Raw genomic sequence first — 72,089 nt, 5'->3', positions numbered from 1 at the left:
CGATCCTCAACTACTTAAGATAAAATAATCAAAAACTTCATAATAACTTTCAACATCTTCCCTCCCAAATTGTATTGCTATTTAATTTCTTCATTCTCAGGGTTTATACCTTATATTCTGCTTTGCAATCATGAACTCCCTTCCAATGCAGTGGTACAGGTTTAGAGGTGGAGCTTCTCCAGATCCAGAATGGATCCAAATGGTCAATGAGAGCCAGTGACAAGAGAAATCACAAAGGCAAGCCAGATTTGAAAGAAGCACTCTAGACCTTCAATGATAGAAAACAAAAGAGACACCTAAATAAACACCTGAACAGCTGCTGGTTCTTCCTGGCTGCTGAGAACACAGTCTCAATAAATTCACATGTAAAGTCTTAGGACACTCACCACAGCCACTTCTGGCCTGAGCAGAGATCCAGCCTTTTCTGGGGAAGAAGTACCGTGCATGATGCAGCTACTCCCTCTAGGTCACTGTAAGAGGAAATTCCATTTGTTTCTGTGATTTGAGAGTCTACCACATCAACTCTGAGTTCGTCATATTCATGCCATGTCAACCTTAAAGGGAAGCTCTGCTCCAACTTTGAACAATCTTTTTCAAGCCAGATAAGTCACAGCAGTAAGCAGGAGGGAACTAATGATCATGGAAACAACATCTGCCAGAATAGGGGCGAGGCCCTCCCCATGTACCTCACAGGAGCTTCACCTTTCCAGTGTACCTCAGCTCATTTGCTGGTACGTACAGGTCACACAGAGAACATTACTCATGATTTTACTTATTGTTACTGTTAGTTCTCTTTTCCTGAACTAGGTATCTGAAATTCACTGAAGTCAAGAGATTTTACTCATTAGCTTTACATCTTTATAATAATTGTAAAAATTTTTATTAAAGTTGTCTGGACTTGTCTTTTGAAAGGGATAGAATATGAAATTTTTAACATTTTGAACTTAAGCTCGAATGAGTATTTTTTTTAAAGTAAACTGGAAACAAATTTCCAGTCCTTGACAACAATAGTTCTCTTAAGAAACACATTCGACCCTTCCCTGAACGGCACAGATCTTAGAATTTAGCTTTCACTCGTGTCCACTAAGTTAACACACCCAAGTTGGAGAGTTTTTCAGAATTCATTTTCCTCTTGTTTTAGTGCAAAACTATTGATTGGCTTCCCGGTTCTCTCCCTTAGGGCCTCAGGTCTCAGAGCACAATCCTTATCCTCCTATAAGATCTGGGCAGAGGTGTCCTCACCCACCTCCTGCACTCCAACCTGGGACCTTCAGGAACATATAATTACAACCACAGGGCAGAGAATAGAAACCAAACAGCATTGAGAAAAAAGAGAACGCTCAGGTGAGGTTGGACTGCTCCCTGGATGGTTATCAGTAAGAGAAGGGGAACACCTGGTGAGTAAGAGGAGGGGATGCTCCATAGAGACCAGGGGGAGAATTAGGCAGACCCATTTCGGAGACATCCCGAGAGGAGGTGTGACTAGAGTGAGGAGATGTGGGGGTAGGGAACATGAAGCGTTTCTTGCAGAGGTGATAATTACTGATTAACTCAAACCTGTGTCCATCAAAGCTGAAGTGATCTCAGTGCACAGAGTCTTCCCCTCTGTCCTGCAAATGGTTCATCAAATGTTTCAGAAAGAGGTGAGTTTAAAGGAAACATGGGAACTTGTGAATGAAGAATAAACACAAGGCAGTGAACTAGTCACAGCTTGCATATTACTCTGCCCCACCATAAGGATTTGTGAGGTTAGAGCTGATGTAAAAGTGAAGAAATGGTTTCCTTAATACTTCCCAGCTATTGAGAGCAGAGCTTACTGCACAAGGGCAGCTGATAGAAAGAAGCATGGTTGGGAGAAACCTAAAGATGAAGTACAATGCAGGAGTCCTCACCACCTGCCTGGAAATTCCCTAAGAAATTCACCTATCTGGAGAATTACTTTAGAGAATAGAAACAACTGCCCTGCAGAAGAGTGAAAATGTTACCAGGTTTTCTCTGGTATTAAGCCTTATCCTTTCGTTCCTCACCTTCTCTCCTTTCTTCCTTCCCTCCCTCCCTCCCATCTTTTCATCTTTATATCCTTTGTTCTTCCTAATATAAATCTGCTGATTTAAAATGTGTCCTAGGTTAAAAAATACACATATATACTTATATATATATACACATATATATATACACATATATGTATATATATATTTTTCATCAGCACTACACATCTTTCATTATTAAAATGAAAGACAGCAATTATGCAATTATTAAGTTAAGTGACTTAAAATAAGAAAAGTTGTAGGACATTGCAGGGCACAGAATAAACTCTGTAAAAACATTATTGTTGCTGCCATCACCGTTCAGCTCTCTGCACTCTGCCATCCAGTGATAAGCATGTCACATGTATCACCACACCTAACTATGGCCTCTTGTCTTTTGATTTACAATTTAAGTATCAGAGGACATTCCAATTCCTGTTGTTTATTATTTGATTGGTGATTCTCACTATTCTCTATAATTTCACTACATTCTTTTTTTTTTTTTTTTTTTTTTTTTTGCTCTCTCATTACATTTCACTTCTGTTTGCCTATATTTCTTTTTCCTCAATCAGCTATATTAGGAACTTTCAAAAAATATTGACTACACAAAATAATTTCTGGAGGTTTCAATACTATTTTATTTTTCTAATTTGAAAATCCGTTTTCTCTTTATTTTCTTCTTCCCATTTCCCCCAGTTTCTTGTTAAATTCTTAGGAGATTTTCCCCAGGATTATTACTTTGACACTTAGGGACACAGAGCAGGAGGAACATGGTTAGACTATGTAGATTCTAGGAATACACTAAGTACTATTTATTTCCTGATAATATGTTCTGAGCTTTAATTCCCAGAAAACTTCCAAGATTAATAACCATTCAGTCATTATATTACATAAATAAAGGTCTGTATTCTCCTGTAGGGGGCAGTATAGTCCCCTTTGAAAACAGTCCAAAAACCACAAAATCTCTCCATTTCTTTTTCTCATTAATTTACCCCTCAGACCACGAATTTGGCTTCTCTTCCAATTATTCTATTGAACTATCCCTCCAAAAGGTTACTGGTTATGTTCTTGTCTCTAAACTAACTATACTCTTCTTGATACTGATTTTATTGAACATCTGAGTTCTAAATTGTGGTGGCTAGTCCCTTTAATTAATTGACTTTTGATTTTTATTTTCTGTTTTCTTCCTTTCTCTTTAAACAGTACTCTACAATTGCCTTTGATTTTTCTTGTATGTATATTTAACTGGTAAATTGTACATTTTCTCATAAATCTGCCTTAGGCCTCCTTCATTTCTCGTGCTGAATTCTTGTTTAAATTATCACGTTAACTTTAGATTCTCAATTACCTGAAATTGCCTTGACTCCTAGCAGTCTTCTTCTCTCTGTCCTATTAGGCCTTCTCTGCATCTGCTTGTAGTTTCTCTTGCATAGCTACTATGAAGCCCAGACTCAACATGCACAAACCCTGTGCTCTTTCCCTGGAGTCTCATCTTACTCTAGTGCTCCACATAAAAACAATTGTTGCTATAATCTACATGTTTCTTACTTGGGCATCGCTTTGATATTTGCCTTTTAAAACTATTTCCATTCAAGTAAATAACATAAAGTAATCAGTATAATTTTATTTTTCTATGATGTCAAGTAGAATGAGGGTTAAGTTTATAGGCTTGATTGAAAGTTATTTAAACTATTCATAAAACAAGTTTCCATCATTCAGTACATCTGCGTAGGTACATATGTACACATATACATATACAAGAGTCATTGGGATGTAAATTACAGAGGACTGCAGGAAGTATGGAGCTAAACTCCAGAGCATAGCAGGAGGTATGAAAGATGAAAACATGAACTTAATTGCAATAGAAACTTATGAAGAAGGACATACATTTGCTGTGTGTCTGGCTAGTGTATTGCTCGGTGGAATTAGAAAAAGGAATCTTAAATGCATGCTTGTATCCTGGATTGAAGAGATAACAATCCTACGGTGGCGGCCTACTGATGAGATTCTTAATGTGGAACACACAGATTCTGGGTTCTGCATTCATCAAGTATGGCGCCGGTGACTAACATCACCCAAGCTCCCTTCTACTTCCTCCTCACCGGCATTCCTGGATTTGAAGCCTTCCACGTGTGGATCTCCATCCCCTTCTTCTGTCTCTACACCCTCTCCATAGTGGGAAACACCACCATCCTGGCTGTCATCCGCACAGAGCCGTCTCTCCACCAGCCCATGTACCTGTTCCTCTGCATGCTGGCCCTGACTGACCTGGGCCTCACCCTCACCACCCTGCCCACAGTCATGCAGCTCCTCTGGTTCAACCTTCATAAAATCAGATTTGAGGCCTGCTTTGCACAGTTCTTCTTCCTCCATGGATTCTCCTTTATGGAATCTTCCGTCCTGCTGGCCATGTCCTTTGACCGCTATGTGGCCATCTGCCGCCCCCTCCATTATGCCTACATCCTCACCAGTGAGGTCATTGGTAGAATTGGGCTAGCCATCGTTTGCCGCTGTGTCCTGGCGGTTCTTCCCCCACTCTTCCTACTCAGGCGCCTGCCTTTCTGCCGCTCCCACCTTCTCTCTCACTCCTACTGCCTCCACCAGGATTTGATTCGCCTGGTCTGTGCTGACACCCGAGTCAATGCCTGGTATGGATTTGCTCTGGTCCTGCTCATTATCGTAATGGACCCTCTGCTCATTGTACTCTCCTATGTACTCATCTTGAAAAATGTCTTGAGCACAGCCACCTGGACTGAGCGACTACGTGCCCTCAATAACTGTCTTTCTCACTTTCTGGCTGTTCTGGTCCTCTATGTCCCCATGGTTGGTGTATCTATGACTCACCGCTTTGCCAAGCATGCCTCTCCACTGGTCCACATTATTATGGCCAATATCTACCTGCTGGCTCCTCCTGTGATGAACCCTATCATTTACAGTGCAAAGACCAGGCAGATCCGTCAGGGAATTAGTCGCCTCTTATTTCAAAGGAAAGTGCACTAACTATTGAACTTTAGATTTAAGGGAGTTATTTTATTTAGGTAACATGGAGTCAGGCACAAAGACCACTACCATCACATTTTAAGTAGCACAGGTGGTAAAAGGAGCAGGAGTTATATAAGAAGTTTCCATTGTAAATAAAGAGACATCACTATTGCTTGACCAGAAAATTATAAAAAATAGGTTTTTTTTGTTTTTTTTTTTTTTCTTTGCAGGGCTGGGGATTGAACCCAGGACTCATACCTGCCAGGCAAGCACTCTAGCACTTTTAAATATCAATATTTAAAAAAAAAAAAAGCTCAATTTTGTACTTCACTAAACATTTGATTTTGAAAAAAGAAAAAAAAATAAATAATATGATTCAAAATATGAAGCCTTTTCTTTCTTCTTCACAGTGTTAAGTATATGATAAAATATAAAATTATGCTTTATGAACTTTAAATTATGATAAATGTATGAATATTCTCATTGATGCTATAAAATGTTCCTATCCTTATAAGTAATTCCTAAAGCAAATGTCAGCATTTAATTAAACACTGGCCCCTGGGCACAGTGGCACAGACTTGTAACCCCAGCGACTCAGGAGGCTAAGACAGGAGAATCAAGAGTTCAAAGCCAACCTCAGCAAAAAGTGAGGTGCTAAGCAACTCAGTGAGGCCCTGTCTCAGTAGGGCTGGGCATGTGGCTCAGTGGTGGAGTGCCCCTGAGTTAATTTCCTGGTATCAAAAAATAAAACACACACACCCCGGTTATAATATAATCTCATAGCAATAATAAAAGATAAACTTCATAAATTAGGAAACCAAACTGAAAAAGACAAAACATTATGGATGTTGGTGCTCTGTGGATAGAAAAACAAATACTAAAACACTAAACATCAAAAGCCAAAGTGAAAGTATCTTGGGAGTTTGAGAAAGTGTTAAACTAATTTCCAATGCAAAGTTCACTTAAGCTCAAGGATTCAGAAATGGAAACCCCTGCTTGAAGAGGACTGACTTTTAAGAATTTAAAAGAGCTCCCACACAGCCCAGAATCTGCTTGTCTTTACTTATTTAAATGTTGTTGTTGTTGTCGTTGATGTCGTTACCATTATTATTAAAGTAGGAAAGCATCAGCCAGTAACAGGAACATTCCAAGTCATAGAATTTAATTGTGACAAAAGTCTCAGCAGAAACACAGTTTTGAAAATCTGATGTTTGGGCTCAGAAAGGTCAAGAACGTTCTTGTTGTGTCAGAGGAAACAATTACTCGAAATCTGCCTGGACTTTTGTTTTCTCCCTCAATCTTAAGATAAGGGAATCAGATTGTTAAATTATGCAGAAGTAAGGGGAACACATAGTCAGAATTGGAAAAGAGCATATGTAAAATAAAACCCTATCATACTATTGAGGCAGTATGACACAGTCCCGACTTGTGGCAGGGTAGTTTGGGGTGGTGTGAGCTAGCAGCAATGATTCTATACAAAAGAGATGTGCATCTGTGTTTATGAGAATTCTAGCACATTAATACTAATGCCAGTGGGATGAACACCGTTAATTGAGTAAAGGTCTATCTAAGTATGCTCCTCCTTTCTGAATATTCTCTCCCCTGTGCTTGATTAAATAGTTTTGAAGGAAATCTTTTGTTGCTGTCCCAACCAGATATTCTCTTTGGGGGCTCTTCTCCAGAATGCACGTGAATTCTATTTCCTTTTTCCTGGATCACCACTGAGTACTGAGTATGTTGTCTGAGTTTTCCTTGTAAAATAATGATAAACTTAATGGAGAATTAAGTTTGGTGCAGATTGATTGGTGCAGATCAGGCTTATCAGCCATTCAGATTTACCTAATCAACACCCAGTGTAATTTCAGCAGAACAAGCAAACCCAGGGAAGAGGTCTAAGATCAGGGTGCCAGGGCAAGATCCCTCAGAGCTGGAATCAGGCTTCTGCCTTGATGAAGGTCCTTGGAACTGAAAGTTCAAACTCCAGCTAATATAATATTTGTGCAAAAAAGGCTCATTTTTTTTCTGAGCAGAACAATAATTTCTTAAACAAAATAAAATAAAACAGATAGAAATACCTCAATGGTCTTAATATGGCACTACTTCTTAGGAGCAGAGTCCCCTGGCATCATGAATTTTGTAATAGCACATTTTCTATTATAAGGGATGTAACTTTAATGTTCATTAAAAAAAAAAAAAAAAAAAAACATTTTGAGGAAAATGGGCAGGTTCTCTCAGAAGTATCAGTTTTTATAGATACTAAAAATTGTGGTCACAGATTCTTATTGCTGGATTCATGGTGCAGATGGTCAGTAAGAGACTGTCCCAGACCCCCGGGGAGTGGTGGCCCTGTGAGAGTGGCTTATCATCTTGGGATGTGCTAGCTCCCTAAACAAATGGCTCCCCTAATTCCACCCCATCCTGCTCCTCACAGAAGAAATCCCTCCTTGTCAGGCCCCTTTACCTATGTAACTATAAATAAAGGAGAAATGGGCTACTCCATCTTGTTAGAGGCCAGATCTGGTATGGCCCAATCCGTCATGCCCCCTCCCATTTGAAAAGAGTTTTGACTCTTATGTGTTTATTGATTAGATAAGTTTATTGGTAATTAATTGATTTATTGCTGGTATCGCCATCCTCTGGCAGTTAGTCCTTCCCTCATCCACACTGGATCTGGCTGAAACCCCCACAGTTGATCATATCTTTCATTATTTAAACAATGATATTTTGGGGAGTGAAAGAGAGCATTATTACTAATAAATAATGTTGAGAAAAACAAGTGTGAACTATGAATGTCTGGGCAAATCAGAAAGTATGCTCACTTTATTTAAAAATGTGTTCCCAGAATGATCTTTCTTTATGATCATTGTGCGGAGTTGTTCTTAAATCCTAGCTATCCCACAAAAATGAAAATTTGCTTTATTTCAATTCAAATATCATAAGGTTTCAGGTCTTTCATGTTAGTTAGTTATTTTTAGCTTCTGCTAGAAGTTTTAAGAGAATGGGGTGGGGAGGTAATTTCATTATTTCTGCCTTCAAGTTGTTATATCTAGTTAGAAATGAAGGGTATATACATGTGCATGCACAGAGACACACATATCAATAAAGTGTGAGAGGTAAAGAACTGAGAAATAACTCCTGTGATTCAGATTCAAGCCTGTGACAGTGCTCTAAATTTCTCCTTCCTATTTCTCCTGGAAGTTTCTATTGTAGAGTTTTGCCCATAGCAGAATCATAATCAAAATTTTGGAATTGAAGGAGTGACTCAGATCAATTTCCTCTTGCAGGAGAATAAGGTGGCAATTCCCTGTCGGATTGGCTGAGTCTTAATACTGTAGATGATGGGGTTGAGCACTGGTGGCACAAAGAGATAGATGCTAGACATGAGTGTGTGAACCACAGGTGAGGCATGCTTGGCAGCCCGATGCATGACAGACACACCAATCATGGGCACATAGTACACGAGCACTGCACAGATGTGTGATACACATGTGTTGAGAGCCTTCCACCTTCCCTCCCGAGAAGCAATACCCAGCACTGTGTAAAGAATCAACCCATATGAGACCACAATGAGCAGTGAGTCCAGCCCAAAAGTGGCCAGGACAATGGCCAAGCCCAGGATGCTGTTGAGCTTAGTATCAGCACAAGGCAGCTGGATCAGGTCTGAATGGAGGCAGTAGGAATGGGAGAGGATGTTAACATGACAATAGGGCAGTTGCCTCAACAGAACTGGAAGTGGGGCCATGAGTGCCACACTCTTCAGCATAATGCCCAGACCCATGGAGATGATACGGGGCAGGGGCAGGATGGCTGTATAGCGCAGCGGGTTGTAAATGGCTACAAAACGATCAAAGCTCATGGCCAACAGGACCCCTGACTCCATGCAGGAGAAGGTGTGAATGAAAAACATCTGGGCCAGGCAGCCATCAAAATCTATCCTGCGAGCATCAAACCAAAGAATGCCCATAACTGTAGGCAGTGTAGACGCCGAGACGCCCACCTCACTGATGGCCAACATGGAGAGGAACAGGTACATGGGCTCATGAAGGGCAGAGTCTGCCTGCACTGCTGCCATGATTAGGCAGTTCCCCACAATGGCCACCATGTACATGGTAAAGAAGGGGATGGAGAACCAGCCATGTTGGGCCTCTAGTCCTGGGATGCCAGTCAGGAAGACAGACAGGTGGTTGAGACTTCCATTGCTTTCAGCTCCCATGTCATCAGCAGCAGGTACCAGTCTCCACCTGCCATTTGAAAAATAAAACAAAACAAACAGATTTTTTTTAAAGCCCAGGAAAATAAAATCAATTCTCACCAGTTGAAGTCTTCTGTCTCAGTAGCCCACACTAAAGGCTAAAAACTGAGATGGGAAACGTGGCAGAGGGTGGAGTGACACACAATCTCATCTCTTTCCCTGTCCTCCTGAGTTCTAGGATCCTAACACTTTACAGTAAAAGAGATATTTCAGACTGCCCAATTTTATTGCAGATAACACAGTTTAAAAACTAAGAGAACAAACACAAATAAATCAGATCTGGGTCAAATCCATACTTAGCCAATCACTAGATGGTGATATGGGCAACTACTTTTAATTTACAAGGAAGGAAATAATATTATTCTCTTTATTTGAACATAAGGGAAAATTGAGAAAAATAATAAACATTCAGAGTTTATACTTTAATTTTCACGACAGAGATGAGAGTAAATTCTGATCTAGGCTAGAGTCATCAGAAAAAGTTGAGTTTTAGTTCTGCTAACATGGATCTGAGATGATAAAAAACACCTGGGAACGTGATCATTTTCATGAGTCCCTACTGAATCTTCGGGAGGGAAAAATGTTTCCAGTAAAATTACAACTGCCCTTTCAAATTGTTTCAAAAGAGAAATATGGACTATGAAGGAAATTAACAATTTAGGTTAAAATTATGTTAATATACAGTGTCCTTCAAGTATAAAAACAGAAAGATTATCAAAGATGCAGTGCCTTCAAAATGAGCAGATGTGACCTAGAGTCCACAGAGATGAAAGATTCAGAGATAAATGATTCTATCCAACACCAAGAGTCTGGAGAAATAGCTAAACACAAATCAGGAGTTGAAAGTCACGTAAAATTTAAAGTAATGCAATATGGAATAACATAGTATGGTGTAACACAATGAATATAACATAATATAATAAATTAAATATGTAAAATATTAAACAGTAGATAGATACAGTCACAATCAGCATGAAAATTGAATTAACATCAATCATCAGTTTACTGTTTCACTCAACAGATTAGATATAGAAATTGCTGATTCTGTATTAGTTCTTTATCCTGTGGTCACATACTGTTAATGTGAAATGGCTCAAACATCTAAATAATTGAATGATAATGCTCTGCTAGAATGGATAAATGACAGAGGACTGGAGAGTCCATGGAATACAAAGGGTTATGACCACGGACACAAGCACAGTGTAACAAGAAGGATGGTCAAAGAAGCTGCATTCTCATGAGAGTCACTCTTCACACATAGCTCTGCTAAAGCCCCATGTACACTCTCTCTGGGATTCCCTCAAAACTAGCAACTTCTCTGACAAGTGAAAGACCTTGTGTCTCTTATCCACGAATTTTCAGACTTATACATCAGTGGTTCTCAATCTTGGGTACACATTAGAATTACCTAAGGGGAATGAAAAAACCCAATGCCCAGGTAACATCCCTCAAATTAAATTGAAACCTCTGGGAAAGAACCAAATTATTAATGTTGTTGAAAATTTTCTAAAATTAATTCAGTGTTGAGAATCACTCCAGACTCGATGATGCTGTAGTCACCATGGTGACATCCTTTGAGCGCACAATGAATCTTGCAAGCTTTTCCTCCACGTATCTTTTATCTCAGAAAGTTTCCTGCCTCACTTCTGACTACCACTTGATATTTTCTTGTGTTTCATCATCCGCTAGATTCTTCAGCTCCTTTAAAGAAACTTAGATTCACTTGTGATACTCCAAGATGGCACCCACAGCCTGGATTTAGAGTTATTGCTGCACTTGCTTAGAGGCGAATCAGTCCAGAGTCCAATGTTCTGCATGCTGTGAGAAATCTTTATCACATTCTTATGCTCAGTTTGAACACTCTCAATGTCTGTACTCTTCTTGCTTCCTGAAACCACAATCCTGGTCTGGTCTCACTGACTTATAGAAAGCTTTCTTACATTTGGGTTATGTCTACTTTCTCTGCATTACAGATACTGTTTCAAACATGGAAGCAAAATAATCTTACTTAGGTATCACAGTATCTGTAATTTTCTTGCAAAACACTTATCTTAATTTGTAAAAGTTTATTTACATGTGTATTTATTGGTTTAATGTTAGTATCCCCTACTAGATTTCAAACTCCATCAAAGAAAGAATGATACTGATATTTTTTCCCACTAGATACCTAATAATAACACATGTCCAAGTGTATAGCAGATGCTTAATAATACTTTAACTGATGAGTAAATAACTGAATTGATAAATAGTATATTAAAGTTTCAGTCATGGCATCCTGTAATTTTCCCTTCTCCACATGACCTATCCTAAATTCCTTTAGCTTCTTTTCAAAGCTTTGACTTTCCATTTCCACACACTACTGAAGTCTTCTTGTCAAGGTGATTAATGGATAGTAAGTGTAATATGCATCTTACAGTAAACCAACAACTTTTCCTGATACTACTTACGCAGCAATAATAATTTTCTCATCTGAAGTTTTACGGACTTTTTCTATTATATTAAAATGACATTTATGCCTCTGTCCTTCCTATTAGACTCTGAACTATTGTAATATCAGACTTGTGCATTATTTACCTTGCCTCCATGGCTATTCCTATGATTTTGACATAAAAACGTGCTTAAGAAATCATCAGCAAATAAAAAGCTCAGAACATAACTGAAGGACATTCAGTTCTGAATTCTGTGCTCTAGATAAGAGTGAAACCAACTCTGGCACATGAAGAAGTAAGAGAAACTAAGACATATGGAAAGAATCGAAGAAACAAGGGATAATTCATTTTGACAAGAGGAGACCACAGCAGAAATGGGTGGGAATAGGTGTGAGAGGTGATAAGAGATAGGTGGACATGGCAGGGAGACAGTACAGGAGTCATGTAAGGAACATGTTTCTCAAAGTCAAAGCTATATGATAAAATAATAAGCTTCAGGATAATGGAGATAGTCAAAGAAAAACAGGATAACCTTAATGGGCATGCGGGGTAAGGATGCTGGCATCAGCTGAATTGGGATTAAAGGCCCTTTCAACTCTTCTCCTGCCTTCAGCCCTGGGGTTTCAGACTGTCAAGTTTTCTCTCCTATTCAGTGACAGAAATCTTATGTTTGTGTAGGAAAGACAGAGGCAAATTCTCAATGCCTGTCATGTAATCACCCACATGTCTTTCACTACTGAGGCAGACTCTGGTAAACACTCTCATTTAAATGCCTAGAGCTTTTTCTATAAAAATTTACATTAAAAAATTGGGGGGATTTTTTTACCTTTTACCTCTGTCATAGGCTAAAAATATTGTGGCAATTATTCAAACACACACAGGCATTGACAGAAGCTCACTCAAACTTCTAGAGACATGATCAGAGAGACTGAGAAACTCATACAGGAGCACAAACAGAATTGTCAGTAGAAAAACACTTCTTGTACACATATTAGAAAACAAAGACAGATTCAAACTCACTGGAGAGGGCTTTGTGGAGTGACTGTTGGGTTGCAAGAGACCAGAGCTCACAAGGGTCCACAGCAAGCTTCAGGCAGTGACTAGACAGGGAAGGAGGCAGACTTTATGTCTTTGAGTAAAAGTTTCCAGAGACCAGGGCCTCCAGGGCGCTTAGGCATGAGGTTGTATTGGTGATGGAAAAAGGAGGGGGCTAGATCTCACCTTGGGAAGAGAAAGATAAGAATATATATAAAAACACTTCCCCTGGAGAATGTCCTCTCACCACAAAAAATAAATAAATAAATAAAATTTCGATTCCTGCCTTATGATGAAGAAGAAGATGGAGAAAAATACCTCCAAGCTTCATAGCAACACACACCTACACACAACTATCCAGTTTAAAATTTAAAACCATATGCCCAGAATCAAAAGTGTAGGTCCCTAAATTCTGAGCATAAAACCCAGATCCCAAGCAGAACCTAAAGCACAAAACCCAGAGGACAGATTTCAGATCTTACATATCAGAGAACAGAGCTTGGAGTCCAGAGATAACCCCAGAATTTAGAGTGCATGCTCTTGGCTACCCTGATCCATTTATCCCTACTGTTCTCTACTTAATTCCCACTCCTATCTCATCTCCCCCATGTTCTGCAAATTCAGGGTCTCTTCTATGATAGACATTCCAAAACCAACAAAGGAACATGGAGTTCAAAGTCACAGACCTAGGTTTAAGTCCTGGCTTTGCTTTAGGGCTTTAGGAGATTCACATTCCACCAATTTGAACTAGGAACCTGATTTGTAAAGTATATATGTCTATGTACAGGAGATAGAAATTCAAATAAGAAAGTAATAGGCTTATTTGTCTGTAATTAAATGTAGCACACCTCATAATTATTCTTATCATAACTTCTACTGTAGGTCTCAATTTCAGATCCCCCAAATATGTTCTTTTCCTCAATATCTGTTATTCCCATTAAATATTAAATTTAACTTTTTTTAATTTCAATTTTGCATAGAGTGAGGGTATGTTGAGAAAAAAAATAGGAAATTTCTCACTCTATTATATCAAGTGGTAGAATGTGTGTGGAGAGGCAAACAGAAGGTGAGCATAAAGAGCTTTCCTTTCTCCATGTGGTGCTCTGAAGTATCAGAACAACTTGAGAAAAACTCTTTCTACCTTTCATTATTGTTAAAGGGTTGGTCAAGTTGTAAATAATGAGTTGAAATGCAGGAGAAGGTAAGTTTAGGAAAATTCAGACAACAGCTTTGTAAGTAAGGTGCAGACTCATGGAGAAAGAAGAAGAGTTCACTGGTGTCTCAGATTGGGCATAAATATCCAGCAAGGAAAGGCAGTTTCGGAAGCCATGGAGGGAAATGACTCCACATGTCATAAGGAAGAGCAAGCACTAGTCTGGATCCAACTCTTTTATTCAGTTAGTCATTTGGTTATTCCCTTAATTCATTTTCTCTCTTTAGTTTCTATTTGCCTAGGTGGCAGCCCTAAAATCAGAGTTTGTCTGAAGTTTGATTCCTCATAGGTTGGGATGTCAGGGGTGAGAACTGAGAGGAAAGGGAGTCACATCATGGGGCAGTGACTGTTTATCAAAAGTTTATCTGAAATTGTTTATGTGTTCCTCTTGCGTTGCCTCATGGTGATAGTAGGACAGTAAGTCTGCATTTCTATTCACCACCGATATTATGCATTTTGTTTTAAAGCACTAGGATTCCCCCGATTTTAAGTCATTCACAAGTTAACTTTGACAATCTCTCAAGTCCTCTCTCCCCAGGTTTCTCAGTGAAAGACCTCTCCATTGTCTAGTCAAAACCAGTTGCAGCTTTCCCAAATATTCTAGACCAGTATTCTAGGTTAAAAGTACCAGAATAAGTTAGAGAACTTATTAAAACTCAAACTGCTATGTCCACTGTCCAGAATTTCTGATTCAGGAGATCTGAGAACAAGTCTCAGAATTTGCATGTCTGACAAGCTCCCAAGAAATGCCAATGATGCCGCTCTAGAAGTTGTACACTGAGAATCACCTTTTCAAATTTTTGTTACTCATGTGTCTTTTTACTCTTACTGCACAGCTGATGTACAACAATCTAATAGCTGAGAGGCGTTAGAAAGGAAAACACTATGCTTCAAAAATTTTAGTAACCCAAGGCTCTTATTAAATGCATTTAGTCAGTAGGTGGAGTATGGGGCTTAAGATTCTGTTTCTCTAACAAGTACCAGATATACCAATGCTATTTCTCATTGGACAATCCTTTGAGAATTAAGGTTCTTTCTCCTGTGTTAATACTTCCTCTCAGGTGATTATATCTGTCCCTTTACCTACTATCTTGAACCATACTTTCTAAACACTCTCATCCTTCACAAGCAACTTCATAATACTCAAAATAGCCCGCTGATATTTCCACAAGTGAATGGCAACTCTCCATGTCCCACAACCTCTGTCTTTAATTTTTATTATCTCCCTCATTCTCAGTGGTAGTAGAATTATTTGTATTCAAGTCTATTTGCCCTGAAGGACTTCCATTACTCCCATATATGCAAAAAATAAAAATACATCTCAGGGCATTTTTTACTCTTTTTTAATTTTTTAATTTATTTGTTCTAATTAGTTGTACATGACAGTAGAGTGTTACTCCTTTTTATGCTTTTCTTTTGACATGTGTATCTGTTTGTTTAATAATATGCTATACTCACTATTGTAACATCCTTAGCATCAGTTCAAGGATTTTCAAAGTGAATTTTCAATAAATACATTCATCAATTTATTGTGTTAGACATTCATTTATTCATTCTAAATGCACAAACTTCCCAGAGCCTGGGTCATCTTCCTCCTTCTTTCAACATTCAGGTTGGCAGACATGTCATAGTCCTTTCTCCCAAGGAGTTCTCTTAGGATCCTCAGCTTTCCTCAGGCCTGGGACTTATGAAAGGCCTTGAGGATCCCTCTACGAATCTCCTTGGTCTTCACACTATAGATGATGGGGTTGAGCATGGGAGGAACAAACAGGTAGACATTGGACATCATAACATGAACAACAGGTGGGGCACTTTTCCAGAAACGGTGGATCATGGAGACTGCAATTATGGGTACATAAAAGGCCAGCACTGCACAGATGTGTGACATGCAGGTGTTGAGTGCTTTCAGCCGCTGTTCTTGAGATGCAATAGCCAATACAGCTCTCAAGATCAATGCATAGGAGAGAAGGATGAAAACTGAGTCCACACCATAGGTGAAAATGACCACAAAGAGTCCATAGATGTTGTTAACATGGATGTCCCCACATGCCACCTTCATAAGATCTGGATGGAGGCAGTATGAGTGATGCAAAATATTGCCCTTGCAGAAGGGTAGTCGTTTCACCAGAAAGGGGAAAGGGAACAGAGTCGTGAAACTCTTAGTTAGGATGCCCAGGCCCATTGCCAAGATGCGGCTTGTGGTCAACACAGTGGCATAACGTAGTGGATCACAAATAGCCACAAAGCGATCAAAGCTCATGGCCAACAATATGCCCGATTCCATGAAAGAGAAAGTGTGAATGAAGAACATCTGGACAAGGCAGGCATCAAAGCCAACATGGCGGTAGTTGAAGCAGAAGGTAGCAAGCACAGTGGGAAGAGTGGAAAGGGACACTCCCAGATCATTGAGAGAGAGCATGGAGAGGAAGTAGTACATGGGCTGGTGTAGAACAGGCTCCCGAACCACCAGAGCAAGGATACTCAGGTTGCCGACGATGGAGATCAAGTAGAGGACACAGAAAATCAGGGCAACCCAGGCTTGACCTGTCTGCATCCCAGGAATGCCTGTCAGTTGAAGTGTAGCTGGCTGGAAGGGAGTGCCATTGAGGCCCAGCATGGCAGGCAGGTAGGAGAATGCAGTGGGGAAACGGGCCAAGAGGGTGTCAGGGAGTTCTTCACTTTCCTTCTTTCAGATGTCCTGTCTCCGACACAAAAGTCAAGAGGTTGAAAATGTGTATCTATGTTCCTGCCTCCTCCACATCAGATTCTGAGTTCTGTAAGAAAGAAACTGAATTGTATATGTTTCTGTACCACCAGGGCACAGTATGCCATCTAGGCCTTAGTGGAAACTCCATGAGGATTTGATGATCAAATGAGTGCTCGTAACATGGCAAAACAACCAGGTAGGAGGCGGCATGAAAAAAGTCCTCTAACCTTAAACTGTAATATCTCTTCCCTTTCCCCTCTACCCAGAAGTCACATTCTAGAATTTGGGGAAAATAGAAATTAAGATAGACCGTGAAGAAGAAACATTGCTCATGCTTTGGAAACTCTTCAGTAGATGGCACAGACAATCTACAGTCATAAAATTACAGCATCAACCGCCTTTACCCTCACTTCACCTCAGCCTTCCAATTCCTTGGCCACACCTAAACTGGTCATTATCAAAATCTGTTCTCTGAAACCATAAATTTTGATTTTTCTCATTGTGATCATAGACTTCTATCTTACAGTTCTCTTACCTTCTCATGCTTGTGCACTAGCTCTAGAGTCTCTGTGAGTCTTTCAATTTTTTTTTTTTTTTTCTGATTTATTTGGCTATTAACTCTTATTTCTTCACTTCTTTCCTGGCCTACGCCCCCACTGAGATTTTTTATTGCCCCCATTGAGATTCTTTATCTTTTTTACTCCTTTTTATATTCACATAGTAAACCTAACCTTTGATAAGTTCTACAATCAAACCAGGTGTACAAAATCAAGAAAGAAAGTTCTTTATGGAAATAAAAAGGAGGTAACTATTTCTCACCATTGATTAAATTTTAAACTTACTCACACCTTGATCTATGCTTTTTCCCAGGCTTCTGAGAGATATCCCTCCTTCTCCAAAGACAGTACCTCCATCTTCAAGATTCCATTTCTTGCCAACTCCTTCAGAGGTCTCTTCCATTAGTCCATTGTGTGGTGACTTCCATCTCCTTCCCTTTCTGCCTCTTTCCTAATAGGCAACAAGCATATGCAGGACCATCCCATCATGAAAGCTCTAAACTTCCTTCTCTAGCTGCCACCCTATAATGTTCTCCCAAATTTTAGTCATATTTTTAAAACACTGTCCCTCCTGATGCTGAGGAAAAGGATCTTACCATTTATCTGTTTAATGTGTCTGCTTCGGCAACAGACTTCTGAAAGCCTCTGTGTCAAGATTCAATGTCACTGACCTTTCCTTCTATCACTACTCATCTCATTATATGTAGTTTCCACACTCCCTCCTAAAAGTAAACTTTTCTATGCCAGTAATTTCCTTGTTTCTAAATGTAATAAAAATATCCCCCAATCTATTTGACCCCCCTGCTTGCATTATTAGTAATTCACCTTCAAAAAACTGCCTTCCTTGTTGAGGAGCATCATTTCTCCTTACTTTTCCTTGTGCATTGGCTTCCCATTTCTACCTTATTTACTGGGTCCTCTTTCTCTGTGTTTGCCTTTAAGCCGTAGTAGCCTAACTCCATGTGAAATAACCAATAGAGTGGTGAAAATTGAAAAAAAAAAAAAAAAAGTCATCATTAAAGACTCCTTCTTCTGTATTTATTCAAAGTATCTCTGTAACTGTATTTTCATGCTACCAAGTAGCTCAAAATGAAAGCTCCATTCTGGAATTTATGCACAATGGCTTTTTTGTCCTTTGCCTTTTCTAGAGTCTCCATCTTTTGCCTAATATACCTGGTAAACACGGTGAAAGTTGATCATGACAAGGGGCTGAATAGTGACAAGGTGTCAGTCACATTCCTGAACGTATATACACTATGATAAGGAATTTATGTATTTTTTTTAATTTCTCTCTCCTCTACTTGAGAAACCAAAGCACTCCTTTAAACAATAGAATTAAAATCTCTTATCCTCTATAAACTTTTTTCCCCTCCCAACCCATGTTTAAAGTCAATATCTCCAAGAAGTCTTTTTGGACCCAGCCTGTCCAGATCTGCCTCTTTTAAATCACCTTTACTCCAAGACTATGTCTGAAGAAATGGGAAGACTCTCGATAACACCAAGAGATACTAATACCTATTCCAAAAGAGGCTTGCCTCACTGTTCTGAATGCTTGGTGTGCAAGCTGAGGTAGTCTAGAGGGTCATATTTCTTCTGTGATGCAGATTTTCCTGTCTGGAAAACAACTTTGAAAATATCTCCAAGGAGAAAAATGTCTATTGCCACCCAACAACCGTTGTTTTCTCTGCTTTGTTCACAGATGTCAATTAAAGCTTCTGAACTGTGACTTTTCAATGAAAAAAAGGTCAGGAAGATGGAAACATAGCATACACATGAGGCTGCACATGAACAGAGTCCTTCGAAGTCACCAAAAATGCAAATTTTAATGTTTCCACACACACCTGAACATTCACACATTCATAGAAACTGTTTCACATCCCTCCTGACCACATATAATACCATCACATCACAAAACTCAGCAAGACTTGTGACAACTCATTGGTTACTATAATATTTCAAATACCCCCATGTGTTTACACTCTCATGAACACACATGCACACAGACAGACACACACACACACACACACAAGCAATGTCACAATTGCATCATGATTAACAGACTCACAGAAATATATCCACTAAGGATAATCCCTTACACACTTAATAGTGGATGTTAACCTGATTGAAGACCACATTGTTGAATAACATCAGTTCATTTTCTCCAGATGTTCACCCAGAACTAGGTATAGGATATCATAATTCACATTGTAGGTTTCTAAAATAAGAAGTGTGAAATAACCTCAAGACAAAATCTAGATCTGATGCATCAGCCCTGTGGTCTAATGGTAGGTAATTTGGTGTAAGGACTTCTATTCAGATGGGAATAAGCATGATTTTTCTGTGATCCTGGACTTTGGAAAGAGATAGATTTGCCTCATATTTGTAGAAAAAATAAAAGGGGTAGAGTTTGCCTGCACTTTCAGTAAAAATGCTAAAATTTGGGAAAAGGTCTAGATAAAGAGTCCAGGTGGGCAGTCTGTGGGAAAGAGCACTCACTGAATGGGAGTCACCTCTTTTCTTCACAGCAGGGTGAACAGCACTGTAGGTCCAGCCACCAGGGCGGCATCAACCATTCTCCTATGACATAAATTTATAAATGTGCCAAAATCCCAAGACTCATTAGGTGGAAGGGGAGAAAAGTGGAAATAATTAGGACAGTGGCATCAATGAAGTGAGCTAAGCCATAGGAGAATCACTCCCAGGAGAATCTCATTCTTGGTCTCAGGATCGCTAATGTCATCATCCATATCCATTAACCTGCCAATCTTTTCTTGATCAGGCATGCAAACACACTGCATACAATGCACACATACACACATAGTCACAGACATCCCGAGACCCCCACAGATATACCCTTAGACACATTCAGCTACTTATTTACTAATATTCATATTGTCTCTTAATTTATATGCAAATAAACTCCTGAAACTGCCCAGTGTTCTAGTCACTAATCACATATTTTGACATATCAAATGCACACTATAGTTGCCTGTCATGGTGCATGCAATCCCAGAGACTTTAGAAGCTAAAGCAGGAGGATTACAAGTTTGAGTTCAACCTCAGCAAATTAGCAAAATTCTCAGCAACTTAGTGTGACTCTGTTTCAAAAAAAAAAAAAAAAAAAATTAGAAGGACTGGGGATGTGGTTGATAGTAAAGCACTCTGGGGTCAATCCCTAGTACCTTCCCCCAAAAGCACCTCCTATAATTTGTGCATACTTACATTAATTATAAAGGATAACTCAGATTACGGACATGATTTTAGAAACAGACTCATACACGGACTTGAAAAATGACTTATATGTTTCAAATATACTCCCATTCACATATAACCAAAAGTAAGTATTTCAAACACATATCTACATTATTATTAACATATCAATAAAATGTCCAACACTTTAATATCCCCACAACTGTCCACAGATAAATATATAGAATTTAAGTGCATCATGGTATTTTCTACACACATATCAACATCCATTTAGCATGTTTCTTATGCAAATATTTCCTTTACTCCACCACTGTACATGATTCTTAAAATTTACAAACTTTTAATTTCAACTAAAACCAAACAAAAAAATGGAAGAAAATCACATTAGTGAGCTATTTTAAGATATTGTCCTCAGCCCTGATGATTATGCAGATTAATAAAGATAAAGCATCTATTCTTGAAAAGTATTGAAAAATTGATTTACATGGCAATTCAAATATGCTTCCATACCTTACCTATGAATAGGTCATAAACATATTCACAATAAATTGATGCCTCTATCAAAATTTATATCATGTACATGTAATATGTGGGCATTATGTGTTTAAAGAAATCTAAGAAGTCATAGAAATTATTGAACTCCAATTATTTATATAAATACTGAAAAAGAAGTGTATTATTTGAGGTCACAACTTATTTTACAATGATGAGAAAAGATGATTTATAAATGGTTAGGGGGTAAATAATATATGACAAAGCAATCATAATAAAAATATAAATGACATAATATAAGTAGGAGGTATACCAGTGTTCACTAAAATTCTTCTGAGTTTTCTGTATGTTTGAAAAAATTAATGATAAAATGTTAGAAAATTTCTTAATAAAAAAAAGATGGTGCAAGACATACAGCATTCTTCTGAAAGTGAACGTCAGGTTATAAATAGCAATGGAGGGGGTTTCAAGATGGCGGCCTAGAGGGTGGCTGCATTTCATGTTGCTCCAGGACTCAGGATTCAAAAGAGGAGATATTGAGACACTTGGGACCAACTCAAAGCAGCCGGGTGACTCTCACCCGTTGGGAAGGCGTCCCGGATGGGACGGTGGTCCCGGAACGCAGGAAACTTTGTGAAGTAGAGCTGCCGGCGAGACGCCCCTCCCCCCGCTGGAGCAGTGAACTCGGACAACTGGGAGCGCCATAAGGGAGGCCGCTCGGCACAGCGCTGGGACTCGGAGCAACCACTGGGGCTCCGGCGGCTGCCCAGGGGAGGAGTGGCGAGGAGAGCTGTGTGGACTCAGGACACCGGGGCCTGCCCTGAGGACGAGGAGGAGGAAGAGGAGCGCGGCCGCTTGGATTCAGAATGACTACACCAGAGCTGCAGGCGGTTGCCAGAGGAGGGGCTGCGTGGCGAGTTGTTTGGACTCAGACCACTTCTGAACACCGGGGCCTGCCCGGAGGAGTAGGAGGAGGAGAAGGAGGAGGAGCGCGGCGGGTCGTTTGGACTCGCAGTGACTGCATTAGCGCTCCAGGCGGCTACTCAGAGGAGAAGGCGAGTGGTGAGTTGTTTGGACTTAAAGTGACAGCTCCTGAACACAGGGGGGCTGCCTGGAGGAGAAGCGTGGTGGGTCGCTTGGTCTTGAGTGGCCGCACCAGAGCTCCGGGCGGTTGCCCAGAGGGCCCCTGCAGGGGTCACGTGGATTCAGAGCCACTCAGAGCAACCGCTCCTGAACACCCGGGGGGTTATCTGGAGAAGGAGGAGGAACGGGGAGGGTCAGTTCAACTCGGAGTGATTGATTGCCCAGGGCTACGGGTGATTGGTGGGAGGTGGAGGCATGCAGTGAGTTTCTTGGACTCCTAGTGACCGCACCGGAATACTGGGAGTCTGTCTGGAGGAAGAGGCGTGTGGCGGGTCTCTGGGACTCAGAGCGATTGTACGGGGCCCCAGGTGGCTGCTCAGAGGAGGGGCCACATAGCCAGGTGATTAGGTGCAGAGCAGGGTCCCAGGATCTAGGAGGCTTCTTGGTGGAAGAGCTGCACAGAGACAGGCTTAGGGTGGAGCGAAGGTTCCAGGCCTGCGGGCAGATTCTCTGAGGAGGGGCAGCCTAAGAAGATTCATCTGGGAAGGGTGAGGCTCCCAGGCCCAGGAGGTAGGTCCGGGCCCCTGGAAACTTTGCAGCGGAAGGCAGCCCAGCCCAGGCAGTAGCTGTAAATTGAGGGGAACCTCTAGGAGGGAACTGACCAGCGAGACCTCCCGACCGGGTGAGTCTTCCCTGCCAGGTGAGGTTTCCCCACAAGGACGGTAAAACCAGAGACTCAGGCCCAAACAGGCCTTGCCTCAGCCCGCAGCCTAGGTCCCCTTTGGATGACCATTGGTCAACAAGTGGAGGCACCTCTGCCCACTAGCAGGGATTACACCCCACCTGAAGGCCACCACTCCTAGAGAGGCAGCTTCCTTCTGGAGCACCGCATTATCAACTTCCTCCAAGACTTCGGCCTACTGAAGGCTAAGGGGGGATATATATAGAAATCTTCAGGGACATTGTAAGTCAATAGAGGAAATCTGCAATATCTCAGCGGTCCACTGATACCTGAACAATATGAGAAAACAAGGAAAGAAAATGCTGCAAACAAATCTAGATGTTACATCAATAAAACCCAATGACAGCATGGCAGAAGAAATGACAGAAAAGGAGTTCAGAATGTACATAATTAAAATGATCAGAGAAGCAAACGATGAGATGAAAGAGCAAATCCACGCACTGAATGATGAGATGAAAGAGCAAATGCAAGCATTGAATGATCGCACCAATCGACAGTTAAAGAGCAAATACAGGAAGCAAAAGATCATTTCAATAAAGAGTTAGAGATATTGAAAAAAAAACAAACAGAAATCCTTGAAATGAAGGAAACAATAAACCAAATTAAGAACTCCATAGAAAGCATATCCAATAGGATAGAACACCTGGAAGACAGAACCTCAGACATTGAAGACAAAATATTTAACCTTGAAAACAAAGTTGAACAAACAGAGAAGATGGTAAGAAATCATGAACAGAATCTACAAGAACTATGGGATATCATGAAAAGGCCAAATTTAAGAATTATTGGGATTGAGGAAGGCCTAGAGAAACAAGCCAAAGGAATGAACAATTTATTCAATGAAATAATATCAGAAAATTTCCCTAATCTGAAGAATGAAATGGAAAATCAAGTTCAAGAGGCTTATAGGACTCCAAATACACAAAATTACAACAGACCCACACCAAGGCACATTATAATGAAAATACCTAACAGACAAAATAAAGACAGAATTTTAAAGGCTGTGAGAGAAAAGAACCAAATAACATTCAGGGGGAAACCAATACGGATATCAGCAGATTTTTCAATCCAGACCCTAAAAGCTAGAAGGGCCTGGAACAACATTTTTCAAGCCCTGAAAGAAAATGGATGGCAACCAAGAATCTTATACCCAGCAAAACTTACCTTCAAATTCGACGATGAAATAAAATCCTTCCATGATAAACAAAAGCTAAAAGAATTTACTAAAAGAAAGCCAGCATTACAGAACATTCTCAGCAAAATATTCCATGAGGAAGAGATGAAAAACAAAGAAGCAAATCAGCAAAGGGAGGAATTATCCTAAAGGAATTGTCAAATAAAGGAGGAAACAAGTTGTGTCAAACAAATAAATAAATAAAATTTAAAAAATGAACCAAATGACCAGGAAACCAAATCATTTCTCTATAATAACCCTGAATGTTAATGGCCTGAATTCATCAATCAAAAGACATAGACTGGCAGATTGGATTAAAAAGAAAGATCCAACAATATGTTGCCTGCAAGAGACTCACCTCATAGAAAAAGATACCCATAGACTAAAGGTGAAAGGATGGGGAAAAACATACCATGCACATGGACTCAGCAAAAAAGCTGGAGTATCCATCCTCATTTCCGATAATGTGGACTTCAAGCCAAAGTTAGACAGAAGGGATAAAGAAGGTCATTTCATACTGATTAAGGGAAGCATAAATCAGCAAGATATAACAATCATAAACATCTAGCCCCAAACAGTGGCTCATCCATGTATGTCAACCAAATCCTTCTCAATTTCAGAAACCAAATAGACCATAACATAATAATACTAGGTGATTTTAACACGCCTCTCTGACCACTGGATAGATCTTCCAGACAAATATTGAACAAAGAAACCATAGATCTCAATAACACAATCAATAATTTAGACTTAACGGACATTTATAGAATATACCATCCAACCAAGAGCGAATACACTTTCTTCTCAGCAGCACATGGATCCTTCTCTAAAATAGACCATATATTATGCCACAAAGCTAATGTTAGCAAATACAAGAAGATAGAGACACTACCATGTATTCTATCAGATCATAATGGATTGAAGTTAGAAATAAACGAAAGAGTAAAACACAGAAACTATTCCAACATCTGGAGATTAAACAATATGCTATTATATGATGAATGGATAACAGAAGATATTAGGAAGGAAATTAAAAATTCTTAGAGGTAAATGAGAACAAAGAAACATCATATCAAAATCTCTGGGACACTATGAAAGCAGTACTTAGAGGGAAATTTATTTCATGGAGCATATTTAATAAAAGAAGTAAAACTCAACAAATAAACGACCTAACACTACAGCTCAAAGACCTAGAAAAAGAAGAACAGAACAGCACCATAAGTAGTAGAAGACAGGAAATAGTTAAACTCAGAGCTGAAATCAATGAAATTGAAACAAAAGAAACAATACAAAAAATTGACAAAATAAATAGTTGGTTCTTCGAAAAAATAAACAAAATTGATAAACCTTTAGCCACACTAACAAAGAGAAGATGAGAGAAAACCCAAATCAATAAAATTCGGAATGAACAAGGAAATATCACAACAGACACGATTGAAATACAAAACATAATTAGAAGCTATTTTGAAAATCTATACTCCAACAAAATAGAAAATTTCGAAGACATCAACAGGTTTCTAGAGACATATGAATTGCCTAAACTGAACGAGGAGGACATAAACAATTTAAATAGACCAATTTCAAGTACTGAAATAGAAGAAGTCATCAAAAGCCTACCAACAAAGAAAAGTCCGGGACTAGATGGGTTCTCAACCGAGTTCTACAAAATCTTTAAAGAAGAGCTCATTCCAATACTTCTCAAAGTATTCCATAAAATAGAAGAGGAGGGAACCCTTCCAAACTCATTCTATGAAGCCAATATCACCCTGATACCTAAACCAGACAGAGACTCATCAAGGAAAGAAAATTTCAGACCAATATCCTTAATGAACATCGACGCAAAAATTCTCAACAAAATTTTAGCAAATCGCATACAAAAACATATTAAAAAGATAGTGCACCATGATCAAGTTGCTTTCATCCCAGGGATGCAAGGTTGGTTCAACATCCGGAAATCAATAAATCACTAAATGTCATTCACCATATCAACAGACTAAAAGTTGAGATTCACATGATTATTTCAATAGACACAGAAAAAGCATTTGATAAAATCCAGCATCCCTTCATGCTGAAAACAGTAGAAAAAATTGGGATAGTGGGAACATTCCTTAACATTGTAAAGGCCATTTATGCTAAGCCCATGACTAATATCATTCTAAATGGTGAAAAACTGAAAGCATTCCTCCTAAAAACTGGAACAAGGCAGGGATGCCCTCTTTCACCACTTCTATTCAACATCGTTCTTGAGACTCTAGCCAGAGCAATTAGACAAACCAAAGAAATTAAAGGGATACGAATTGGAAAAAGAAGAACTCAAACTATCCCTGTTCGCTGATGACATGATTATATATTTAGAGGAACCTGGAAATTCCACCAGAAAACTCTTAGAACTCATAAGTGAATTCAGTAAAGTAGCAGGTTACAAGATCAATGCCCATAAATCCAACGCATTTTTATACATAAGTGATGAATCTTCAGAAAGAGAAATTAGGAAAACTACCCCATTCACAATAGCCTCGAAAAAAATAAAATACTTGGGAATCAATCTCACAAAAGAGGTGAAAGACCTCTACAATGAGAACTATACAACACTAGAGAAAGAAATTAAAGAACACCTTAGAAGATGGAAAGATCTTCCATGTTCTTGGATAGGAAGAATTAATGTTGTCAAAATGGCCATACTACCTAAAGTGCTATACAAATTCAATGCAATTCCAATTAAAATGCCAATGACGTTCCTGACAGAAATAGAGCAAGCAATTATGAAATTCATCTGGAATAATAAGAAACCCAGAATAGCTAAAGCAGTCCTTAGCAGGAAGAGTGAAACAGGGGGTATTGCAATACCAGATGTTCAACTCTACTACAAAGCAATAGTAACAAAAACGGCATGGTATTGGTACCAAAATAGAAAGGTAGATCAATGGTACAGAATAGAGGACACGGACACAAACCCAAATAAATACAATTTTCTCATACTAGACAAAGGTGCCAAAAATATGCAATGGAGAAAGATAGCCTCTTCAACAAATGGTGCTGGGAGAATTGGAATCCATATGCAACAGAATGAAACTAAACCCATATCTCTCACCATGCATGAAAACTAAACTCAAATGGATTAAGGACCTCGGAATCAGACCAGAGACCCTGCAGATTATAGAAGAAAAAGTAGGTCCTAATCTTCACCTTGTTGGTCTAGGATCAGACTTCCTTAACAGGACCTCCCATAGCACAAGAAATAAAAGCTAGAATCAACCACTGGGATAAGATTCAAACTAAAAAAGCTTTCTCTCAGCAAAGGAAACTATCAGCAATGCGAAGAAAGAGCCTACAGAGTGGGAGAATATCTTTGCCAATCACACTTCAGATAGAGCACTAATCTCCAAAATCTATAAAGAACTCAAAAAACTTTACTCCAAGAATTCAAATAATCCAGTTGACAAATGGGCTAAGGAAATGAATAGACACTTCACAGAAGAAGATCTACAAGCAATCAACAAACATATGGAAAAATGTTCAACATCTCTAGTAATAAGAGAAATGCAAATCAAAACCACCCTAAGATTCCATCTCACCCCAATTAGAATGGCGATTATCAAGAATACAAGCAACAACAGGTGTTGGCGAGGATGTGGGGAGAAAGGTACACTCATACATTGCTGGTGGGGCTGCAAATTAGTGCAGCCACTCTGGAAAGCAGTGTGGAAATTCCTTAGAAAACTTGGAATGGACCCTCCATTTGACCCAGCTATCCCACTCCTTGGCCTATACCCAAAGGTCTTAAAATCAGCATACTACAGAGATACAGCCACATCAATGTTCATAGCTGCTCAATTCACAATAGCCAGACTGTGGAACCAACCTAGATGCCCTTCAATTGATGAGTGGATAAAGAAACTGTGGTATATATATACAATGGAATATTACTCAGCCATAAAGAATGATAAAATTATAGCATTTGCAGGCAAATGGATGAAATTGGAGAATATCATGCTAAGTGAGATAAGCCAATCTCAAAAAGCCAAAGGACGAATGATATCGCTAATAAGTGGAGGATGACACATAATGGGGGGGAGGGAAGGGTTAGTGTTAGGGTTAGAGTTAGGGTTAGGGAGGGGGGCAAGTATGGAGGAAGGAAGTACTGTATAGAGGGTAAAGAGGGGTGGGAGGGGTGGTGGGAGGGGAAAAAATAACAGAATGAATCAAACAACATTATGTAAATTTATGATTACACAAATGGTATGCCTTTATGCCATGTACAGAGAAACAACATGTATCCCATTTGTTTACAATAAAAAGAAAAAAAGAAAAAATAAATAAATAGCAATGGAAAATTTCAACTTAATACAGGTCATCTCCTGTCTCAGGTTAAACCAAACCTGACCATCTTTAGTATCTACCATGTTAGGATATGCTACAGTATAAATTTTGTATACTTGGTGTACTGATATCCTTTTATACAATTAGAGAAAAGAGGGAGATTTGTCATTTTCATCTTGTTCTGTCCAAGGTTAATTACTTATGTTTTTTATAGTTAAGGTTCCCCCTGCCATATTCATGTCTCATTTCAGAGACATTTGCTTCTGCTCTCACAGTTCTCTCACCACAGAGTGCAGTGACTGCATTTATTGCAGAAAGAGTTATTGATGAAATATTACTTCAGCCATAGAGAGGAGTGACCTTATGACATTTGCTAGTAAATGGATAGATCTGGAGAATATCATGCTCAGTGAAATAAGCCAATCCCAAAAAAAAACAAAGGTTGAATGTTTTCACTGATATGTGGAAACTAAACCACAATAAAAGGGGGAAGGGGAGAGAAGTTCAGTAGACTAGACAAGGGGGAACAAAGGAAAGAGGGAGATAGGAATAGGAAAAACAGTAGAATAAATCTAACATAATTTTCCTAAGTACACATATACAAATACCTAAATGAACCCCACCATCATGCCCACCCACAAGAATGGGGTCCTATTAGAATAAGATAGCTCCTATGCTTGTGTAATATTATCAAAATGGAGTCTAATGTCATGTGTAACTAAGAAGAACCAATAAAATAAAATTAAATAAAGAAAGTGTTATGACTAAAGAGGCATTGATTCTACTTGAGTGGTTAAAATTTTAGAGATATAAGTAAGCTTTGATGGCACATCAGTCCTAAAGCAGCTCCCAGAGAAATCGTGCTGCCTGGATTTGAGAGAGAAGACCATTTATACAACAGAATCTCTACTGCTCAGACCTTGACAAATCAGATTGTTCTCACCATTACTGATTTGCTATGGGTTGACGCTTGGCATAGTGCAGACTAGGAAGAGGAAAGCATGTGCCTTATCTCAATGCTATAATAAGAGCGAGATGAACAAATCGTGATTCTGTTCTCCCAAGGTTAGGTCTATTTACCCTCAGATCTGTTCCTTGCCCTTCTGAATTTCTTCTCCATACCACAGGGCTCCTATCATTACTTGAAAAATATTCCAAACTCCAGTACCAGATGCTTTCCAGGTAAATTGAGCAGGCAGGAAACACCAACAGATGTACAGTGTGCCTCTGAGTTCATGGGCTCACCTCCGGCGGTGGTCTCTAGCCTGGGTCCCACCTCTTCCAGCTTCCCCTGGCTGGGCTCCCCTTGGCTGCCCCTGTGGTAACCCCACCGTGGACAAGTGATAGGAGCTTCCAGCTGCTGCAAGTCTCTAAGCTGCATGGCCATCTGCTGCTCAGTTTCTCAGTTCTTGATATCTGTGTAAACAATTTTCAGTGTTAAATTCATTCTGTTTTATTTTACTGGTTATTGTGTTATTATCTCTCAGCCTAAATTCCATCTTCTATGACATTATTTGTAACATTGGAACTGAGCCACTTCAAACTGCATTTCTTCTTTATGAACCAGCTCCCAAGATATGTAAATAAGGGACACTAAGAAGCTGGGGTCAGAAGTGGTGTCCTGTATCCTCCTATGTAGTTTTGGTCTTTATGTTACCCCAGGAATATTTCTTCACTCAGTGACCAGTGGTTAATTCCAATTGCATGAATTGGTTCCATTTTGCAGCTCTCAACATTCCCAGAGCTTCAAAACAGACAGAGAATCCTCCCCCAAACTCCTGTTTCACGGAAGTAAGCCTCAATCATAGGTAATCTCTATTCTAAACTCATGAGACTGCACATCTTCTAAAACATCATGCATTCCTCAAAAGTGAGAGTTTCAAGGCAGGCACAGTGGTGCACGCTTGTAATCCAATCCCAGCAGCTCTAGTGGCTAAGGCAGGAGGATCACAAGTTCAAAGACAGCATCAGCAACTTAGTGAGACCCTGTCTCTCAATTTAAAAATACAAAAAAAAAAAAAAAAAAAGGGGGGGGGGGGTGCTAGGGATGTGGCTCAATGTTTAAGTGCCCCTGAGTTAAATCCCTGGTACAAAAAAAAAAAAAAAAAAGTTTTTCAGCTATAGAGAACTCCTCTTGTATGATTTAATAATTCCAAGTCTCTACTTTTGCTTCCAATTCTAGGGTTAGAAGCTCCTTCCTGAAGCTACTATCTCCAATGACACCTTTGTATTTCCTTATTGTCTTGTGAGCTCTCTAACACTGGTTAATTTTTTCTTTATGCTATTTTTTTCCAGTTGTAGGAACTGTTGTAGTTTTCATATTCTGATTGGACCACTGAACCCTGTTTGTTCTTTTCCTGTGTTAGTTTGTGACTCATACATATGAATTCATCAGTCACTAAAAAGGGTGCACATCCAGTAATTGCTAAATGTAAATGAATAAAATATAAAATTGATAAAAGTTGTCCTTCTGTTTTAAAAGCAGAATTGGATGGGAAGCAATTGCTGCCTTGGGGTAGAGCATTTGTGAGAGAGGAAGCCTGTCCATTTCCTACCTGGGCTCCCTCCTAGAGAAAGTGGCATGGTGCTGTGAGAGCTGGAAGAGAAGGGAAGGCCAGGATGCAGAAGTCTGACTATTACACAAGACTGGGCATTCTAATTGCTCACCAGAGGACATTTTATTATCTGAATGTGGCCAGAAAATATAAGGAATTGAGGTTAAATCTAGGATTAAGAGGGAACAAGTCCCATTTAATACCTTTTAAGAGAAAATAAGAATAAAAACAGTTATTTGCTGAATGTACTTTATTTCTTGGGCTTACATGTTACATAAACCTGGGAACTCTTAGAAAGTGATGACGTCCTCTCTTACAGTGACTGCCTGCCTATCACCAGATAATTTTGTTAGCCGAAGATTTATTCTGAGAAGTGCTGATTTCGTTTTCAACTAAAAGAGTATATGGTTTATTCTTAGTGGTCATTAAAGACCTCAGGAGACTAAAACCCCACAGAATAATTTCCCACACAAAGTCAGCATCATTGTTCTCTCCCTGAGGCTTAGCATTAGATATAAAAGTGACAGGTATGAATTCACTTTCGTAGACAGAAGGACATGTTCTGAGGATGTCTCTCATCTGTCTGTCTTCTGCTGAGTCCTGAAACCCTGAAGGGGTGAGTCAGGTGACCTCCTAAAGCCTGCTTTAAGAAAGGGTTAAACTGGATGGAAGTGTAGATGTGGGCAAGCCTGGTGGAGGGTATCTGACAGCAGGTTAGTGGAGTCAACAAAGCAGACAGAAAGATCCCTGGGCTTGGGGTTCTCATCCTGGGGTTTCCACTAGCTGATTGTACCACCCTAGGAAATTCTCTGTGCTTCTCTAGACCACTAACTTGCCATCATCAACTTCTCTGGGACTCCTAGATTTGAAAATCAGTTTTTATAATTCATTATATTACTGCAAGTTCAGGGAGGGAAACCGGCCTCTGAAAAGGTTCAGGTATCCATGGCTCAAACTAATAGTAGAAGCACACATGGTCTAGCTTTGCACTTCCCTTATGAATTCTGAGATATCAGAGTACATATATGTTCCAGAAGATTAAACAGGACAAGTCAGCTAGTCATAACCTCAGATGGGCTGCCAGTAGCTGTTTCTGGTCTTTTGCTCTCTGTGATAATGACTGAAAGCTATGATTTTTTAGACAAGTCTTTCTAAACTGCATCTCTACCTTATTTCTTCCTGCTTGTTTTAGCCTATCAAACCCTCATAGATATTTATTGTTTGACAGGAAATTAAAAAGCAAAATAACAGAAAGGACATAAACACCCGAAAAATTCATAGAGAATGTCTTTTTAAAAGAAAAACAGCCCTAAAGAAAAAAAAAAAAAAAAAAAAACAGAATCTTAAAGGTTCTGGGTTCCAGGATCAAAAGAAACTGAGTACAGGCTTGTAATCATATATATTTTCATCATTCTTCACGTGTGTCCTTGAGTCACGCCCAACGGCATCCTCCATGTGGAAGGGTACCTGAGAAATTTCCAACCAGACATGCACACCTCTATTTTCCTTTATGTTTTCCTTTCTAATGCCTTACTGATGTCTCAAAGACCTGGATAAGAAAGTATAAAGTCCTATAGATCTTTATGTAAACTGTGCATTTATCACCTAGTCACCACAAGTTGTAAAGCAAGCTAATTTCACTGAGAGTTTCCACATCTGTCAAGGAATAATTTGGTAAATGTTTGTACAGTTTTCTGCAGAGTATCTGGGGCACAGCACAGTAGTATTCACTTTCTCTTTCTCTTTTCCTTTATCGCAGCCATCCAGACAACCCACAATGTCAGTGGTAAGAGTACAGGAAGGGGTGTGGGATTGTCAGGCATCCTTCTTTCAAAATTTCTAAAACTTGGGTCTCCAGATTCAGAATGATTTTGGTCCTACCATGAACAGAGTTCCTCTCTGAGTCTGCTTCTTCTTCCTTATCTTCACGTTCCCTTCATGTTATCCCAGTTGTCTTCTTTGTTACCTTTTGCGTAGCCAATTACAAAGAATGGGGTTGTAGTCAGGGGGGAGAAACAAAGGACAAGTCAGGTTAGCCAGTCCTGGATCCTAAAGAATCACAGTTCTGAGAGCCACAGGTGTGCAGACTGAGCTCTAAGACCACAAGGGCTGCAATCATTGTAAACCCAGAGCAGTGGCCACTGACTTGCTGGGAACCACAGAGCACGTGAGTTCTGCACTGTGCTGGAAAGCCCAGCAGTGCTTCCTGGAGTGGCAGTGCTTCTTTGCACACCATGCCAGCATCTCTGGTCACTTCAGATCCCTAGGGCTCCCAGGTTCCCCTCCTCCTCTCCCAACAGAAGGGATTTTTTAAAACATCGTCTGATCTTGCTTTGTTCAAGGTTGGAGAGGAAGGAGAAGGGAAGACAGTGGCATGTATTGCTGGAGTCGTCCCACAGGAGGGTTCCCTGAGAGCCTGGAAAGCATCAGCCAGGTAAAAAGCCTTCCATCCCTCACCACGCTCATCCATAGGAGGCAGTGAATGTGACAGCATTTCAGAAACATCTGTATGACAGAAGAATAAACCACATAGTTACTACCATAGAGGACGGCTGTAGGAATTAAATAAGATGACTGAAAGGATAAAAAGAAAACTATTAGCAAATACACAAGGGCTTATAAAAGTTCCTATGTGGGTGAGTGAATTAATGCCATGGGTATCCTGCAAGCATGTGGGTAGAAATGCAGTGTGAGTGTGCAAAGTCTGTGTGTATACTTGAGTGTGTTTGTATATGTAAATGCTGTTTGCATGCCGATGTGAACTGAGAGTATAATCAGAAGACCTGTGCACATCAAAGGCATGAAGGTCAAGAAGTGTGTGAATAGATTTGTATAATGAGAGTAAGATTGTGAAAGAAAGTGAGTGTTTCATTAGCAAATAAATGGCAGTCAGTGTAAAATTGTTATGAAAGCACATGTGTGTGTCCTTATAAATAAAGGGTAATTTGAGAGGACATATGACCACGTAAAGGTATGAAAGTTTGCCCTACAGACTGAATGTCAGTATACCTATAGAATATTTAGATTCCCAATTATTCCAAAAATAGGAACAGTCTTGAGTCTTTCCACAAATAAATTTTTTCTTATTTTTATTGCTGTTTTTTGCAGCAACTCTGCCATATCCAGAGGTAGTCAATTCCTTTCACATCCCACTATCCCTTCTCCACTCTCATGATTCACACTACCTCTGGGGAATTCTCTCCTTAATTAGTGATACATCTGAATCAAACAATGCTTTTAAGGAACTATTTAAACATTTCCAATAGCTATTGATGACTTCAATTCCTGATTTCCTGATTTCCTCCTATAATAACTATGTATGGATTATTATAAACCCTTTTCTACTGAATGTTGTTTCTAATAATGTGGTGGAAACATTTTCCTCATAATCAATTATTTTTGAGGTATTTGGTAATGTCTTTCTTCTTCCATGAAACAGAAAGAAGTATTAGCCTAATCTTTAGTCCAGTGAACATAAAAAACATAAATTTGCCAGCATCATCCCCGAACCAGTGATTTCTTGAGTGCAACGGTGTCCAGCTGGTGTCCCTCTTACTTCCTGATCTCTTGTCCTCCAGTAAGTACGACTCTTCGAATTCTCCAATTCATACTGACCCTGAGAAGTGCCCCAGGTTCTTCCTGTCATGGGGCTGTTCAATGTCACTCGCCCTGCCTCTTTCCTCCTGACTGGCATCCCTGGTCTAGAGCGTTCTCATCCCTGGCTGGCAGGGCCCCTCTGTGTGATGTATGCTGTGGCCCTTGGGGGAAACACAGTGATCCTACAAGCTGTTCGAATGGAGCCCAGCCTTCATGCACCCATGTACTACTTCCTGTCCATGTTGTCCTTCAGCGATGTGGCCATGTCCATGGCCACACTGCCCACTGTACTCAGAACCTTCTGTCTTGATGCCCGGGACATTGCTTTTGATGCCTGCCTAATCCAGATGTTTCTCATTCACTCCTTCTCCATGATGGAGTCAGGTATCCTGCTGGCCATGAGCTTTGACCGCTATGTGGCCATTTGTGATCCCTTGCGCTATGCCACTATACTCACCAATGAAGTCATTGCTGGAATGGGTTTAGCTGTAACTGCTCGGAGCTTTGTCACCCTCTTCCCTCTTCCCTTCCTTATCAAGAGGCTGCCTATCTGCAGATCAAATGTTCTTTCCCACTCCTATTGCCTACATCCAGATATGATGAAGCTTGCTTGTGCTGATATCACTGTCAACAGCATCTATGGACTCTTTGTTCTGGTATCCACATTTGGCATGGACCTGCTTTTTATCTTCCTCTCCTATGTGCTCATTCTGCATTCTGTTATGGGCATTGCTTCCCGTGAGGAACGCCTCAAAGCTCTCAACACATGTGTGTCACATATCCTGGCTGTACTTGCATTTTATGTGCCAATGATCGGAGTTTCCACCGTGCATCGCTTTGGGAAGCATGCCCCACGCTACATACATGTCCTCATGTCGAACGTCTACCTCTTTGTGCCTCCTGTGCTCAATCCTCTCATTTATAGCGCCAAGACAAAGGAGATCCGCCGAGGCATTGTCCGCATGTTTCACCGCATGAAAATGTGATTTTGACGTCCTGCTTTAGGATCGGATGTTTGTGATGATCTAGGCTGTCATCAATGGAGTCCTGAATTGTTATATCTGTCATCGTCTTCATCACGAGATAGATACCTGTACTGGGGGATAGTTGTAAGACCAAGAAATGGGAGACACAAACTTACAGCACAAAATAAGGAATTCCAAATAAAAAGGACGTTCAGGAAATACCAGTAGCATTCACAGAAAAATATAAGCTGGAAAGTATTGAGTGACTCCACACAGACAGAGGAAGATTAACCTGAGCTAGAAAGTATCTCCTACAATACAGTTTTCATAACACAATACTGAATTCTTCAGTGGGACTGGTTCTAGTCTTAATTATTTGCGTGATTGAGTTAATATCCACAACTATCATCTGAAACCCAGAGAATTGAGTTATTTGTTCATACTTGCCACTAGATTATATAGGAGATGAGATTCAATGTCAGTTTATCTTCCATGTTAGCATGGCACCAACCACACAAATACTGCATCTAATCAGCATCACTGAAAATCATCACTGCTGTCCTAGTTTTCCCCACCATTGCCATTGTCAAACACTCATGAGTTGCTTTAAATTTACAGAATGAAACTGGGTGCACTGTCAGAACTCATCACAAAATGCACAAACAAATGTGACCCAGGAAATCTGATACTTATTGACATCCTACAATATGTATAATCAGAAAAATGAGAAATTGACTCCATTTATGTATGAGCTATCAAAATGTATAAATGCATTCTACTGTCGTGTACAACAAATTAGAACAAATAAAAATTTTTTTAAAAAGAATCTTTAGTTTCTCTTTACATCATTTCTCCTCATACCACTCAATCCTCTTCCAATAGAAAATATTTATTATCTGAGATATCTGAGTCATAGTTTTTTTTAGCAGGAAAGGAGGCTTTATGCCAGATGCATAATTTCTCTTTCTCTTTCCTTCCTGGGATTATAACTTTCTTCCACACAATGACGCAGTATGAGATGTCAGAAATTATGTAGGATTTTCAGCTACAAAAAGGTGAGGAATAAGCAAAATAGAGCACTCATGATTTTAGGTGTTGGAAAATGATTCTTTCAGACCCTTTCTTTGATTGACTAACTTTGATGATCTCCGACTAAGTTTAGGCTTACTTCAAGACCAAAACAATATATAAATAAAATAAAAAGAAAATGCCCTAGAAAGTACAGTCTAACTCTCCAGGGAAACTGGCCTGGAGACCTCATAGCAACAAAGCATATAGTTACACTGGGTTTTTCTCTCTGTACAAAGCTCTGCTGAGGCAATGTCAGGGAGCAGTGTGAGTGCAGAGGGAGGGAGCTATTTCTGAATGGAATAATGTAAATATTTGGGAGCCATATTTTCAAAAATGCCCATAACTACAATAAAAGTCTTATAATGTATCTTTTCTGACCCACAGAATACGTTTTTTTTTTAGGAGAATGACAGAAAACAACGCAGCATGATTTCAAATGGAAAATAACTTTGTGGTTTTATGTAAGATATGGTCTTCACTCAACTTAAATAATAACCTTACTGATTTATATAAGAAGCTTCTATTTCAACATCAAAAATTATTTTAATGTATGTGAGATTTGGGTTTTAAACTAATACACAGATGTAAAGGGCAAGGCTGAAATATGAAATTAAGCAAAACACTCACTGCCTGCTGCATCATTGGGAGCAAGAGAGACATTCTTTGAACATAGGCTTGACCTTAAAACCAGATGGCAAAACAGCAGAAAAGACAATGAGGAAAAGAACACATGCCTTCAAAAATAGCCTCTGATTCTTTTATTTATTTCCTCCTTTTCCTATCATCAGTTGAAGCACTACTGGTTGTCAGGGTCTGTGAGAAAAGACATCTTTTAAGGTTTTCATTTTCCTACAAGGCAAAATAAAAACCTAGAGTCCCTCCTGCAGCTGTAATGCTAAATGGATCTAAGCTAAGCTCTGGTTTCTACCTTGAGTAGGAACTCTTCCACTTCTTTTTATTTAACATGACTTCTTTTTATTTAACATAAATTTGGCTTTTTGGAAGTCAACATTTTTCCCTATTAAAATAACAAAAAATCTAGTTTGGGCCCAGGGAAAAAAAAAATTGGGGAAAGAAAACTCTTACACTTTTTTGAGGCCCCCATGGTTGAATTAAGAAAATAAAATACTGAACCATTCAGCTAAGCTTGTGAGGGGACTAGCTTGAGGTTTATGGAAAAAAGTATCTGAGTGGTAAAAGCATGTCCCAGTAATGGGTCAAGGATCACCCTCTAGGGCTGGCCTTTGGTGAGTTAAACAAGAGATAAAGAAGACAAACAAGGAGGAAGAATTAGGGTAGAATAAGACACTTAATCTGCATGTCCCATAGAAAAGATTTGTGCAAGGGCTAAGATAGGTAGAATCTAATAAAGAATGGAAAAATACGAATCCATTTTCTCAGAGTTCAGTCAGTTAATTAATGTGGACCCAGGAAGTGGGAGCATCTTCAGAAAGTAGTTATTGGAAGAAAAGGTTAATGTTCAGCCCCCCCAGATATGGCTCCATCAGGCTCATCTTCTGAATACCACAAAGAGGTCTTGTGCAACTTCAGTGAACTAATTTCCAGGTCAGTTTGGCTAAGAAAAGGTAATTTGGCTATTCCAGTTCTAGTTCAGTTGGGTAAGAAATGATCTCCACTCAGCCACCATTTTACAAGGCAGTAATTAAAAGTTGGCCATAGAGAGTGCATTTTCTGAGTGAGGTTATGTAGAGCCAAGGACAGTCCTCATGAGGAGAATATCCACTAACCTTTATCAACTGGGCACATTTACTATTTCTGCTAATATGCATAGGACTCTGGAGCCTAAGTCTTTCTTTCTTAAATGAGGGATCTATGGTTGCTGCTTGTATATACAGCACAGGCAACCAATGACATCTAGAGAGATTTGTAGATCATCTGCTCCTAAATGCTTTCATGTTTCTTTAAAAACAAGTAGCTCATGAAGTTAGCAGTTACTGTAGTGAATCATTGTCTTCCTAAACACCAAGAGTGAGCAGAGTCACTGCCCCAGAATGACACTCTGGAGGGGAAGAAGAATATTAGACAAGTGCCAAATGGACATAAATATCAAAAACTAAAATTTTGTTTCATGGTTTTGTCATACCAAAGGGTAGAACACTTTTGGTTTTTCTCATATTTAAAACATACACACTTTTTTTCCTTTTCTTTCATTACAAATGAAAGACAAGTTCATCAAATACATGTGAGAAAACAAAGGAAAAAATAATTCCTTGCATAATTATTTAATTCTGTTCATTGACCTGATTTGTATGTATGTAATTCTGATGTCAGCTGACAACACCTGAACATTTGATATTTCACTGAAATTCACACAAGCCTCCAACACTTTTCAAATGCAGAATACAATTCCCAGTTAAGAGTCCCTATAACCCTCTAGAGAAATGTGTCACTCACCCAAACAACTGGTGCATGGCAGACTTAGATGACAAATAGAGCTCCATTATAGAAATTCAAAGAGCAGATACCTCGGGAGACTTCAGGGAGGCCTTTCTTTTTCATCTGGGCAGCAGATATGCCATCTAGACTAAGGAAGACCCAGAAACTTCGGGGCCACCCTGGGAACTTCGGGGCCACGTGAGCCATGGACATGGCTGCATTGGCAAGCACCGGAAGCACCCAGGAGGCCGGGGTAATGCTGGTGGCATGCATCACCACAGGATTAACTTCGACCAATATCACCCAGGTTACTTTGGGAAAGTTAGTATGAGGCATTACCACTTAAAGAGGAACCAGAGTTTCTGCCCAACTGTCAACCTTGATAAATTGTGGACATGGTCAGTGAACAGACACGAGTAAATGCTGCCAAAAACAAGACGGGAGCTGCTCCCATAATTGATGTAGTGTAAACGGGTTACTGCAAAGTTTTGGGGAAGGGAAAGCTCCCAAAGCAGCCTGTCATCGTGAAGGCCAAATTCTTCAGCAGAAGAGCTGAGGAGAAGATTAAGGGTGTTGGGGGTGCCTGTGTTCTGGTGGCTTAAAGCCACATGGAGCTCTGGAGGTTCATTGAACGCTAACAAATTCTTTTCCTTTGTGGTCCAAGAAGGTATTTTGGCATCTCTACTTTAAACCTATATGTTGCATGTTAGAAACCCACTTTATAGGTCTTAGGCACATGAGGAGCGTGGTGGACTTTCTGCTGGGCCCCTTCATAGCATGTAGTAGAAATAGCACCAACACTTAAGAGGCATTAGCTAATTAAACCTTTTTAGTTTTTTATTTTTTCAGTTGTGGACGGACACAATTCCTTTATTTATTTTTATGTGGTGATGAGGAACAAACCCAGGGCTTCACACATGCTGTGTGAACACTCTCCCCTGAGCCACAACCCCAACCCACTTTTTTAAAGTGGAATGAAATACATGTTAAAAGGCCTACTAGCATTGTACACTGAATTTTACAGCAAGTGCAAGCATGCACCCTTAACTGTTGTGTGGGGTTAGAAAGAGAAGTTTAGTTTTGATGGTGCATGATCTTCACAAGATTTTGATCAATCACACTGAAGAGTAACAGTGTTAGAATTGAGGGAGTACAATTACTCAATTCCCAAGTGTAAGATTTTTTTCCATCTGGCTCCCTCATGTTGGACCAAACCATTCTAGATACAACCAGGATATTCTGAATCAAAATCTTAATATATGGTGCCCAGCAATTTGAATATATCAAAATGAATTGGATTCTGCAAAGCAAATGTCAGATTCATGTCCCTATACATAAAGGGTTTTGATGTTCAAAGAAATAATGAAATTGTTCATATTTCAGACTATCGTAAAACATACCAATACTTGTTTATAAATAGGTGTCAGGATAAATTATAATTTGTTACAGCTTTAATGGCTCTTCCTGAAGTTTATAAGAGGTCAGGAAAATTTTTCAGTTGGATACTTTTAAAACTGGCTTGTCCCTGGTCCCGTGGGGCATGCCTGTGATTCCATTGGCTTGGGAGGCTGAGGAAGGAGGATCTTAAGTTCAAAGCCAGCCACAACAAGAACAAGAGCAAGGAGCTAATAAGCAATTTGGTGAGACCCTGTCTAAATAGAATACAAAATAGGGCTGGGGATGTGGCTTAGTGGCCTAGTGCCCCGGAGTTCAATCTCCAGTACCAAAATTTTTTTTTAATTGATTGTCCAAGGCTGGGGCTGTGTGTAGCTCAGTGGTAGAGTGCTTCCCTGGCATATTTGAGGCACTGAACTGGATCTTTAGCATTGCATTAAAAAAATAAAGGCATGCTGCCCATCTACAACTATAATTTTTTTTTTTTTTAAACTGAGTCGTCTGGGTTTGCATCTAAATGTCTGATGGAAAAAGGTGAAAATACAGGCTCTTTATTATGGGCTTTAGAGATTCTAATATGGAACCCGAGACCAAAGAACTGCGCAGGCAGTCAGAATTAAGAAACTGATTTCTACCCAACAGCTGCATGACTTTCGAGGCTCAATCTAATTTCCTCATCTTTAAATTTCAGTTAAAATTGCCTACTTGAGCACTTTGTTTAAATAAAACAGAAAGCCTAAAAAACAAAAAAAAAAAAAAAAAAAAAAGGAATTCAAAGAGCAGAGCTGGATATGCTAGATCCTTGCTCTTACATCATTTACTGCCAGCCATGATGCCAGAAAATTCTCCCCAAGGTGCTTCTTAGTCTTTAATACTTCTAGAAGAGAGAGATATTGATTGATCGCAGTCCTTGATACAACTCCAGTTGTAAAACAGTGTGAGGACTTTTATTGGGGGAGTGGTGGTAATGTACATTCCTGGGCTGGGGAGATGGCTCAGCTGGTAGAGTGCTTGCTTGTCAAGCACAATGCCCTGGGTTCAATCCCCAGCACCACCAAAAAAAAATAAAAGTACATTTCTTTCCTACCCAAAGGAAGTCCATGCACTATGGAAAATATTATTTTATCAATGTGAACAAATATAATTTATCTCAGAAAAAGACACATTCATTTAACAAGTCTCTAATTAGGGTAATAGTCCATATTTATAAGGCAGCAACAAAACAGAATATGAATATGCTTCTATAGATGTTAGAAATATCTCTCATTGTGACACAAGTGCTCATTTTTCTCATCCCTGTGCCCTGTGAGGAGACTTCTCAATTGTGCAGTTGAGACTGAGTTACAGTTTTTCAAAAGCCCAAAAAATACAGAACTCCACAATATGGTTCTAATTTCAGGTAGAGATGCTAAAATGGTAGAATAGAAAGAGCCATTATTTTTTCAAATAAGAAGGGAGACACCAGTTGTCAGCATGACTCTGAGGGATGTGATTCATCCTTGTCCTTAATACTCTTCTTTTGTTTCTTCTTATATCTGTGTACAGATTAGTTTGTGTCCACTTTTGTCCTAATATATAAATCACAAAGCTGTTCCAGGATCACCAGGGGAGGTCCTGGAGGGGGAGGGGATGGCAGAGTAGTCCTCCCAGTGACTTTGCTGCTGCTTTCCCTCTGTGGTTGTGCAAGCAGCACCTGTGTCTGAGGCCACCTCTGAGGTCAGAGCTGAGTCGGTTCTAGAGGATACTCTGCCCCCTCCCGGTTCCAGCCTGGACCCCTTCAGACTTTGCTTCCAGGTGGTGCCCAAGCCTGAGAACTGTGTAGAGTTGCTGCAGCACTTCCTGACTCTGCTTCTCCTGAGCTCTTTCCCCGACGTCATCAGAGCCTTCTTTGCCCCTTGCCTATACACTTGTGTATATGGCTTCCTCCAGGCTGAGGCGATATCCTATTGGAAGAGCTCATTTTTGGACATTTCTGAGATTTTCGGGTTTAGGACCATGATCTTCTCTTAGCCATGAGCTCTTAGCTTCTGGAAGTATTGTTCCACTCTCGCCAATAGTCTCAAAGCCATGTACCCAGAGTTCTGTTGGGATTCAGTCCTCTCCAAATGGGGACACTGTCCCTAGGATTTCCTATTACCAAGTTATGTTAAAGATATCATCTGTAGGCTCTAATTTTGTGTGATTTGTCTGTCTTAGTTGCCTAATAGGGGATCAAGAAGTATCTATTGAAAACTCAAGTGCATATTTCTTTTAAATTTAATCCTTGTTCATATTAGGTGGTCCATGTAGATTTTTTTTTTTTCAAAACTTATATGATGTTCTTATGAGGGGAGAAAAAGGTAAAGCAATAGCTATGAGAAATTTACCTTTTGCCCCAAATCTACTTTTCCCAATTGTCCTTCAGGTAGAGTTTTGCCATGGCCTATCCACTGACAGATGAAAATTCCTGGTTTTTTCAAGATGGCAGACTAGAGGGTGGCTGCATTTCATGTTGCTCCAGGACTCAGGATTCAAAAAAGGAGATATTGAGAGACTTGGGACCAACTCAAAGCAGCCAGGTGAGTCTCTCCCGTTGGGGAGGCGTCCCGGATGGGGTGGTCGTCCTGGAACGCAGGGAACTTTGTGAAGTAGAGCTGCCTGGCGAGACACCCCTCCCCCCGCTGGAGCAGTGAACTCGGACAACTGGGAGCGTCATGAAGGAGGCCGCTCAGCACAGCGCTGGGACTCAGAGCAACCACTGGGGCTCTGGGCAGTGGTCCAGAGGAGGGGCTGCGAGGAGAGCGGTTTGGACTCAGAGTAACCACCCCTGAACACCGGGGCCTACCCGGAGGAGGAGGAGGAGGAGCGCAGTGAGGCGCTTAGACTGGGAGCAACTGCACCAGAGCTACAGGCGGTTGCCAGAGGAGGAGTTGCGTGGCAAGCTGTTTAGACTCAAAGAGACCGTTCCTGAACATGGGGGCCTGCCCGGAGGAGGAGGAGGAGGAGGAGGAGGAGGAGGAGGAGGAGCGCGGCGAGTCGCTTGGACTCGCAGTGACTGCGTTGGAGCTCCAGGCAGCTGCTCAGAGGAGGAGGAGAGTGGGGAGTTGTTTGGACTCAAAGCGACGACTCCTGAACACCGTGGGGCTGCCTGGAGGAGGAGTGTGGTGGCTCGCTTGGTCAAGTGGCCGCACCAGAGCTCCAGGTGGCTGCCCAGAGGAGGTGTGCAGCGGGTCACGTGGACTCAGAGAGACTTAGAGGGACTCAGAGTGACCGCTCCTGAATACCTGGGGGCTACCTGGAGGAGGAAGAGGAACGGAGTGGGTCACTTCGACTCGGAGTAACTGCCCAGGGCTACGGGCGGTTGGTGGGAGGAGGAGGCACGCAGTGAGTTGCTTGGACTCCTAGTGACCGCACCAGAACACTGGGCGGCTGTCTGGAGGAAGAGGTGTGCAGCGGGTCACTGGGACTTGGAGCGATTATACGGGGCTCCAGGTGGCTGCTCAGAGGAGGGACTGCATAGCCAGGCGATTAGGTGCACAGCAGGGTCCCAGGACCTAGGAGGCTTCTTGGTGGAAGAGCCACACAGAGACACGCTTAGGGACGGAGAAAAGGTTCCAGGACTGCGGGCAGATTCTCTGAGGAGGGGCCACCTAAGGATACTCATCTGGGAAGGGTGAGGCTCCCAGGCCCAGGATGTAGGTCCAGGCCCCTGGGAACGTTGCAAAGGAAGGCAGCCCAGCCCAGACAGTAGCTGTAGATTGAGGGGAACCTCTAGGAGGGGAACTGACCAGCAAGACCTCCCCACCAGGTGAGTCTTCCCTGCCAATTGAGGTTTTCCCACAAGGACGGTAAAAGCAGAGACACAGACCCAAACAGGCCTTGCCTCAGCCCGCAGCCTAGTTCCCCTTTGGATGACCATCGGTCAACAAGTGGAGGCACCTCTGCCCACTAGCAGGGAATATACCCCACCTGAAGGCCACCACTCCTAGAGAGGCAGCTTCCTTCTGGAGCACCACACTATCAACTTCCTCCAAGACTTCAGCCCACTGAAGGCTAAGGGGGGATATATATAGAAATCTACAGGGACATTATAAGTCAGTAGAGGAAATCTGCAATATCTCAGCGGTCCACTGATACCTGAACATATGAGAAAACAAGGGAAAAAAAATGCTGCAAACAAATCTAGATGTTACATCAAATAAAACCCAATGACAGCATGGCAGAAGAAATGACAGAAAGGAGTTCAGAATGTACATAATTAAAATGATCAGTGAAGCAAATGATGAGATGAAAGAGCAAATGCAGGCACTGAATGATGAGATGAAAGAGCAAATGCAGGCATTAAAGTGATCGCACCAATCGACAGTTAAAAGAGCAAATACAGGAAGCAAAAGATCATTTCAATAAAAGATTTAGAGATATTGAAAAAAAAAAACAGAAATCCTTGAAATGAAGGAACAATAAACCAAATTAAGAACTCCATAGAAAGCATATCCATAGGATAGAAAACCTGAAGACAGAACCTCAGACATTGAAGACAAAATATTTACCCTTGAAAACAAGTTGAACAAACAGAGAGATGGAAAGAAACCATGAACAGATCTACAAGAACTATGGGATATCATGAAAAAGGCCAAATTTAAGAATTATTGGATTGAAGAAGGCTTAGAGGAAACAAACCAAAGGAATGAACAATCTATTCAATGAAATAATATCAGAAAATTCTCAAATCTGAAGAATGAAATGGAAAATCAAGTTCAAAGGCTTATAGACTCCAAATACACAAAATTACACAGACCCACACCAAGGCACATTATAATGAAAATACTAACATACAAAATAAGACAGAATTTTAAAGGCCATGAGAGAAAAGAACCAAATTACACTCAGGGGAAACCAATACGGATATCAGCAGATTTTTCAATCCAGACCGTAAAAGCTAGAAGGGCCTGGAACAACATTTTTCAAGCCTGAAAGAAAATGGATCCAACCAGAATCTTATACCCAGCAAACTTACCTTCAATTTGATGATGAAATAAATCTTCCATGATAACAAAAGCTAAAGAATTACAAAAAGAAGCCAGCATAACAGAACTTCTCAGCAAAATATTCCATGAGGAGAGATGAAAAACAAAGAAGCAAATCAGCAAAGGGAGGAATTATCCTAAATGAATTGTCAAATAAAGGAGGAACAAAGTTGTGTCAAATAAATAAATAAATAAATAAATAAAATTTGAAAAATGAACCAAATGACCGGGAAACCAATCATATCTCAATAATAACCCTGAATGTTAAAGGCCTGAATCATCAATCAAAGAACATAGACTGGCAGATTGGATTAAAAAGAAAGATCCAACAATATGTTGCCTGCAAGAGACTCACCTCATAGAAAAAGATACCCATAGACTAAAGGTAAAAGGATGGGGAAAAACATACCATGCACATGGACTCATCAAAAAAACTGGAGTATCCATCCTCATTTCCGATAATGTGGACTTCAAGCCAAAGTTAGTCAGAAGGGATAAAGAAGGACTTTTCATACTGCTTAAGGGAAGCATAAATCAACAAGATATAACAATCATAAACATCTATGCCCCAAACAGTGGCTCATCCATGTATGTTAACCAAATCCTTCTCAATTTCAGAAACCAAATAGACCATAACATAATAATACTCGGTGATTTTAACAGGCCTCTCTCACCACTGGACAGATTTTCCAAACAAAAATTGAACAAAGAAACCATAGATCTCAATAACACAATCAATAATTTAGACTTAATGGACATTTATAGAATATACCATCCAACTAAGAGTGAATATACTTTCTTCTCAGCAGACAGGGATCCTTCTCTAAATAGACCATATATTATGCCACAAAGCTAATGTTAGCAAATACAAGAAGATAGAGACACTACCTTGTATTCTATCAGATCATAATGGATTGAAGTTAGAAATAAATGAATGAGTCAAAAACAGAAACTATTCCAACACGTGGAGATTAAACAATATGCTATTATATGATGAATGGATAACAGAAGATATTAGGAAGGAAATTAAAAATTCTTAGAGGTAAATGAGAACAAAGAACATCATATCAAGTCTCTGGGACACTTTGAAAGCAGTACTTAGAGGGAAATTTATTTCATGGAGTGCATTTATAAAAGAAGTAAAACTCAACAAATAAATGACCTAACACTACAGCTCAAAGACCTAGAAAAGAGAACAGACCAGCATCAAAAAGTAGTAGAAGACAGGAAAGAGTTAAACTCAGAGCTGAAATCACCGAATTGAAAACAAATAATACAAAAAATTGACGAAATAGTTGGTTCTTTGAAAAAATAAACAAAATTGAGAAACCTTTAGCCACACTAACCAAGAGAAGATGAGAGAAACCCAAATCAATAAAATTCGAATGAAGAAGGAAATATCACAACAGACAGGATTGAAATACAAAACATAATCAGAAGTTATTTTGAAATCTATACTCCAACAAAATAGAAAATTTTGAAGACATCAACAGGTTTCTAGAGACATATGAATTGCCTAAACTGAACAAGGAGGACATACACAATTTAAATAGACCAATTTCAAGTAATGAAATAGAAGAGGTCATCAAAAGCCTACCAACAAAGAAAAGTCCGGGACCAGATGGGTTCTCAGCCGAGTTCTACAAAACCTTTAAAGAAGAGCTCATTCCAATACTTCTCAAAGTATTCCATAAAATAGAAGAAGAGGGAACCCTTCCAAACTCATTCTATGAAGCCAATATCACACTGATACCTAAATCAGACAGAGACACAACGAGGAAAGAAAATTTCAGACCAATATCCTTAATGAACATTGACGCAAAAATTCTCAACAAAATTTTAGCAAATCGCATACAAAAACATATTAAAAAGATAGTGTACCATGATCAAGTGGGTTTCATCCCAGGGATGCAAGGTTGGTTCAACATCAGGAAATCAATAAATGTAATTCACCATATCAATAGATTAAAGTCAAGAATCACATGATTATTTCAATAGATGCAGAAAAAGCATTTGATAAAATACAGCACCCCTTCATGCTCAAAACACTGGAAAAAATAGGGATAGTGGGAACATTTCTTAACATTGTAAAGGCCATTTATGCTAAGCCCATGGCTAATATCATTCTAAATGGTGAAAAACTGAAAGCATTTTCCCTAAAAACTGGAACAAGGCAGGGATGCCCTCTTTCACCACTTCTATTCAATATCGTCCTTGAAACTCTAGCCAGAACAATTAGACAGACCAAAGAAATTAAAGGGATACGAATAGGAAAAGAAGAACTCAAACTGTCCCTATTTGCTGATGATATGATTATATACTTAGAGGAACCAGGAAATTCCACCAGAAAACTTTTAGAACTCATAAGTGAATTCAGTAAAGTAGCAGGATATAAGATCAATGCACATAAATCTAATGCATTTTTATACATAAGTGATGTATCTTTGGAAAGAACAATCAGGAAAACTACCCCATTCACAATAGCCTTGGGAATCAATCTCACAAAAAAGGTGAAAGACCTCTGCAATGACTACAGTACACTAAAGAAAGAAATTGAAGAAAACCTTAGAAGATGGAAAGATCTCCCATGTTTGGATAGGCAGAATTAATATTATCAAAATGGCCATACTACCTAAAGTGCTATACAGATTCAGTGCAATTCCAATTAAAATCCCAATGACGTACCTTACAGAAATAGAGCAAGCAATTATGAAATTCATCTGGAAGAATAAGAAACCCAGAATAGCTAAAGCAATCCTTAAAAGAAGAGTGAAGCAGGGGGTATCGCAATAGCAGATCTTCAACTCTACTACAAAGCAATAGTAACAAAAACGGCATGGTATTGGTACCAAAATAGAAAGGTAGATCAATGGTACAGAATAGAGGACATAGACACAAACCCAAATAAATACAATTTTCTTATACTAGACAAAGGGGCCAAACATATGCAACGGAGAAAAGATAGCCTCTTCAACAAATGGTGTTGGGAGAATTGGAAATCCATATGCAACAGAATGAAACTAAACCCATATCTCTCACCATGCACAAAACTAAACTCAAAATGGATTAAGGACCTCGGAATCAGACCAGAGACCCTGCAAATTATAGAGGAAAAAGTAGATCCAGATCTTCAACATGTTGGCTTAGGATCAGACTTCCTCAACAGAACTCCCATAGCACAAGAAAGAAAAGCAAGAATCAATAACTGGGATAGATTCAAACTAAAAAGCTTTCTCTCAGCAAAGGAAACTATCAGCAATGCGAAGAAAGAGCCTACAGAGTGGGAGAATATTTTTGCCAATCATACTTCAGATAGAGCACTAATCTCCAGAATCTATAAAGAACTCAAAAAACACTACACCAAGAATGCAAATAATCCAATTGACAAATGGGCTAAGGAAATGAATAGACACTTCACAGAAGAAGATCTACAAGCAATCAACAAACATATGGAAAAATGTTCAACATCTCTAGTAATAAGAGAAATGCAAATCAAAACCACCCTAAGATTCCATCTCACCCCAATTAGAATGGCGATTATCAAGAATACAAGCAACAACAGGTGTTGGCGAGGATGTGGGGAGAAAGGTACACTCATACATTGCTGGTGGGGCTGCAAATTAGTACAGCCACTCTGGAAAGCAGTGTGGAGATTCCTTAGAAAACTTAGAATGGAACCACTGTTTGACCCAGCTATCCCACTCCTTGGCCTATACCCAAAGGACTTAAAATCAGCATACTACAAAGATACAGCCACATCAATGTTCATAGCTGCTCAGTTCACAATAGCCAGATTGTGGAACCAACCTAGATGTCCTTCAATTGATGAATGGATAAAGAAACTGTGATATATATATATATATATATATATATATATATATATATATATATATATACACACACACAATGGAATATTACTCAGCCATAAAGAATGATAAAATTATGGCATTTGCAGGCAAATGGATGAAATTGGAGAATATCATGCTAAGTGAGATAAACCAATCTCAAAAAACCAAAGGTCGAATGATATTGCTAATAAGTGGATGAGGACACATAATGGGGCGAGGGAGGGGTTAGTGTTAGGATTAGAGTTAGGGTTAGGGAGGGGGGCAAGAATGGAGGAAGGAAGGTCTGTATAGAGGGAAAAGAGGGGTGGGAGGGGTGGGGGGAAGGGAAAAATAACAGAATGAATCAAACAACATTGCTCTATGTAAATTTATGATTACACAAATGGTATGCCTTTACACCATGTACAAACAGAGAAACATCATGTATCCCATTTGTTTACAATTAAAAAAAAAACACGAAAAGAAAATTCCCACAGCACTGTACTCACGTCTGCCAAGGATCCACCCGCCTGTGTGGTCTGGGCTGAGTTTCCTCGGCATGGATTGCAGAGGGTTCTTCCCATTCCACGGCTGCGATTCGTTGTGAATTTCCTGACATCCTTCAGCTGCTCCCCTCTCTGCACCAGCATGTGCCAAAATCTCTGGGCTGGGCTGCTCAACCTAGGACAGGAGCCCGTGTTGCAGCAGACTGTGGAGCCCAGCTGCACTGTCCCCTAGGGTACTTGTCCTCCACTGATCACCAACAACTGTTGTTTTCCGTTTCCAGTGCCATGTAGTCTCTGCTCCTGCCTGAGAGATGACAGCATATGTCTCTTTCATAAAATATTTCTCCTTTCTCAAAACTTCTGAAGTTCAGGATTCATGTAGCTTGCATTTATAGTAAATGTGACAGAAATGTGTGTTTCATTTTATAGTATATAGGATTACTCATTTCAAAAATGCAAATCTTGTTAAAAGGTCCTTGTGCTTTTAAGTTTTAAGTTTAAATATATTCAAAACTATTTTGCTCTTAACAATTCCTGCATAATACCTAAGATCTCTAGTCATAAATCCCCAATTATAACACAGTATATATGTATATCACTATTTTCAAAGTGATTTTATTAAAACATTATTATGTTTTAAAATGGTGGGGTTCATTTTGACATATTCTTATCTGTATGAAATGTAATTTGATTCATTTGTCTCCAGTACTTCCTTTTTTTCCTTATCTTTTCCCTGCAGATTTTCCTAGTAAGTCTACTGTTCTGTCTTATTATTATTATTATTATTATTAATATTATTATTATTTTGCGGTACTGGGGATTGAACCCAGGGCCTTGTGCTTGCAAGGCAAGCACTCTACCGACTGAGCTATTTCCCCAGCCCATTCTGTCTTATTTTTATCTAATAATTTTATAGGTGCTTTATACAAATATGGCATTCACTATGGTATATTCAAATATGTGCACAGCATAATGTATGTATACCATTATCTTTTTCTCTAGAAAGCATAGGATCCATCAAGACTCTTTTCTATGTGGAAAATGGTACTGGAGGCAACTGTGACATTTAAAGTTGGGCAACCTGGTGTTTTCGGTTATGGGCTGTAGCAGAATATACCAGAAAACTAATGCCAGAAACCCAGTTGTCACTCCATGTCTAGGAGGAAGTTGAAAGACTCCAAAGAACTAGCCTGATACATCCAAACATAAGCAATAGCACAAATCTCTAACACGCATGATTTTCCAGAACCTTTCTTCCGGATCAGAGCTTGGGTCCGAAAAACATCTTGTGTAGCTTCTTGCGAATCTCCTTAGTCTTGATGGAATAGATAATTGGGTTGAGCATTGGAGGAACAAAGAGATAGATCAAGGACATGAACTTGGGCACATACTCAGGGGCCTGCTTCCCAAATCGATGGACCATTGACACACAAAGCATTGGTATATAGAAAATGAGCACAGCCCAGATATGTGCTGCACATGTGTTAAGGGTCTTGAGCCTCTCTTCCTGGGAGACAATGGCCAGCACAGAGTGCAGAATGAGCATGTAGGAGAGGAGGATGAGCACTGAATCTACACCAAAGGCAGAGATGACAACAAACACACCATACATGCTGTTGATAGTGGTATCTCCACAGGGCAGGCGGATCATGTCAGGATGCAAGCAGAAGGGATGGATCAGGACATTGGCCTTACAGAAGGGCAGTCTTTTTAGGAGGAGGGGAGGTGGAAAGAGCATACAAAAACTGTGGATAATGATGAATATGCCCATGTAGGCCACACGGGCATCAGTGAGCACTGAAGAATAGTGCAAGGGGTTACAGATGGCCACATAGCGGTCAAAACTCATGGCCAGCAGGATCCCAGATTCTGTCCAAGACAAAAAGTGGATGAAGAACATTTGGGCCAGGCAGGCATCAAAAGCAATCTCTGGAGCATGGAAACACATAGAAGCCAGTACTGTGGGCAGTGTAGAAAAGGACACCCCCAGGTCATTGACAGACAGAAGAGACAGGAAGTAGTACATTGGCTGGTGCAAGCTCTGCTCCTCCTTGATGATGAAGAGAATCAGGGAGTTTCCTAGGATGGAGACAGCATAGAGCAGCAGGAGGAGGGCAGTCAGCCAGTGCTCCAGGCTTTCCAACTCTGGAAAGCCCATGAGTGTGAAGCTGGTGGTACTTGAGATGTTAGTCCCAAACCTTCTCATGGTGGTCTCTGAATGCCTTTGTGGGAAATAAAACCAGAGTGAAGTAAGGACAGATGGTGGAAGAAGTGAAGATCATAAGCAGTGTATGTCTTGGGAAAGAAATGACAATGACTTGGATTCTAATACCAACGATCACGGGGGAAGTCAGAAAGGAACATATTACACTTCAGACCTTCTACTCTCTACATTATCCCTATACCTGCCATGGGCTCCAGCTTGTTCTCCAAAGAAATGCTTAGTCTCCTTTTTGTATATTCTCCCTTTCTCTTCTTGTGTCTCTATTATTTGCAGAGGCCCTAATCTTTCCCTAATGATAAAGATTGAGTCTTCTCTTTCTTTCTACTTTTTCTTAGCTATCAACCTCTTCAATAAATGAGGTACAATGCATCTTAATACTCTCCACCTAATGATGTGTGCTCTTTCTTCTCTCTTCTCAGCCTTCTCTTCTCTCCTGCCTTCATGCCAGCATGTCTCCAGTTTCTCATCTTCTCTTCCTTGCTTGTGTCTGTCACTCATCTACCAGAAGCCCATCACCCCATACTCCTCCACTGTTGATTGCTGTTGGTGTTTTTGTCCTATGCATTCACATGTTCTTTCTCTCTTGAGATTAAAGATTCACAAACTGCAATGTATTTTAGGTTTACTTTAGATTTTTAAAAATTCTGTCCCTACCACACTTATACCAATGAAATAGGTCACTCCGTAAAGAGAATTAAGCAATCAGGTCTTCGTTTTCTATCGTTTTCAACCCCCAGTCAATTCCAATTGGTAGTCAATGTGAAGAAATAGGGTTTCCATTAGTGCTATGAATATTCAAATATTCTCCATTCCCCCAGCAACTCCTTGCTCACTGAAGATCAATTTCAAGATCTGCAATCTTAGGAAACAACAACTATAATAAACTTATTACCCTCTCATACCCTTCTAGTAATCACCCATTTCTATGCTCTCTTTCACAGTTATATTCCCAAAGTTATTTTCAACTCATAGTGTACTCATTATAACATCTGTGTTTCAGTGATCCCAGATTTTTGTATCTGGTCCAACCATCTTCTCTAGCTATGAATTAATTCATCAATTTCTAAACAATTGTGAGAACTCCTTGGTATTGCAAACAAAAAATAGGGAATGCTTTAATTTCTTTTGTCATACTTGATTTTCTTCAATATTTACCATTTCTTTGAATTCCTTACCCATCAATCCACATGCTACATGTCAGTAAACACATAAGATATCATTGACCTCTCTCACCTTCTCCTATGCAGAGATCTAATTAATCTATCATCACTTCTCTAATACCTTCTTAAACCTAGTTTCTTGTCTACATCTCACTTTCAATGGAAACACATCCCTCTGCATCTTCAAAATAGGATATTGGCACAACCTTCCTTACTGATACCTGGCTTAAGGCCAAGTCTCTCTGGAATCCATTCTACACAAAGCAAACAATTTATTTGTTTATAAGTAATAAACAAAATTATGTTACTGCTGAAAATCTTTCATTGGCTCCCCCTCTTTTGAAGTAAATATTCAAATAAGAATGCAAATCAGTGCCGTGGCAAATAGCAGGAGCAGCAGGATATCCAGGAATTTGTTATCTGCCAACTATTCTAATCATCTATTGCTTCTCATCCTTGCATGGCCCTGTTACATGTGCTTACATTTTTATTTATTGCCTTTATTACACTTTAAAATTAAAGTGAGGAGTCCCCGCCCCGCCACTTCCGGTCCCGCCGCCGGGAGCCGGTGCGGCTGTGAGGGGCCGCGTCTCGCCGCCGCCGCCCGGCCGGGCATGGTGTTGGGCGCCGGGCCGCCTCGCCTGTCTCGGGGTGCCCAGGGTAAAGGTGGCCGTAATGCTAACGCTGGCAAGCAAGCTGAAGCGGGATGATGGTCTCAAAGGGTCCCGGACGTCAGCCACCACATCTGACTCCACTCGGAGGGTCTCTGTGAGAGACAAGTTGCTTGTCAAAGAGGTTGCGGAACTTGAAGCTAATTTACCTTGTACTTGTAAAGTGCATTTTCCTGATCCAAACAAGCTTCATTGCTTTCAGCTAACTGTAATCCCAGATGAGGGTTACTACCAGGGTGGAAAATTTCAGTTTGAAACTGAAGTTCCTGATACATACAACATGGTGCCTCCCAAAGTGAAATGCTTGACGAGGATATGGCACCCCAACATCACAGAGACAGGGGAAATATGCCTAAGTTTACTGAGAGAACATTCGATTGATGGCACTGGCTGGGCTCCTACAAGAACCTTAAAGGATGTTGTTTGGGGATTAAATTCTTTATTTACTGACCTTTTGAATTTTGATGATCCACTGAATATTGAAGCTGCAGAACATCATTTGCGGGACAAGGAGGACTTTCGAAATAAAGTGGATGACTACATCAAGCGTTATGCCAGATGATAAGAGGAGAAGATTGCAGGCCCATGAACTGTGTGTCACAGTTTGTCTCTAATGTGAAGCAGCACGAGGTAGCCCTCTTCCCTGTCCTCATGCTCCCTCAGTCCCACGGGATTGTCCCAGTCCTGTGACCTTGTCCTGAAGAAGACCATCCTCCTGACCGCCCACCGTAGGCGGGGAATGCAGCATAAATACAGCAGGAAACGTGTTTGGGCCTCTAAAGAGTTGTCTGCTTCCCTTAACATGTTCACTTTTCTTGAAACTGTGCTGTCTAGGCTGTCAGTGAAACTCCTGGGAAGTTGTCACGGGCTCAGCGTTGAGGCTAGCGCTTGCTTCCCCTTCCCTAGCAAATGAGTGTCCAGTGTAACTCGCAGGTTGGCAGTAAGAAACCACTGCACACTGTGGTTGGATGCACATTCTCTTAGCTTCTCCTGTGAATGCTGGCCCTGCCCAGTTGTGAAGCTTCCCAGAACGCAGTCATTCACTGTAGATCTTACTGAAATGCGTATTTTATTTAATGTAAGTATATTTTGGAACAGATTTGTAATTTGTACAATTTAATGCTTTAATTATTTTTTTCTATTCTCATTTAGTTTGTATTTTCATTGTACAGAGCAGACAGATGTTGGGTCAAGCAACTATTGAAGAGAAATACAAAGTAACAATGAAAAAAAAATTAAAGTGAAACATGGTTGTTTGCATAGTATCTTTCTCTCTTAGTAAGTTCAAGCTCCCATAATTGTCTGTATTTCTTCTTTTTATCCTCAATGCTTAGTAAAGGATACTGGCATAGAGAACACTGGACTAGGATTCTGGGATGACCAATTATGTTCTCAATTTTCAAACATATTTGCTAAATAAACTTTTTAAGAACAAGGTATTATTACCTATATTTCTAGTGTAATAGGATTCATAGAAGTAAAATAACTCTGGTAACATCTAATAACTAAGTTTTACCTCACCTTTGCCACATACCAACTGTGAATTTAATTAACTTACTCATAGCTTAATTTCACATTTATAAAATAGAAAAAGTAATACAGAGTAAAACATTTAAAGTGCATATTCAGGTCCCTGGTTCAACCCGTGAGTAACTGGATAAATGGCAACTGAGAAAGTAGCAAGGAAGCAGAAGCGTGAGGGACTGAGATTCGCGGTGCAGTCTCCAAACCATCTTCCTACTTTCCGTTTTCCCATCAAAGGTTCTCTTCTCTTGAATTAGTTTTTTAGGTACTATTTAATGAGATCTGTGAAGTACAAGTTAATCATACTGACACATTTACACCAAGCAAAAGCTCAGACGCCTTCTAAGCTAGATCTATGCATCCCAGAACCCACAGAATAAAGCGCAGAATTCGCCCTGAAGAGTGGTTTTGCTGGCATACATGCCTCTGAGCTCACAGGTGAGCCAGATCTCTGCATCTCAGGACCCACAGGGCAAAGCCGTAGAATGAGTCTGGTATAGTGGGGTTTCAGGTAACAATGGTTCAATGTGGAGTATGAGTATAGGGATAGAAATGAGATGCACGAGAAAAAAATCTATAAAATCACAGACAACCTCTTCATCAAATTGTTTCACATCTGGCAATTTATGATTTGAATGATATAAATGAGGATCTCCATGATGGGAGAGCTAAAGTTCCTCCTTACCTCCTCAGGTAGATGTGATGGATCTGGGGAGAGAAGTGGCTGAAGTACTCAATAAGGGGGAAAACACCAAAGACTCCACATACTGAGTACACAGCCCACACCTATCCTAATGCCTGCCTCATCAGCTCCCTCATCTAAGTGCTAAAATGTCCTCTTAAGAGTCCCCTGGGTAAGCCCAGGGATTCAAAGAGATGGCTGGGGCTGCAGAGAGAATGAAAAATCTTGAGGGAATGACTCCTCTGTGGCCTGTCATTTCTCTCCCTTAGACATTTCAAATGAATTAAGAGTCAAACTTGGTTACCCTGAAATGATTAAAAATTATTCAACTCTTTATTTTCTAGATTTGAGGCCCATAAAGAATTTACTTATTAAATGAATGAGTGAACTAGTTTGAATCTCCTACCAATCGCTTTTCAACTGATTCCCACATTAGGGCTCTTTCCATTCACTATTCCACAACTCAAATACATTTTGAGAAATAAAATCACATAACTACACAGACTCTCACTGTCTAGAGTCAGCATATGGGGTGGCCATGTTGCTTTGTTTGGAATGTATTGGTTTTAGCACTGATTATCTTGAACCAGGAGAAAATCATCAGAATAAGCACACTGCAACAATTTGTCACCATATGGTCAGACCTAGATCCAAAACTAGATCCTTCTCTAAGTGAGCATCATTACAAACATTGTTCAACATGTTCAGATTTCCAATTCCTCATTTTTTAAATCACATGGCTCCTCTATAGATCATCACATCAACATTTCAACCTTGGGTTATAACAACGGCATATTAATTCATTTCTCCCATGTTACTTGGCCCTCATCCATTTTTGACAAATTACAGATACTAAATAAAATTTAGTCACATTCTTTTCATTTCCACCATGATAATGTCCAAACTCTGAAGGCACCTGTAGGACTCTGTGAACATGACCCCACCTTCCTTTTCAAATGCATGATGAGTCCTTTCCCTCTTGTTCTTTGTGTTCCAACCATAATGACTATCTTCAGGTTGTTGAATGTGCAAGGCCCACTGCTACCTGAAGGCCTTCTCCAGAGCTGTTTGTGGCACCTTGGAAGCCTTTCTTCATGCTCTCTCTCTTTCTTCTGTCATTTCATCTGGATAGGGGTATTGGTTTCATGGTACCATCTTGTAAAATAATCCACACTTGGGACCTTTCTTAATTTTTTGCTTTAATGAAACTCATTTCCAGTCCAAGGCCTTTTAAGATGTCTGATATAAAATGCCTTATTTAATCCAATTCCATGTGCACTAGCAAGATTCTCTGGACCTATTTTTTATGGTAGAGATGCATTTTCTCAGATATTACAAAGAGTAAACATAGCATCTTATCTTTCTGAATTGTAACTATTCTTCCCCAATAGTAATATCCATGAATTCTTTTTTTCCACATTTTTATTGGTGCTTCATAGTTGTACATATTGATAGGATTTGTTGCAACATATTCACACGTGCATAAAATATAACAATATAATTTGGCCAATATCACTCCCTAACATTTCCCTCCTCCCTCTTTACTTCTCATCACTTGGTCCCTTTTATCTACTGATCACTCTGATTTTCAGGAGATCCACCCCTGTACAGAAAAATGGAGTCTTGTTTAAGAGTGCTTCCAAAAGGTGAAAACAGGTCAAGGGGTAAACAACTTGCATGAGAAATTTAGTGGTCTGGCAGTGCCCGTTCAAGGACAGATAAGCTCTCTGTCCGAGAACATTAAAAAACTTAAAGACATCTGGTTTCTGTTCTCAAGGTCTGGCTCCTGGCCAGATCCAGGTCTAGAGAACAAACGTACTGATGGCACTGAGCTCAGTGGCTCCAGACAAGAACTTTATATGTTTACTCCAGTGTATTTAAGGGATGAGAAGAACTCAAAGACAACAAGACTGCTTTCTTTGCTTTTGTATGTTGCGTAATGCCCATGATGTCTCTAGGGTGCTGAGTTGGTATGCTACCTGGGATGGATTTCCTTTTTTATATATTCTATATGACTTAATAAATATTGTCTTTTCCTATATAGCTTGTGGTGGTACATTCAGCAGATAGAACCATATAAATTATAAGTCTGTGCACAGCCACAGGAAGTATGTTCCTGGACAACGCCCACCTTTGTTTTCCTTTTTCCTCTCTAGCTTCCACACATGAGAGAAAACATAGGACCCTTAACCTTCTGAGTTTGACTTATTTTGATTGACAGGATGTTCTCTAATTCCATTCATTTGCCTGCAAATGCCATAATTTTATTTTTCTTTATGGTTGAATAAAATTCTATTGTGTATATAGGCCACATTTTCTTTATCCAATGATGGGCACCTAGGCTGGTTCCGTAGTTTGCTATTGTGAATTGTGCTGCTTTAAACATGGGTTACACGGGTTATAACATCCATGCATTCTTTTTTTTTTTTTTTTTTTTTTTTGTAAACAAATGGGATACATGTTGTTTCTCTGTTTATGCATGGAGTCAAGGCATACCATTTGTGTAATCATAAATTTACATAGGGTAATGTTATTTGATTCATTCTGTTATTTCTTCCCTTCCCCCCACCCCTCCCACCCCTCTTTTCCCTCTATACAGTCCTTCCTTCCTCCATTCTTAACACCCTCCTTAACCCTAACCCTAAACCTAACCCTAACCCTAACGCTAACACCTCCCACCCCCCATTATATGTCCTCATCCACTTATCAGCGAGATCATTCGTCCTTTAGTTTTTTGAGATTGGCTTATCTCACTTAGCATGATATTCTCCAATTTCATGCATTTGCCTGCAAATGCCATAATTTTATCATTCTTTATGGCAGAGTAATATCCCATTATATATATATATATATATATATATATATATATATATATATATATATATGCCACAGTTTCTTTATCCATTCATCAATTGAAGGACGTTTAGGTTGGTTCCACAATCTGGCTATGGTGAATTGAGCAGCAATGAACATCCATGCATTCTTAATGAGAGCTTTGTGTGGTGACTGACTGTATCATTTCATTGTCACAAACACTTAATAAAAAATACTATTATTATCTATATTGTGCATTTAAATAAACTGAGTTAAATCACTTTTTCACAGTCACAAAACATGTAAGTGACAGAACAAGCATTTAAAATCTAGGGACACTTAACTAGTACACTGAAAGTCACAACTGCTAGTTCAGAGAGTATTCAGAAATGACCAAGGCTTTCTCTTTATTCTCCAAGGATTCTCTTTGCATGACTGCAAATTTATCTTCAGATTCATTAAGTTGTATATATTAAGTTCCTAGTTTTTATATGTCAATCACACCCCTATAAAGTGGTAAAAGTACTACTATGGTTTGTATGCGTATTCTGTTGAAGCTGGAAAATCAACCTAGAAATTTCAAATCACTGGTCTAGTTAGCCCAGATTAATGAGAAGGAAACATGGGATTAGTCGTACTGACATCAGACATGCCAAAGATAAAATGTTCTGTTATTTTGCTTCAGAGAAATTGTCTGATGTTATCCTTTGATTACAGGGAAAACATTTCAGCTAGCACTGCCTTCAGATGAAGTGGGATGTGAGCAATGAAATGTGATGTGTTCCCAATGTGCACTCAAACCCTGAGTTCCAGGGGAGGAGTCTCTTGGGGCTCTTATGGTAGTGGCTGGGCCCTCCACAGCCCACGGACACCTGGAAGAGAATCTGTGTGCTAGGAACAGTAGACACTTGTCCCTTGAGAATAGCAGAGAGGCACCAGCAGAGCAGCAGAGCGACCCACCTGTGAGGCTGAACTCCTTAGAGCTCAGTTGACTACATTTCTCTCTCTCTCTCTCTCTCTCTCTCTCTGTTTCTCTCCCTCTTACTCCCACACTCCCTCCATCCCTGTTTCATATTACTTCAAACAAAATGTGAATTTATTATACAAAAATAGAAAATAGTCAAGTAGAAAAAGCATCTTCCAAAATCTCACTAACTGCTCAACTAATCTATACTATGTTTATAGTACAGTTTATTGTATAGTATAAACTACATAAACTATAGAAAGTGCTAAAAATAATCTATCCATCCTTCCCATTTTTTTCTATAGAAATGTGTACATATTTAATCTTAACATATGTTAGTTATTTTTACTCCGCAAAAAGTCATCATCTACAAATACTATTAGATAGCAGCCCATAGTGGTGATGTTGAGATAAAGACGGAATGTATCAAAGTCAGTGTAGGGTGGCTAGGAGTTAGGGTTCAATTGCAGATACAGCAATAAGTGAAATAGCCCCCTTTTCGGACAGGTTCTATGACTTTGGTCAAAGATCCCTTTTAAAGATGGTATATAATAGTTTAAGATATGAAAAAATTATTTTTATCGTATTTAAATTAGAAAGTATATGTTCTAACAAATAAAGAAAATACACAGAAAATAAATAGCTTTATTTTTATGTAGGATGTATTTCTTTTCATTTCAACTTTATTGAAATCTGCTATTAATTACACATTTTTCATTATTATCCTCATTAATGTGATAAAACATATTGAGAGATTTCTATTATCTTAATTTTGAAATATATTTTATTCTGTCTATATTCTCTTATTGCATTCAAAATTATAGTGCATATACCTGCTTTCATTAATGTAGCCTATGGAAATTTTTCACTGATATGATTATACTCTGTATACTTTATCAGGATAATATTTGCCCTTTTGCAGAGGTTTTCAACAATTTTTTTATGTATATTTACATATATATGTAATATATGTGTGTGTGTGTAGCATTAGAGGAATAAACTGTTGGAATTTGGTTGCTAGAGAAAGGGAAAGATCTTGTAATGTTTTAGATGTGATTGATGGTATAATTACTTTATAATTATTGATAATTATTACTTAATTCTTAATTATTACTCAATTATTACTTAATTCTTCATATACATAATTTTATCATTTCTCTGAATATATCAAGTTGAAAAAGATTTAAATTTATTCACAAATTATTCCACTATGATTTTAAAAAGATCTCCAATTTGCTTCTATATATGATGGCTTCTTATTTTTTTCATTTGATTCCATCTTCTGAAGGTACATTTAACAGTTTGCAGAACTGTTAAGGGATCACTTTTGAATAGTTTTCTCTCCTTTCCAGTCACAACAATTTACTTCTAGGTATTTTCAATCATTTCACAAAGCATTTTATTCTATTTTAATGTCTGAAATTAATACTTAATTTCTTAATTTTCTTTCTCTCTTTTTTATTATAAACAGATACCCCAAAATCTTAAGAGAAACAGAGACTATATAGAAGTCAGAATATATCATTGTATCTATTTCATAAGTTGTTGTTATACAGTCCCCCTACTTCATTATTTCTTTTATTGCTTGTTAAACACACCCACGCACACATCATATAATTTAAACTATAACATAAACTTTCAAATTATTATTTAAATTTAGCTCATTGGCTACAGTACATGTAAAGTTAAAAGCCAGGTGGATAGTGTGTGGCATACAAAACAAATATGGTCATGTGTAGTTTTTATGTGTGTGTTTGATTATCCACATACTATTCATTGAGTAAAATAATTGAGAGAAAATCCCTTCCTCATCAAGACTGTGTTTCCACTGGTAATAAATAATGTACCTCATGTGTATGATTCACTTTAAATAAGGATAATAAACATATCATAACGAAATGAGAGATGAATTATGAGAATGTTCGTTTTTTTTGCAATTAAAAATAATACAAGGAACCAGGTTATGGCGTCCCACACCTATAATCCCAACAACTCAGAGGCTAAGGCAGCAGTGTTGCAAGTGCAAGTCCAGCCTGGGAAACGAAGCAAGACCCTAAGTAAACTAGTGAGACCCTGTCTCAAATTTTTAATAAATGATGGATATTGGGAATGTGACTCAGAGGTTAAGCACCCCTGGGTTCAATCTGCAAGGTACTAAGGAAAGAAAGGAGAAGAAAGAAAGAAAAGAAGAAGAAAAGAAAGAAATGGAAAGACAGAAAAGAAGAAGAAAAGAGAAAGAAAGAAAGAAAGAAAGAAAGAAAAGAAAGAAAGAAAGAAAGAAAGAAAGAAAAGGGAGGAGGGAGGAAGGAAGGAAGGGACCAAATATTTTCAATAAATATATACCACTTTACCTTGAAAAACTTTTGACTTGATTGGAACTATTGCTAGATTTTCATCAAACATCTGATGGCACAAATCTTTTTTTTAAATAGGTTGTTTAGTTGTCAGTGACACATACCTTTATTTTATTTATTTATATGTGGTGCTGAGGGTTGAACCCAGTGTGATGGTAGGAATCTTAATGATACAAGGGACATAATGGTATAACGGACAAAAGGAGATTTAAAATTCCTTGTCAGAGCAGACTGGGAAACAACTTTGTGAAATAATGGCAAACATACCTTTGAACTAGGCTTTTCAAAGGTTTCCTGTTCAAAACTTCATTCTCAGAAGTATTTTGCAAAGCTTTCGACGAATCTCTTTGGTTTTGATAGAATAGATGACAGGGTTGAGCATCGGAGGCACAAATAGATAAATAAGGGACATGAGTGTGTGTACATATGGTGGGGCATGCCTCCCATAGCGAGCAGCCATGGACACGCCAACCATGGGCACATAGAAGATGAACACAGCACACATGTGTGACACACACGTGTTGAGCACCTTCAACCGTTCTTCCCTGGAGGCAATGGCAAGCACAGAACGCAGGATGAGCACGTAGGAGAGAAGAATGAGTGCAGAATCCAGGCCAAAGGTAGAGATGACAATGAATAGACCAAAGATATTGTTGATGGTGACATCGCCACAGGGCAGGCGGATCAGATCTGGATGCAGGCAGTAGGCATGGGAGAGCACGTTGGCCTTGCAGAAGGGCAGCCTCAACAGAAGGAAAGGCAGAGGGAAAATCATGCAGAAACTGCGGACAATAGCAGACATGCCCATCTGCACCACACGGGCATCAGTGAGCACTGTAGCATAGTGCAGGGGGTGACAGATGGCCACATAGCGGTCAAAGCTCATGACCAGCAGGATCCCAGACTCAATGAAAGAGAAAAAATGAATGAAGAACATTTGGGCCATGCAAGAATTGAAACTGATTTCTCTGATGTGGAAGCAAAAGGTGGCCAGTACTGTGGGCAGCGTGGAGAAAGACACACCCAGGTCATTAACTGAGAGCAGGGACAGGAAGTAGTACATAGGCTGATGCAAGCTCTGCTCCTCCTTGATAATGAAAAGGATCAGGCCATTGCCCACAATGGAGACAGTGTAGAGGAGTCCAAGGGGCAAAATCATCCAGTGCTGGGAGGCCTCCAGCCCTGGGAGTCCTGTCAAGGTGAAAGGAGGCAACCCTGAGCTGTTGTGGGCGTCTCCTCCCATGCTGCACTCCTTCCTAGATGGTAGGGCCACAGGCCTGCAAAGGAGACAGAGGTACACTTATACTCCCTTGCACTTGTGTCTAGCACTCTTAGATAAAACTCTAACTCTTCCTCTGTTCAATTCATGGCTCTCATTTTTTCAAGACAAGAGAGAAGACACTCCTTTGTCACTACTTCCTCAACTCTGTGCCCATTCCAGAGCAAACCACTTACTCATTAGACCACAACCTTCCTCTTCCCAGTTTTTCATGCTCTTGGGCCTCCACTACCTTGCTATGACTCCCAGCTCCCTAACCCCATAGTTACTCGTTTCCTCCATCCTCTCACCAGATGGAAGGTAAATGCACAGGAAGATGGATGCTCATGGAGTAATTCATCAGGATGTGCTGGACTTCCACCTTCCCTCCCTTTGCATCATTCTATCCATTCAGCTTACAGCACTGCTTTTCTCCCTGAAGAATTTATCATTGATAGTAATTTCTTTTTTATTTTTTACTGGTTCTTTTTACTTACACATGACATGAGGATTCATCTTGACATAATTATAAAAGCAGGGAATATAATTTACCCTATTAGTTCCTGGTACTTCGCCTTTCCCTCCTTTCCTCTCTCCCCGTTCCCTTCCCTGTACTGATATTTCTGCTATTTGAAAGTAATTTCTTAACAGTTTTATCCAATAATCCAATAATGTCTTATTCCTGAAAGCCATTAAATTCATTAGAATTTCTCTTGCCATGGAATTGCTTTTTCACCTCTGTTTTCCTCTTCCGTGTCACTATGCCCAATGTAGAGACTCAAATTTCCAATATCACTTTGCCTCCTCCTTTTCCTGTCAACTACTTTAAACAAGATAACAGTTGATGAAAACACTGACCCCAAAGTGCCTCTGTTAGCAGCTTTATCCATTTTCTTCCGCACTTCAGACCCAAGATATCACATTATTGTACCATAATAAAAACCTCCTAATAAATTCCTAGCCTCAGTCAAATTCATCTCCAATATCAAGTACAACTGTTTATTTATTTATTCATTTATTCATTTATTTATTCATTTATTTATTTATTCATGCTGGAGTTTCTACCCAGGCTCACTTTACCACTGAGCTACATCCCCAGTCTTTTTTAAAATCTTTTATTTTGACACAGCATTTTGAGAAGTTTGTTCATGGTCTTGCTAAGTTTCTGAGGTTGCCTTTGAACTCACAATCTTCCTGCACAAACTCAAAGTCACTATGATTACAGGTGTGTGCCACATACCTGGCTAGAATGAATACTTTGAAATGTTATTATGACAATGCACTTTTCTAATTAAAAACCTTAAGTGGTTCATCATTATGAAATGGTCACATTTGAATTCATTAACTCAGAATTAAAGACCCCTATTGTCATCATTAAATCAATGTGTCTAGTCTCAGTTCTCAAAATTTTCTTCCTTATATATCCAGATACCCAGATACTGCTACTTGATGTTATCCAAATCTTAATACAGAGCTTAATACAGAGTTCTTAGTGTTTGCCTGATTGTATGAACATATCTGTTCAAATCATCTTTCTTGGCTGTGGTCCACAGATGCCCTCTTCCATGAATACTTGGCTAATCAATACCAGTAGAGGTAACTCACCCTACCCTCATAGATCTAGACAGGCATCTCCTATCAGGTACACTTCTTTGCATGCCTTGCATTATAACATGTGAATCTTCTCTCCTGTGTCACCAGCTCCATAATTCAACCCAGATGCTTTTTCATGGTTTCAGTCACTACTAATGCTGTCCTTAGTGCATGGGATTGACAAAGAGAAATGCTCAGTGAGTCACTCAAGCTTTTGAGTATTAAACCTTTTGTGCTAATGCAAATAAGCTTATCTAATGTGGTTGTGAAAATCTAAAATAAAAAATTGTGAAAACTCTCAGAAGCAAACAATTTGCAACTGTAATTTCTAAAACCTGCTTATATCCTACCTCCAGACTTTCAACTGCCTTTGTTCCTGCATCTGTATTCAGGGTTCCTCTGTTCTTTTATCTCAGGATGCAAGTTTGTCTTTATTACACATGTTAGACCCACTTTGTTTTCCTTACCTACGAGCTTTCCTGTATATTTTGGTTTGCCTTTCTGTGCAAAAAATAGACTCCCCTCCTTTGGAATCTTTTAGCATAAGTAGGATTCTTCCACATAACTTCTAAAACAAGCAAAGTTTTTTCATGCATCTTCTGATACCAGATGCTTCTGAGTCAAGTGTGGGATGCTTGTTTATGTCAAGACATCGAACTTCAAAATACAGTCTGGTGGGATATTCTTTCTGAGAAAGTAACATGTGATGTTGAAAACATGATAGGATTTTAGAGCTCAAGAGCTATGGATAGAAAATATGAAAGTAGGAAGTTGATGAAGAAAAGAATAGGCATATAATAAATAATCAGGGTAGGCATGGACTTTCCTTCTTTAGATTGCTGTATTTTAGCACTTGGGTTTCTAAGCTAAGAGTAGGTGGCTTAAGATCTAAATTTGGAGCCTCTGAAACTTCAACTTACCTACTTTAGAGAGTTCTTACACTGAAAGGGAAAGCAGTACTGGGGTCCCTGCATGCCCTGCTCATAGCCCACAGTTACCTCTGCAAACTCACTGGTCTGAGCAATATATGGCTGATTCCAGGAAGTCCCTTATGCTGCTATCAGCTCAGGTGTTCACGGACTTCTGGGAATACAGAACATCAACAGTGCTCCACACCTCCCTGACTGGCACTTTGTGTCTTAAAGTCTAGCAGTGTGTTGGAGCAAGAATGGTCTGACTAGAAGGAACTTACAAGAAAGTTGAATGTGAACCCACATTTTAGAAGTTATTAGAGTCTAAGAAGCCAACTATCTCAATTATATTCAGTGTGTTAAGGGAAGAAAAATAGTTAAATATCTCCCAATCAGGTTATGGCTTTCCCAGTTTACACCTATGATCACATCCACTGAAGTCTGGATGCAAAACAAAAACACCAGTATACAGAGAGTTCCAGATCAATATAAATAAATTTCAGCATTTGAGTTTACTAGAACAAGTGAAATTCTCACCTGGATCATCCATGAAATTAGCACCCAGCATGACAAAAACTGGTGCACCATGCCTGACCAAAACAGAATGTGGTTATATTTCAAATATGTTCCTTTATTAATGAGGTATTGAGAACACAGTACTGTGTTGGTTTCTTCACAAATGCTTAAATACCTAGGCGATAGAGGCTACTTAATAAAGTTCAGCAACTGATTTGGAGTCAAGATTGACCACTTGCCTTGAGAAGGTGGACCTGGCTTTGAGTTCAGATTCTTCCACTGGTCTTGACAAAGTCTCTAAACCACAGTTTCATTTTTCACCCATAGTTAATAATCTCATATCACAGAATGATTGGCATGATTACGAGAGTGACTCTGTGGGAAGCAGGAAGCCCACTGGCTGCCATACAGCATCAGTGGAAGTTCATGGTTGGGTTTCAGTTCCAGAAATTAACTCCTGAGTGTAAACACCTAGAGCAGACATTGAGCTATGTGTTCAGACTAATAAGAATAAATACTTGGAGTAGCCTGAAGAACTTAATTACAGGAAAACACTAGCAGATACAGCTGGAAGGAAGAGAGCTTAGTAACAGCAGGCTCACACTTGAACCAAACCAGGGAGAGAGTTGCTCTAGAAAGACCCTCTCTCATACCCAGTATTCCTTTGAGACTAACAAGAAGAAAACACAGGCACTTTTCAAGATTCCCTCTCAGAGATAAATCAGAGCACAGGATTCAGCGACTCTCAGTAAACTCTGAGATCTTCCCCTAGTCACACTGACCTCATTCAGGTCAGAAAAACATTTGTCAGAATTCAGAATTCCACTGTTCCTTTGTCCAAAGTCTTTCGCTTTAACTTTTTCCATGTGAAAAAAAGATCAACTTTTCAATTGTGACAATGTCTAGTTACTACCCTCAAGGTCTATGGAATAAAATGTATAAAACACAAATGAGAATAAATCTGGACATGAAAAGAGTAATGGAAATATGTAAATGAATAAATACACTGATATGTGGTCCACCTGGGCAACTTCTTAGGAAACAGAATGGGTCAATTAATACAATGATGAACAGTTGCAGAAAAGATTTTAAGGAAGAACAAAAGAGAACTTGCAATATCCTAAGGCAGTCATTGAAGGTTTTCAGGTCACTTAGCAGTGACACCTCTCTCAAAAATGAAACAAATATTATTGAGGTGAATATGGCAGAGTGAATGCCTCCCCAGACACCCATGTTCTGAACCAGTGACTATGCTATGCTTTATGTCAAAATGACGTTGCCGATACAATTAAACTTTTACGCCTTAAGTCTAAGACTAGGTGTTTTATTTTTTTCTTTTGGATGATTTACATGGACATAATTTAGTCACATAAGTCCTTGACAGCACAGAATTTTCCAGGCTAGAGTGACTACAGTATGGCAAATCAGTTAGAGATTCAAAGCATGAGAGGCACTCATCCATCATCACATGACGCACTCAACTGGAAAGCATGTGAAGTAATGTGGGCAGCCACAGCTGAGTCTATAGCAAAGGAATGGAAGCCTCAGTTTATAACCAAAGGGACCAGACATGAACCAAATTTCAAAGCACATTTTTCTCAAAAGACCTGACCTATGGAAACTGTAAGAGACCTTTGTTGTTTTAAGATGCTAAGCATGTGATCATTTCTTATGACAACAGTAGAAAACAAATATATTTTTAGCCTTCGACTGGAGGAATAGGAAGGCAAAGGGTGACTCCTCGCAGATTGGACAATGTAAATGCAGGGATCAACTGTGAAAGAGAATGATGGAGGAGGAGAATGAGAGGCAGAAGACAGGGATTCTAAGACTTCAGAGTAAGAAATTAGTTGACATTGACCTATGAAGGGTATGAATAGTGATAATGGTGCAGTGACCATCCCTAAAAGGACTGGCTTAACAGTCTGAATAGTTGCAGTGAGCATGCTCAGAAAGGTCCCATGTCTTGCTTAATACTCTGCTGTCATTGTCGTGAAAGTCTGAATTCTTTTTTCTTTGAATGTGCATTTTGTAAGAGAAATCCAACATCATTGTTTGCCGCATCATTCACCTCAATTTTCACCATGCCTCATGGGCTCAGAATTCTGGCTGATCCACCATGAGTGGGAATTCAAGGAGGCTCCCAGAAGTAAAGAGAAGAGAACAGAAAAGGGAGACAAAGAAAGAAGAAAGAAAGTAAGATCAGAACAGAAAATATAATATATAGATAAAATATTTCATTTCCACATTTCTTATGAAGTTACTGGAAAATTTTCCTCCTTCCTTTTCTCATTTATCAACTAATCATTTTCTTTCTCTCCCTCAACAGGTATGCCACAGATTAAATCCCCAGAGAAGGCCACCTGAGTTTTCACACCTGAGCATCACATTGAGAAGCAATAAATAACCTTACTTACCAAGACCTTTGACCAGAGGAGGCTGGAATATGGAGATGAACTGGAAACATGTAATGAGTTCAGAAATCTCAGAACACAGATTACACCTTCAAACCCTTCACCCTCTCTTATCACATCTATCTGAACCTGCAAAGAGACACAGTTCACACTGGCCTAATCAAAACTCCTGCCCAAGCCATTGCACGACTATACTCGGCCACAGTTTCACATCTTTACTCAGAGCTCCAAACACAGCCTGCTCCACCTGCAAGTACCTGTCTCTGATCTAGGTAAGTTCTTGAAGTCAGATCCCCCAACAACTGTGTTCATTAAATAAACTCAAAATTAAGTTATTGTATTGAAGTCTAGGACTGACAGTAGGACTTCTCTTAACCAATCTTCCTGGTCCTCGCATCCATAGATTTTGAGAATACTTTCCAACACCCATTTGAAATCTTCCATAGGTGGAAAGAATAAGACAAGAAGATAAAAAGCCACTGACTTCACCTCTCCTCTGAGCTTCTTTCCCCTAGTGTCACAGGTACGTGTCAAGGCTAAGCCCAAAACCATTTGATGTCAAAATTGAAAATCTAATGCAAACGGGAAGAGCCTTCCTACTTCTCTTTACTTATTTGATGTTTAGATAATGAATAAAACTATTGCATCATTAAATGGAAAGAAAATGGTTTCTTTGGAAGCATTATGAACTCAAGTGTTAGTCATGCTAATGGATAATAGGGGAAGATGAAAACCCAAAACTGAAGTTGGGGATATAAAACTTAATTTCAGTTCCACAAGTAACATGCCTGGATCTGAATTATATCAGTTCAACTCTCTGGACTGGGTCTTCCTAGTGGTAAGGAGTGTTATAAACTGTTAACTATTCATTGTTAGGAAATAAAGAATTTTTAACAGGAGGGAGAATTATTTTACGAATCCAAGCATCAATCCTACAAATATGAATCTTTGCTCAATTACAGATTCTTCTGAAGGTGGTAAGACAAATGAAATCTTTTCAATTTAGAGATGACAAAAATAACACAAATGTTCTGGAATTTTTCCAATGTCAATTGGTGAACAGATAGAAAAGCACAAAATGAATATAGAATTATGCCCTTTGAAATTTGAAAGTTACAGAGAAGAAAGAAATTTGTTCAAGGTGACACATCAATCCTGCTATAGAATCTGGTCTCAAATTGGGTTTCCTGGCATAATTCTGAAGGCCCTTTTATGTATAAATTATGTTAAAGAGAATGTATGCAATACGAACTATCCCTTTACAGCCAAAATAGATTTCTACTCCAGAATGTCTTTATGGATGTCAAATCCAGACAACCTGCTTTCTCCTTCTATATGTATCTATCAGGATATGGCACTCTGACCTGTCCATCCCATCCTGCAATTAACTCGTGGGTTTGTAGGATGAGCTGACTCTGACATAGATGTGCAGGTTATCGCCCCAGAAAGCAGAGCTGATTTATCTTACTTCTTCTTTTTTATTCCTACAGGAATGCTCATATCATTATAGGTATTAAATCAGGAGTATGTAATCATATCCAGGTCATCTACCTTCTTACTAGGCAATTCAGGTGAAATATAAAAGTACGCCTTTGGGCATATATCTGGGAAGATAGATTTGAACAGGGAAAAGAATGTAAATGCATCATTACATCATTGCCCAAAAGTAAAGGGCATGTATGTGTATTATGACTCAGAGTGAAATACTTTTCAGATGCTTGAGCAACTAAAAACTATTATTTCATAGAAAGGTCATCTTTTCATGTGAATCAACCACATGCCTGTTGTTACAGGGTAGGCATACCATCAACCCTTGGAAGGAACTCTTGGATTGCCAGGAAGGATGTCAGCTTCCAACATCAGTGAGAGCAGTCTCCCAGCCACTCTCTTCCTGACAGGAATCCCAGGGCTGGAGTTTGCCCACATCTGGATTGGGATTCCATTCTGTGCCGTGTATCTGGTAGCTCTGCTTGGCAATGCTGCCCTCATCCTTGTCATTGTGACAGACAGTGCCCTTCATGCGCCCATGTACATCTTCCTTTGCCTTCTCTCACTCACTGACCTGGCTCTCAGCTCCACCACGGTGCCCAAAATGCTGGCCATTTTGTGGCTCCATGCAGGTGAGATTTCCTTTGCTGGATGCCTGGCACAGATGTTTTGTGTCCATTCTATCTATGCTCTGGAGTCCTCGGTTCTCCTGGCCATGGCCTTTGATCGATATGTGGCTATCTGCAACCCATTGAGATATAAAACCATTCTCAACCATACTGTCATAGGCAGAATTGGCATTGTTGGTATATTCCGGAGTGTAGCTATTGTTTCCCCCTTCATATTCCTACTGAGGCGACTGCCCTACTGTGGTCACCACATCATGGCTCACACTTACTGTGAGCATATGGGCATTGCTCGACTGGCCTGTGCCAACATCACTGTCAATATTGTCTATGGGCTGACTGTGGCCCTTCTGGCCATGGGTCTGGATTCCATCCTCATTGCCATCTCCTATGGCTTCATCCTCCAGGCCGTCTTTCGTCTTCCATCCCGTGATGCCCAGCACAAAGCTCTGAGTACCTGTGGCTCCCACCTTGGTGTCATCCTCGTTTTCTACATCCCTGCCTTCTTCTCCTTCCTCACCCACCGCTTTGGCCACAACCGAGTTCCCAAGCATGTGCACATCTTTCTGGCCAATCTCTATGTGCTGGTGCCTCCTGTACTCAATCCCGTTATCTATGGAGCAAGAACCAAGGAGATTCGGAGTCGACTTCTAAGACTGTTTCTCTTGGGGAGGATCTCAACATGAATTCCAAACTCAAGTTGGAGATGAGAAAAATAAATGGGTAGGATCACTTTCCAGATGCATTTGCATGGATGGGGATCTATGATATGACAAGACTGGGTTTACCTGTCTGGAAAGTCTGGAAGGAAGTAGATTGGCCAGGTGAAATAGAAATACTGATTATCACGTTGAACATGTTGCATTCCCACAACTCCTTGAGAAACTTAGAATAACCCAAAAAGATGATGATATTTCCACTGTTGTCAAAAGTGGCTATGATCTACTAAGGAGCAAGTCAGTTTATGATCATAAGATGAGACAGTTTCATGATAAGAATAACTTTTTGTCTGAGTACAAAGGCAAAGAAAAAGGTGGTTGGAGTGAATTTGAAGCTGAATTCTACCCCTTTGGTTGCACGTAAGTGCAGAGATGTGAATTCAGAATGCTTAGATTTCAATCCTGGCTCCTCCTCTTACTACATTTGTGACCTTAAGCATAACATTAAATGTCTCTGTGCCTCAGTTTGACTAACTGATATTTAGTAGTAATAATAATAATAACATCTAACTCTTCGGTTACAGTAAGGATTACAATAAGGAATTAAATTGTGCAGAACTTAAGAAAGAGACTTACATGTAAAATGTTCAATAAACAAAAAAATTAAATAAAATCATGTAACCTAAGTA

The 72,089-nt window shown here is 39.6% G+C and overlaps 8 protein-coding genes and 1 pseudogene across 9 annotated transcripts; 5 read left to right on the top strand and 4 right to left on the bottom strand.

The window, feature by feature from the left end:
* Positions 1 to 4,070: 4,070 nt before the first annotated feature.
* Positions 4,071 to 5,027, top strand: LOC306640552 (olfactory receptor 51Q1-like; the record flags this gene model as incomplete). The annotated part of the gene is made up of 1 exon (XM_079104842.1): positions 4,071 to 5,027. The coding sequence occupies exon 1, from the start codon at positions 4,080 to 4,082 to the stop codon at positions 5,025 to 5,027; it is 948 nt and encodes a 315-aa protein (XP_078960968.1). The 5' UTR covers positions 4,071 to 4,079.
* Positions 5,028 to 8,271: 3,244 nt separating this feature from the next.
* LOC306640474 (olfactory receptor 51I2-like) lies at positions 8,272 to 9,222 on the bottom strand (the record flags this gene model as incomplete). Its single annotated transcript, XM_079104758.1, has 1 exon — positions 8,272 to 9,222. The coding sequence occupies one exon, from the start codon at positions 9,220 to 9,222 to the stop codon at positions 8,272 to 8,274; it is 951 nt and encodes a 316-aa protein (XP_078960884.1).
* A 6,388-nt stretch (positions 9,223 to 15,610) lies between these two features.
* On the bottom strand, positions 15,611 to 16,555 carry LOC306640485 (olfactory receptor 51I1; the record flags this gene model as incomplete). Its single annotated transcript, XM_079104768.1, has 1 exon — positions 15,611 to 16,555. One exon carries the CDS (start codon positions 16,553 to 16,555, stop codon positions 15,611 to 15,613), a length of 945 nt encoding a protein of 314 aa, XP_078960894.1.
* Positions 16,556 to 34,422: 17,867 nt separating this feature from the next.
* On the top strand, positions 34,423 to 35,361 carry LOC306640518 (olfactory receptor 51I2; the record flags this gene model as incomplete). The annotated part of the gene is made up of 1 exon (XM_079104803.1): positions 34,423 to 35,361. The coding sequence occupies one exon, from the start codon at positions 34,423 to 34,425 to the stop codon at positions 35,359 to 35,361; it is 939 nt and encodes a 312-aa protein (XP_078960929.1).
* Positions 35,362 to 38,944: 3,583 nt separating this feature from the next.
* On the top strand, positions 38,945 to 39,458 carry LOC306640543 (large ribosomal subunit protein uL15-like; annotated as a pseudogene). Its single transcript has one exon. The product of its transcript is annotated as a large ribosomal subunit protein uL15-like (transcript).
* Positions 39,459 to 50,803: 11,345 nt separating this feature from the next.
* On the bottom strand, positions 50,804 to 51,748 carry LOC306640500 (olfactory receptor 51I2-like; the record flags this gene model as incomplete). The annotated part of the gene is made up of 1 exon (XM_079104783.1): positions 50,804 to 51,748. One exon carries the CDS (start codon positions 51,746 to 51,748, stop codon positions 50,804 to 50,806), a length of 945 nt encoding a protein of 314 aa, XP_078960909.1.
* A 1,710-nt stretch (positions 51,749 to 53,458) lies between these two features.
* LOC306640542 (NEDD8-conjugating enzyme UBE2F-like) lies at positions 53,459 to 54,744 on the top strand. Its single transcript, XM_079104834.1, has 2 exons — positions 53,459 to 53,749; positions 53,816 to 54,744. The coding sequence occupies exons 1-2, from the start codon at positions 53,602 to 53,604 to the stop codon at positions 54,157 to 54,159; spliced, it is 492 nt and encodes a 163-aa protein (XP_078960960.1). The 5' UTR covers positions 53,459 to 53,601; the 3' UTR covers positions 54,160 to 54,744.
* A 7,489-nt stretch (positions 54,745 to 62,233) lies between these two features.
* On the bottom strand, positions 62,234 to 63,178 carry LOC306640490 (olfactory receptor 51I2-like; the record flags this gene model as incomplete). Its single annotated transcript, XM_079104773.1, has 1 exon — positions 62,234 to 63,178. The coding sequence occupies one exon, from the start codon at positions 63,176 to 63,178 to the stop codon at positions 62,234 to 62,236; it is 945 nt and encodes a 314-aa protein (XP_078960899.1).
* Positions 63,179 to 70,470: 7,292 nt separating this feature from the next.
* On the top strand, positions 70,471 to 71,427 carry LOC306639857 (olfactory receptor 52D1; the record flags this gene model as incomplete). The annotated part of the gene is made up of 1 exon (XM_079103554.1): positions 70,471 to 71,427. One exon carries the CDS (start codon positions 70,471 to 70,473, stop codon positions 71,425 to 71,427), a length of 957 nt encoding a protein of 318 aa, XP_078959680.1.
* Positions 71,428 to 72,089: the final 662 nt, after the last annotated feature.

This window comes from Sciurus vulgaris, assembly GCF_902686455.1.
Source record: "Sciurus vulgaris genome assembly, chromosome: 11".
Classification (NCBI taxonomy): Eukaryota; Metazoa; Chordata; class Mammalia; order Rodentia; family Sciuridae; genus Sciurus; species Sciurus vulgaris.
The sequence above is the reverse complement of the archived record's forward strand: the minus strand, read 5'-3'. Positions and strand labels throughout refer to the sequence as shown.

Bases quoted from the DNA above. Each gene is read 5' to 3' on its own strand.
- LOC306640542 (XM_079104834.1), top strand. From the start codon at position 53,602: ATGCTAACGCTGGCAAGCAAGCTGAAGCGGGATGATGGTCTCAAAGGG. The intron at 53,750-53,815 runs GTACTTGTAAAG...CTGTAATCCCAG, and splicing joins ACTTGAAGCTAATTTACCTT to ATGAGGGTTACTACCAGGGT.